This window comes from Cryptomeria japonica, chromosome 10 (genome assembly GCF_030272615.1).
Source record: "Cryptomeria japonica chromosome 10, Sugi_1.0, whole genome shotgun sequence".
NCBI classification, from domain to species: Eukaryota; Viridiplantae; Streptophyta; class Pinopsida; order Cupressales; family Cupressaceae; genus Cryptomeria; species Cryptomeria japonica.
In genome coordinates this window covers 753,393,589-753,465,677 of record NC_081414.1, presented here as the reverse complement: position 1 = coordinate 753,465,677, position 72,089 = coordinate 753,393,589, and the positions used below count along the sequence as shown (strand labels likewise).

General features: G+C 35.0%; 1 protein-coding gene across 1 annotated transcript; it reads left to right on the top strand.

Annotated features, from left to right (window-relative positions):
- Positions 1 to 13,284: 13,284 nt before the first annotated feature.
- On the top strand, positions 13,285 to 56,566 carry LOC131076609 (probable protein arginine N-methyltransferase 3). The gene is made up of 7 exons (XM_058013883.2): positions 13,285 to 14,104; positions 28,157 to 28,792; positions 29,237 to 29,334; positions 54,844 to 54,922; positions 55,106 to 55,366; positions 55,450 to 55,617; positions 55,764 to 56,566. The coding sequence occupies exons 1-7, from the start codon at positions 13,826 to 13,828 to the stop codon at positions 56,286 to 56,288; spliced, it is 2,046 nt and encodes a 681-aa protein (XP_057869866.2). The 5' UTR covers positions 13,285 to 13,825; the 3' UTR covers positions 56,289 to 56,566.
- The last annotated feature ends 15,523 nt before the right edge of the window (positions 56,567 to 72,089 follow it).

Here is a 72,089-nt window from a genome sequence, read left to right as displayed (position 1 = left end):
CTCCTACTCTCCTACATCATCACCCTAATCATCTAAGCCCTCCTTGGATGTATTGGATCCTCCTTCATTGCTCGTCTGTCTCCATGGTTCGGGGTTCCCTCCAGGGAAGTCTACTTGGAAGATGGCTCCAGGATATGTCCTCCCCCATCAGTGTGAGCCCACATCGTCTTTGTAGTCTATCGCAATGTCTCAATATGATCCAACTGAATCCGTGATGTCGATCTCATCACTAGTGGGCCTAGGAATGGCTCCAGGCCTCAACATCACGTGAGAATGGCGGATGCACATAGACACATCAGTAGGAACACACTGTTCAAACCCAAACTGCCACTGGACTCGATCAAAGTAGAAGGGGATGACTATGTGGTTGTACCGTCCCTCTAGTAGACGGTTCCTCTGCATGCAAAACAACTGCATGCGTATCCTTGCCCACATGTACATCCTAAGGTTGGGTCTCCATATGACTTCGCCTACTATCAATCTATCTAATCTCAATCTCCAATGGAGGAGATCACCAAATCGCCACTCACGGATAAGTGGATAAACAAATAACCTAGGCTGCTCGGGGACTCCAACAAGCCTAGTACATGTAATGTGCTAAAAAATCCATACCTATAGTAGTGTGCATGTCATCAGGCTGCATCCTTGTCCAAATACATACTCCCCAAGGTCATGATAGAGATGTGCAAGCATGCTTTGACCCCAAGAGTATACCCTCCCGTGTCTCTCCATCGCTCGGATAGTGTCCATGAGGCCTCTGTGCATGTGTGTGTCGTGCCCATTAGGGCACACAACCAATGCGATGGTAGCAATCATGAGTCGCCTCAGTAATGGAACCTCATCGGTTGGGTGTAGGAGACATCTGACCATGATATGACCCCTCGTCTCATGGAGCATCACTCTCCATACAACATATACTTGCTCTCTCCTATAATCCTCCTCAATGCGGTTAGATCGATATCTCATAGTCTCCCCTTGATGGAAAGGCGCAAGATGCGGTATACATCCTTGAGGGTGACTGTCATATCCCCCACAAGCAACAGGAATGTCGAGGTGTCTGCATTCCACCTCTCCATCAATGCCATAAGCATCACACAATGGAATCTAATAGTCAGCATAGTCATCGCATACCACAAGCCCACCGTCCGTAGCAACTCCCTCTCCCCCGGTGTTAGCCTTGGGATCTACTCCTGAAGGCTTCAGAAAGTGAGCTAGATAGTATGCTCATGGATGTACGACAGTATCTGCAAAAGCGAAACATTCTATCATCAGTAATCATCATCATCTTCTAATCAAAATATTCATTTTATATATTCTGACATTAAATCGCTTGATCCTATGTCACCACTAGTCTCCCCGGACAAGGACCAGGGCACCCTACTGGGACTAGAGCGCCCCATTGGGACTAGAGCATCCTAGGAGGATCAGGGTGCCCTAGGACCCTAGGGTATCCGAACAGGGGGCACAGACCCAATTTTGGCAATGCCATCACAATCTTGAAATCACTGAAAGCATGAAAAAGTCAAAATGGAGTCAATGGAAGGTCAACTCACCTCGTCGAGTGGTCAGCCGACGAGTACGGACTGGTGCAGGATCTCCATCCGTGTAGGTCTCTTAGGTCGGCGTCGAGGCATTCTGACTAATAGGTGGGCTCCTCTGTAGTGAATAGTGTCGAAAAGTCAACAAGTGACAAATGAAGGTGTCACTTTCATATTTATGAGTTATGCACTTTTTTGTTTTATGATTTTAAGTTAAAACCCCTAATTTCTACACTTTTCCTTCAATGTCTCATATCTTGAGCTAGGGGAGCTCCAATTCTCTCATTGTCGGTGGTGTTGGAATCACGAGTTCACCCTCTCACTCCATATTAGTTCCATAACATGCTTGGATGAGAAATCAAGCCTTGTTATGAACTTGCTTCATCAAAATCTTTATCACAATTCGCTATGGTAAACATGATACCCTATTTCATCTCACTAATTAGCAAGCCAAAATAGGGGGGCATATAGCTACCCGTGAATTTAATCACTTCCTTTATTAAGCATTAGGTGATTTTGTGATCTAACATGTGGCTTTGTAGGGTGCAGTTCCTAATTGTGTACTACAGATACCACTGGGGGCTTTGTCCGACAACTTATGGATATATCCTTTTTCAAATGATGTTTACATTTTTGTACTTTAGCTTGCATATGCACGTAGTGTCATATAACCGCTAAAGTGGGGGCTAAATGCAATGTCATAAATTGTATACCCTTGCTAGGGTGGTACAATTTCACACTTAGGTTAGCACTCGCCTTAGTGTGTCTTGCATCTTGCATTTCTAATTCCCCTTCAAGCATTTAATTAATTAATTTAATTAATTCTAAAGTCTTGTTTCATCACTTTACATGTTATAAAGTTGGGCCCTTTACCCTAAGTGTGCCCCTTTCCATTTTATTCCTCCAATAAATTATTTAATCATAAACCCTAATTATTTCTTATTTCGACCTTTAAGGCCTGATTTCACATATCAAAACATCTCAAAATCAGCTGTAACTTTGGGATTCGCTCTAATATCATTATATTTAATGGCCTTGAAAATTTGGTGAAAAGTTGGTCGGACCGTGGCGGGAATGCACGTGGTCCTTGGCTTTTTTCTTGAAATTTTAGAAGCATAATCTTATGATATAATAGTGCTTAAACCCAAAATATTGGCGGGAAATTCAAATCCTAGGTTGGCCTAAACATGAAATTAAGATCTAGGGTTTCATACTTAAGAGCTCTCTTTCTTCATTTGAAAGGGTCTTCTTCTAAGAATCTAAGAGCAGTTTTTGGAACATAAAGAGCCTTCTTTGTAGCGAAAGAGCAGATCTTTGAAGTCTTCAACAACATTCAACATTCATCCATCAAACATTCATCAATCATCATTTCATCAATTGGGGGCTTTTGAAGATGTAGGAGAACAATAGGAGATCATCGACTAAAGATTGGCTTGTACCTCTCCCTTGGGGTTGGGTATGGTTTCATGTCTTTTTAGGAGCTTCATTTTTATTCATATTCATGCTTTAGACCACTATGCATCATAGATTTAGAGCATTTACTTTGTCAATTATAAGCAATTAGGGTTGCTCTAGATTGTTTGCTTTCATTTTAGGATCTTGCAAACACACAAGGTTCTTACACACACATTTTTAATACATTATCAACTATTTGTGGAGGTTGAAATCACCAACATAGGCGTTTGACTAAGGCAAAACCCTATATAGCACCCAAAACCCTATTTTGCAGCTTCAGATACAGGTTCGGATCCGAGCGTCGTTGGAAGTTGCGGGACCAGAGGAGCACACAGAGACAGTTTTTGGGTGCAAATTTCATCAGAAACCTTAAGGACAGGGACGTGGCACCCTGATCCTACCTAGGACGGGGCCATGATGCCTTGATCCTGCCCTCTGTCAGCAAGATTTGGCAGAATAGTGTCTTGCAGGCTTTAGAACCTATCTTGTCAGTTGCAACTCTAGACTTGCAGAATTAGGATAGTGGCATGGCACCCTGGTCCCAAACATTTCTGCTCATATTTTAGACATAGGTGCACCTCTGATTTTGCCTCCTAAGTTGTACTCTTCACCAATATATCAATTGTCCTTTGATCTGCATTTCCAGATTAGGGTTCACTTGCTTACTTGCATCCTAGGTTATATTGCATTTTTTAATCATTATTCTCTCTCATTTACAACAAAGGAATAGAAAACCTAAGAGGTGATCCTCGACTCTCTCTTCCACACAAGAAGTATCCCGAAGTGTGTCATCTCTCGAGGCTTTTGTAGTCCGTGAGTGTGTATGAGAGTGGGATTAGGGTTTCCATACTTAGTCTAACTTTTTCCCCTACACATGATTATTTGAATAGTTATCCGTATCATATCCCGCCATGGCTTGGTGGTCAATGCACATATTCCATATTGTAAGTAGTATCTATAGTGTGGGTAAAATCCTAACCTCTCTGGGGGTAGATCATCTTTGGGTTTCAAACAAACAATCGATCACGACAAACACATCAAGACAAAAACGAGATCACGACAATGAATGGTAAAAAAAAGAAACATGAACTGATTAAAACTAAACAACGAGGCATTTGCAACATGTTTTAAATCCAACAAAAATACATAGGATGTCATGCATGTTTATCTATGGTTGTTTTCGATTTTTGCTTATCATATCTCCCAAGCGACTCAAGGATGTCTTGAAATGAGAGAAGTAAGGAAGGAGTATGATATTTTTTTTGTTTGCTAATTGTGAGTGAAGCCTTTTTACTATGCAAATTTGTTCTACGACATGATCTGGTGGCATGTCACTGAGGATATTTCCAATTTGTATAGGACAAAGGTTAACTCTTGTCTGTTTACACAAGCAACACTCAAGTCATCTTGGTTCAATTATACCTCGATGCTTGTGTCATCTTGCAATATCAAAATCCATGTAAGTTATACCCGGGTCATTATGGTTCAATTATACCATGATGCTTGTATCAACTTTCAACATATCAAAGGCTCAATGATGATAAAAATGAAGCATATCTAATTTGATCGAAAAGGTGACAATATCAAGAATGAGAGTGCATTTCATATTAGGTTTCATATCATTGTTAAGTGCTTAGGTGCATTTTTTAGATCATTTCTAAAATCTGCATTTAGTTGCATTATAATATCATGGTATTTAGTTGCATATCATCATCATCATCTAGTCACATTCATCATTGCATCCATCACATGCATATCTATCGCATCATCATGGAATCTTTCTTCACTTTCATATCTTCATCATTCATCCAACTCTCATCTATCTTGTCTTATACAAGATGTATCTTTCTTGAAACTAGACGTATGGATCAGGTCTTATATAAGATATATCATTTCTGAAACCAAACATTTTGATCATCTTTGTCTTGTACAGAAGGTGTCATTCCTGAAACCAGACTTGATCTCAATCTTGTCAATTCATTTCATCTGACCTATTCTATCATGTCTTATACAGGATGTATCTTTCCTGAAACTATGCGTTTTGATAAGGTATTATACAGGATATATCGTTCTTGAAACTAGACGTTTTGATCATTTTTGTCTTATACAGGAGGTGTCATTCCTGAAACCATACTTGATCTCAATCTTATCAATTCTATCAATCCTTTTCATCTGATCCATTCTATCATGTCTTATACATGATGTATCTTTTCTAAAACTAGATATTTTGATCAAGTCTTATACAGAATATATTGTTTCTGAAACTAGACGTTTTGATCATCTTTGTCTTATACAAGAGGTGTCATTCTTGAGACCAGACTTAGTCTCATTCTTATCAATCTGATCAATCTTATCAAACTCATGCATGTCATCAACTATCCACTCTTTTATCTTTCAAATAACATTCTTCTTCTTTCAAGAGATCATTCATGCCTTTAATGAACAAACGATCTCCACAGGGGCCATTATCATATCAAATCTCCATATCAGTTTCATATCGACATCAATTTCACATCAATCTCATATCGATTTTTCATATTGAAACAATTTTCCATATCCAGGGTTTCATATCGACAAATTTTGATGATAACATCATATCAAGAATTTTGGTGACATATCGAGGGTTTTCTTTGAATCAACATGTGGTCACACGTCACTTCAAAGAGGGGCAAAATGTAGACACCTAAAACTAGCACAACTAATTAAATGAGTTTTATTCATTTAATCATTATTTAATCACCTATTAATTAGACTAAGGTTTAATTAATATCCCTATTCTTCTCATTAGTATCCTAATATCCTTATGGAACCTATCTAATCCTCTCATTATCCTAATTAATCCACTTGGGCTTCCCAAAGTTGCTCACACATGTGTGAGCACATAGCCCCCTTCTCCCAAGGTGGGACCACATTGACTTTTCACCCCTCTCCCCCTTGTGACACTTTTTAGAAGGTTAAGCTTGCAAATTTGGGACCACACATGTGGGACCACATTGATTCTCACCCTCTCCCCCTTGTGACACTTGTCACAAGGCTAAGCCTTCCAGCTTGGGACCATATTCCTCCTTCAATCTTGACCCTTGATTGGTAATCAATCTTGGCCATCCATTTCTAAGCCTTCAACTCTATAAGATGAGCTCTTGTCTCATATCAAAAGGCCCCAATTCCATTGTCCATTATTATTGATCCTATATCCACTTCATGCATCCTTATTATAGTTGTTTTGTAGGTTATCAAGGAGCTCTCATTGTGCCTCTCTCAAGCATTAGGCCATCTTAATTGCATCGTGTTTAGACTTTATCATGGATTAGATTAGTCATTTTAGCTTAATTGCATATCAATTTCATAGCATTATCATCTTCATCTTAGCTTAATTAGATCACTTACTTTTTCAATTTGGAAACACTTAACTCCATTCTTCATATCATCATCATATCATTAGTTTCAATCATTTAATCAACTAGGATCTTAGTTGCATCCATTTTGATTCTAGTTTATCATTCAAATCTTGTTCTTTAGGTTGTCATCTTAAAGATCAAGTGCTCTTCCAAGTGAGGGCCACCTTGAATCTTGAAGATCCTTGGAGATAGAGGACAATGAGATGATTTTGAGAGGTTTAGATTAACTAACATGCTTTGTTGATTTTGATCTCTAATGCAATGTCCCATTGACGTGTTTGTGTTGTTTGTGTCTCTTTTACAGGTGCAACATTATGAGCATACATTTTTTCTAAATCTCTCAAAATCGTCTCATTGTCCTCTATTTGCAAGGATCTTCAAGATTCAAGGTGGCCCTCACTTGGAAGAGCAATTGATCTTTAAGATGACTACCTAAAGAACAAGATTTATGATATGAAACATTCTAAGCATACATGATGCAACATTCTTCTTCTTTCGAGAGATTATTCATGCCTTCAGTACACAAACGATCTCTCGAGGGGGCATTATCATATCAAATCTCCATATCAATTTCATATCAGTCTCATATTGACACTAGATTCATATCAACTTTTCATATCAAATCAATTCTTCATATCTAGAGCATCACATTGACAATGTTGGCAACAACACCATATCGAGAATTTTGGAAACATATCGAGTGTTTTTCTTTGAATCAACATGTGGTCACATGTCATTTCAAAGAGGGGCAAAATGTACACAGCTAAAACTTGCACAACAAATTAAATGAATTTAATTCATTTAATCATTTATTCACCTATTAATTAAAATGAGGTTTAATTAATATCCCTATTCTTCTAATTGACCTATTAATCAAATTAAAGATTTGATTAATTACCCTTTCTTCCAATCTAACCCATTAATTAAACTAAGGTTTGATTAAGTACTCTTTACCCACTTAATTGAATAAATCTTATTTATTTAATTAATAGCCTTTTCCCTTTTAATAAAATTTATATTTGATTAAAAATCCCTTTGCTTTTTAATAAATCAATATTTATTTGTAAAAAATCTCCCCACTTGCAAAATCCTACAAATGCAAGTTGCACTTTTTTAGCTAAAATAAACCTTTTATTTTATCTGAAAATACCTATTATCCCCCCACTTGCATTTTCTTACATTTCTCATTAGCATCCTAATATCCTTCTAGAACCTATCTAATCCTCTCATTATCCTAATTAATACACTTTGTTTCTTCCAAGGTTGCTCACACATGTGTGAGCACATATCCCCCTTTCCCCTAAGACCTTTGTTCCTTACAAGGCGAGACCACACATGTGGAACCGCATTGACTTTTCACCCCACTCCCCCTTATGAGACTTGTCACAAGGCTACACTTGCAAATCTGGGACCACACATATGGGACCACATTGATCCTCACCCTCTCCCCCTTGTAACACTTGTCACAAGGCTAAGCCTTCTAATCTGGGACCACTTTCCCCCTTCAATCTTAACCCTTAATCAATATTAAATCTTGACCTTTGGTTTTCAAGCCTCCAACTCTATAAGATGAGCCCTTGTCTCATATCAAATGGTCCATGGTCCATTATTATTGATTCCAATATCCACTTTTATGCATCCATACTATAGTTGTTTTTGCAGGTTATCAAGGATCTCTCATTGTGCCCCTCTCAAGCATTAGGCCATCTTAATTTCATCTTGTTTAGATTCTATCATATGTTAGATTAGTCATTTAGCTTAATTACATATCATTTCATAACATTCTCATCTTCATCTTAGCTTAATTAGATCATTTAATCTTTCAATTTGGAAACACACCTCCATATTGCATATCATCTTCATATCAATAGTTTTGATCATCTAATCATCTAGGATCTTAGTTGCATCCATTTAGATTCTAGTTTATCATTCAAATCTCGTTCTTTAGGTTGTCATCTTAAAGATCAAGTGCTCTTCCAAGTGAGGGCCACCTTGAATCTTGAAGATCCTTGGAGATAGAGGACAATGAGATGATTTTGAGAGATTTAGATCAACTAACATGCTTTGTTGATTTTGATCTCTAATTCAATGTCTCATTGGTGTGTTTGTGTCTCTTTTGTAGGTGCAATGATCTAAGCATACACTTCTCAAAAGGACATTTTTAATGATCAAGGTACACGCTACAATCATCAGAGTAGAATATCAATAGAAGTCTTCAATATGGACCAATATTGAAATAAACATATTCTTGAAGTACCAAAACAATGTGCTAACCAAATACCGCAACCACCTGAGCATCAAATAGAACATCTGGTGGAAAACCAGACCAAGGTAGAGAATAGTTGAAGCCATACTTCTGAAATGCAATAATCACGATCCAAGACATCATTACAAGATTCAAGGCATGAGAATCAAACCATCAAATGAATATCACTAGAAGTCATAGAAACCAGAGGGAAACAGAACATGAGGATCTACTCATCACTACACAAACAAACAATAGGAGCACGAAATCTGAAGAATGACTTTTAGAGCATAAGATCAAATACCACAACCAACACCAAATCTCTCACGTCTAGATACTCATATCCTCATATTGGCAATACATATTTTTGAAGCGATAATCATATAAAAATAGTGACAACAAAAACAATCAATCAATAAAAAATGATCTACAATAGCAACAACTATTTGCAATCTGCAACATACATACCTATCTTCCATTGTTTTACAATTGAGCATTTGTGATATCTCACACATCAATTCAGACTAAATCGGAGCATTATATTTGACATCAATGACAACTCATATGAGTAACTCAACAATCTCCCCCTTTGTCATTGATGTCAAAACACTTCAAAAAGGTTCAAAAGATATGTCTAGAAAAACTCCCCCTTAGATAAAGCTTCCAAAAACCAAAATTCTCCCCCTTTGACATCAAGGACAAAGGTGAACAAAAGAAAAACGCAACTGCAATACAAAATACCTCATTTATGCTCTCAAATATTCTCTTATATTTTTCCTTCAATTCAGGAAGGAAATTCTTCCACAAGTTCATCACCAAATGGATAATCAAGCTCAAATTATCATTCTACATAATTATATCAACTACATATGATAACGAACCAAGAACATAGATGTTTCGCTCACACTTCTCAACATCAATGAGTATACTGAAAAGATGCTCTAATCGAACTTCAACAATCTCTTTTACCTTTAGGAATACACTTACCACATCTTCTTTTTGTTTTTGATAAAATATAAGATCTGATTGTAGGGAATTTATTTTTCTTCTCTATGCACCATCAAGATCACTGAAGATATCAAATGTCTTACCCAAGGAATACAACTCAGATTCAATAGAGTCATTTTTTTGCTTTGAATTGTTCCATAGCCGTAGGCCACTGGAGGTAGTATTTGTATACTTTGCTTGCTTCTACCACACAAACTCTCATATTCCTTATGTCTTCAGATAACCTGTTATGAGTATTACACATTTTTTCTCCATGTCATTCTGAATATCTTCTTCAACAACAGGTGCCTTAATAGGCTGCTTCATTTTATCTTTAAGCACTTCACACAAGACATCCGACAAGATGTCTGCAATACTGCTCAATGAAATACTATTCCAGACCAGATAATCAACCAAAATTTCCTCAATTTGATCTTTAATCATAAGAGGTATGATCAAGCCACAAATCACCAATCTTTTTCAATCCACCATCTTCCTTTAGAAAACTTAGAATGTTATCAACATTGCATAAATCATCTTCCTCATCTTTCCTTTCATCAACAACATGCTTTTCCTTAATCACAACAAAAGATTCGAGATCAACCAAAGAAATAACCTCACGTGCAACATTGCTTTTTGTCTTCTTCATTGATCCCAGAAGAGGCACCACACTTTTCCTCTTTGAACTTTTATTACTGGAGGGACTTCCCTCAAGAATACTGATAGAACTAGGAACTAGACCAGAGAAAAACTTCTTCTGAAAATCTATGAAATATTATTCAAATGCTAGATCTTTGTTTTCCAAAAAAGCTAAATATCTGAAAATTTGTTTTCCAACAGAAATATTCCATGTAATATTTTTTTCAAGGGTAATGATTTTGTGAAGTCAAGCATCAAATACATGATTAAGGAACCAAACCTGAAAGGATAACCTCGTTCCTTTGTCATCTTGATATTTTCTGCCAACTGTGCTCTCAACAATTCACATAAATCAAAGTTCTTATCTTCTCTCATCATCTGATGTGCGATATATACATCAATAGCCAAAGTAGAACCTTCTTTGTTTCTCAAGTAGATTTTATAAGAAACTCGATAAGCAACATACCTCACCACAGGATCAAAAAAATTGTCAAAATTATGAGTGCCCGTTGACCACCTGTGATGTCAGTTAGGGTTTCAACCTATTTGTTTTTTAATTGATTTCTTCATTGGAATGGGTCCATTATCTAAAAAGAAGGCTCTCCTGATCATGAATTTGTCCTTGAACTCTGCATCAAGCAACCGACATTAATAAACAACTCAAACCTCAACTATCAACATTTTGTCCCATATCTTTTCTAAAGTCTCAACACAACTTGCATATCATTTGAACACAACTCTTCTTCTTTGATCTTCACTGAATTTTGCACACTTCCACTCTCATTCTCCACTTTGTTCTTCCCACACCCTTCTTCTCCACATTCAACTCAATCATACACATCCCTTATATACAAGCTAGATCATCAAAGCTTGAACCAAGTTGGCCTAAACCAAATTATACCTTTCAGACCAAAAACACACACGTTGATCCACTTCAAGAGAAAGAGGGGACCAAAGCACACATTCCAAAGATCAATTCACCGATCCACAATCACCAAAATATAAACAACAACATATCAAAGCACTACACATCCATATAAGCAATTAACAATCAAACTATATTTTCCAACGCAAATAACTCAAATTTGAATCTCCACACGCTATGGTGAGACTCATAACACATCAAACAATCTTCCACAAATCATATTCGGACCTAAGGATAGGTCTAACATAGAATATCACAACCAACAACGAACAATGCCACAACATCCAGAGAACACAGAGATATTTTTGGACCACAAAACTATCATATCCATGAAACCAAAACTATATCCAAAGAAGATAATAATAGCAAACAACATTAACAACACTTTCCAAACCAACACCTATCTGGAACAAGAAGTTTGACATCAATGACAACCACACCAACACATACTTCCAATGGAGAGTGTTGTGACTATGGGTATGAAAGCCCTAGATAAAGGGAGAAAAAGTTATTGAAAAAAGGTAATGGAGGAGAGGAGTCAAATAGAGAGTGGAAGGGATGGTGGAAAAAAAAAAAAACCAAAAAATAAGATGGATGAAGAGGTGAGTTTCATTCATAGTTCATCTAGCACCTTTAATGATGGCCATACCATAAGAGTGCAAACAAAGGGAGTGTGATAACATCAACGAGGAAGGAGGGATTCATCCCATCAACAAGGCTTGCCTACTCTATTGTGAAGGATTTGATAATTTGACCCTTTGTTTATTTGATATCTTCATAATAGGTATCATGATCAAAGTTATCACCACCATTAAAGAAGTGAGAAGTGCTCACATATTCTAGAATAAGGTGTTCATTATTAGCCATGGTGGAAGATGGGTTAAGTCAAGGGCTACAATACAAGGGGATGAGATAATGAGAAGATGACATACATTCTAACCAATGGATTTGGAAAAAGACAGGAGAGTTTGGGAGAAAGGGTTTGTATTTTAGTTGATTAGAGGTGAAAAAGTGAGAGAAGCTTAAAATTAGAGTAGGAAAGATTAACACAAGAAATCAACAAGGTGATGAAATGTTAGATTGTTAGTTGCTTGGAAGTGTAAATAAAGAAGGTTGTATTAGTTTGGTGATAATTTTTTTTTGTGGATGAAGGTTGTGAAAGGTTTGTTCATCAAAATGTAAATAAAAATAGAATAACTTTGTCTATTTTTAAATTATTAACATGTGTTTCTTTACTTTTAACATCTAAACTACAATAATAAAAAAATAGTAAATTTATATTTTAGATTTCAATAGTAAATAACATGAAGATGAGATTGATATTGCATTAAAAAACAAATGCATAAAGAAGAGAAGAAGGTAAAGAGAGCATTATTATTTTTTGTATCATAATGCAAATTTTTAACAATTAGGGCGAGGTTGATATAAGGTAGTACTTTTAAGATTTGGTCCCTTTTTTCCTTCTGGCATTGTTTTGTTAAGGACAAAGAATATAGGATGATATCATTGGATATCAATTGTCCTTGTTTGTTCAAGTGTACTAATGTCTCTTGGCACATATTCATCCTTTATAAACACAGTGACATCCTTTGTGCTTTTTTTTACAAAAAGCTACCATTGCTTACATATATGCACACACTTGTATGTGCACTCATAATGTTTAAAGATGATGTTTGAGAAATATTTGGGTAGTTACCTTAATTATATCCATAGACTTATTCAATTGTTGGATGAAAAATTAGGTTACGATAGACTATTATCTAGGTGTTAGCTCTAAGTTACGATAGACTATTATCTATTGGATGCTTTAAATGCTTAAATGTATAACCTAGGTCCCAATGGAATGTGTGCCATGCTCATGTTGACCATTCCCTTAGATCCTACTTTTCAAGCAAGGTCTAACTCTTTTTGAATGTTGAAAGTGAATTATAATTTTTTTACTCTAATACACGTAACAAGATTGTAGTCATTTGACATTTAAAATAACAAGCATATTAAATATGAATAAAATGAAGATATTCTATCATAACCTACTTTTTCATCCAACAATTGAATACGTCTAAGGAATAAGAGTCTTGTTCAAAAGTTAGATGTAGGTTGAGGATGATCCCCACTAAAGAGTGGGGAATGGCCAAAGTCCCTATCAAAGAGAGCTGCTAAAATATATACAAAATGATGGAAACAGTGCTTAGATACACTTTTTTGACCTCACAAACCGTAAACCTAGTCTCTCAAAATCAACTTTAACCCAAGTACGGAATTTCTGTATACACAACTTATCAACACGGTTTAATAAAATGGCATTCAACAACTATCAAGAAGATGCTGGTCCTTAGGACTTCTAGTCTTGCATTATGCTAAAACACGTTTAACTAAATTATCAGTTGACCCAGGCAAAATTAAGACTGGAAGCACAAATTTTGTTGAGGATTTGTAAATTCAAACCAATATATAGGGAAATATGAGTCTGATTGATTAATCCAGGATTTAGGGTTTTATGGGTTTAATATATTCATTCAGGGTCATAGGGTCTAAGGGTCAAATTGAGCAATTGAGGGTTTAAGTTTTTAAGGGTTTGATTGGTTTGTTAAGGGGTCTGTCGATTTGTTTGCGTTATAGGGTTTTAAGGGTTTGAGTGATGTCAATGGACTTAACAAAGAAAGACCCCAGATTTCACGACGATGATGATGACGAAGAAGAAGAAGACGATGCAGCAGGGCGATGGGACGACTGGGACGACGAGGAGGAGGAGTCCATGCAATGCCTTTGTCTTTTCTGCAATCAGCGTTTGGATTCAGCTGATGCCGTCTTCAAGCATTGCTGCAAAGATCATGCTTTTGATTTTTCAAGCCTTCGAAAATCGCTTGCTCTCAACTTCTATGAAACTTTCAAGCTCATCAATTACCTGCGATCTCAGGTCAGTCACATTCTCTCTCTATCTTATTTTAAAGAGTTACCAAGTGTAGTAAAAATATTACTGCTAATTGTTTATAAAAATAGCGGAAAGGAATCGCAACCCTACATTTACATTTGAATGCAAACATTTTGATATCATGCTTTCAAACTTAAAATTGCATTTGGAATTGCAATTCCTTAGCTTTTTGAAATCCTATGTTTTTTTTTCATATAGAACAAAATGGGTCTTCCTTGATTAAGTTCTATTTTTGGATTAGGCATACTACTTTGCTTCATTCTCTGACATTACAAAATTTGAACTTGTGACCCATTATTACAATGTTGCCATGTTTTGTTGATGGAGTCGCTTGTTTAAAGGATACATCTCACTAGAGTAATATTCTTTTATGTGTGGTGAGGTTTGGCAACATCTGCCCATTTGTGATGCAAATTACAATGAATGTTTGGAAAAATATTTTATTCTTTTATACGTTTAGGAAATCGATCCGCTCTTTTATGTACAGTGAGGTTTCAAGATATCTTCTGACTTTGGATGTGATGAAAGCTTAGGAGCTAGTCCCAATTCTTTTATATGTAGCGATAGCTTTAAGACTTTTGATGTAATGGAAGCTTCGAAAAAATTGTAAGCTTTTAAGAATTAAAAGATATTAGTTGAATTGCAAAGTAATGAAAGCTTAGAATAGTGTTCCATTCTTTTATATGCAGCAAGTTATGAAGATAGCTTCTCACTTGTGATTGTAATGACACTTAAAATACCAGGAGAAAGAGAAGAAAAGAACTAGTGATAGGTTGCTGAGTGGCATAGTCTGATATATGGAAAACTTAGGGTACGAAATTAACATGAAGTACATATCTGTAAGGGTACTTCTGTTTCAATGTTTGAAACATTGTTCTTTTACTGATTCGGCATTGTCTGTACTCTCTTGATTGAGTTGTTTTTGTGCTCGTGTTGTCAAGGAGTATGATACTTTTTGAATGCTTTTTTCTCATTGTTGTTTGCCTTGTACAAATAATTAAATAAGTCGACAGTTTCCGATGTGAATTATCAAATAGTTTTTAACATTATTGTCTGACAATCATCTACACTAATTATAAAGACATTATGGTACACACCAGCCATCACTAACAAGCAACAACCATAAGAACATGCCAATCAACTGTAAAGATACCAGGTCATTACATCTAGTATCATCCATTAACACCAGCACATCAATTTGTTGGGGACTATCTTACCAATTGGGGTCCCCCACAGCCTAGGTCCAGGTTTTGTACATACCTGGTCCAGGTCCTTTTCTGGATCCCTTTGTGGGAACAGCTGGCCCCCCGCAAAATGGACCTGGTTTGGTCTGGGTTTGCTTGGCAGTTTAGCTGGGTAAACCCACAAAGGTGGTCAAATCAAGTTGTCTCAAGGTCATCACATTTCAAAGAAATGACGAATAAAACGTCCATGCACCTTGCTCTTACTAGTGTCCTGCATCTTGTCACTGCAAATGGCATTTCTCTGTTAATGGCAGGGGGCTACAAACAGCACCATTACAGGTAGAAAGCCAAGAAGAATGTCATTGGAACACTGTTTCTCTGTTAAAGGTGTGATTAGTTCTCTGTCTAATGATTGCTGATGAGTATGTGCAAAAAATTGATGGTGTTTTGGTGGTATTGTTATTACTTGCTGTATTTCTTCTTACAACAATTCCTGGCTTCACATTATTAAAAATTTGAGTTACCAGGTTTGGCCCCCTAGACCCCTGGTACTGGTCTGGTCTGGTCCTGGTTCGGGGTTCGGGTCCGGTTCGCCTGTGGTTCAGACAGGGTTCATGATTCACAGGCCTGGTTAGAACCAGGGCGAACCCAGGGGTCTGACAGCCCAAAAATGGATTTTTTTTTTGCAAAATGTAATCTTTTTTGAATTCCACCACATAAAAAAAAAATATGACCCTAAAAGTGAGTTTTAAAACATTAACTTGGCTCATTTCACACAAGCAACATGACTACAAGCAAGGGGAAACGAAGATGTGGGATATGGAGCCAAAACATACTGATTTGGATGATTTCACTTCTCAGCTCGTTGCATTTGATGACTCAGATAGCGAGCAAACTTAAAGTGCAAGTGCAAGTGTAAGTGGCATTGGCATTGGCATTGATTCATCTGATGTCAATGTCAATGTCAATGATGATGAGGAGAATGAGGATGACGAATTAGAGAATCCATTTGATGATCAAACTTTAAATTGTTGAAAGTTGAAACAATGATACTTGAATATTTTATCATTTTGATATTAAGCTTGATGTATATGATGCTGTTATGGTATGATCATGATGCTATGATTACAAGTTTATGTTGGTTTTGTTGTTTATATGATGCTATGTGGCATGCTAATCTTAATTCATGCTTATAGGCTGCCTATATATATATATATATATATATATAATTTACATGGTTTTGTACTAACGAACCCAAACGAACCCAAACCCCTTTTCAAAATTTTTCCGTACCGGCATACCGGTTCTTCGAACCCGAACCGGCAACCTAGTTAAAAATATAACATTCTTTACTTTCATTTAATGTTTCACCACATTCATCTTGTTGACTTGCAAATTGAAAAAAGCATGTATAAATTACGATAGGTTAAATTTTAAACTTTTGGCTGAGATGTATTGGTAACATACCTAATGGCCCTAATCTTTAGCCTCCTTACAATTTTGAGCTAATATGCATATACAATTTAGAGACACTAAATCGTTTTACGTGGCTAAAATCTGTATATATTTATGATTTTGAGATTTTCATATTTTTTGTATGGATGTATCCAAAATGCATCCTTCCCCAAATTTTTATTTGGTCAAATTGGTGTATCCAAACCCAAATGGCTAAATTAGGTTGTGGGAGAATTTGAATGCACTTGGATAATATATCATTGTTCTATCAACTTATAAGTAAAGTATTTGGTGCGAATGTGCATATTACTAACTAGTTCATTTTTAGGGCTTCTTCAGACCTAGTTTTGTTTATTTATGGCATTTATTTCTTGTGTCTCAAGACATATGATTACGACACTTGTCATAATCCTATGTTTTCATGTCTCACCCTTGCCTATATATACAAGAGTTTTCTTGTACATTAATCTATTATCATTGCATATTTGCATCTTTGGATAGAATAGGATTATTCTTTCATTTTGCATTTCTTTGTGCATTCATTGAAGCTCCTTGGTCTTGGTTGGCTACCTTTATAGCCAAATCTTACATGGTATTAGAGCTCGTGGGATTGCTTTTCATTTGCCTTTTTGGAGATCTAGGTTGTAAATTTTGCATTTCTTGAAAGTTGAATATACTCTTCTCTTGTATTGAATGATGGCTTGGAGAATTGGAAATTTTTTTGATAGAAATGTTAGATTTTGGGGGGTTCCCATTTGTGGCTTTGTATTATAGGTGCATTTTGGGGTTTGATGCAGCAAATTTGATCACGCCATTCAGTCCAAAAGGGTTGATAGAGTTAGTTTTGCCTTTTGTTGTGTCTAAATTAGACACAGGAGGCTATATATATAGGGGTTTGAAGGAAGGGTTTCTTGTTGGGCATTTGTAGGTCAGTGGTCATTCAAAGCATTTTAGGGCAAAACTGACCTTGCCATTGTGTCTAGAAGGCTTGAAAATCGATCAGTTGACTTTCAAATTGATGAAATCCAAACACTTTGCTCTTCTAAGGAAACTTTTTCCCTTCCTCATTGTATGGATTGTACAATCACAAAATATTCTCTACATGGGTGTTGGCATAGGCAGAAATGGCTGGTAGAAAAATAATTTTGTTTTGTAAATAATTTTTTTTACAATTAAAAAAAAATTCTGCAATAGGGTATAGGTTGCACCTTATGCACTTTGCAAGGAGCAAGTATATGCACCCATGTGAGAATCTCATGGCAGCCATTGATGGTGTATCTCGATTGGTGGGTTGTTGTAGACTCAATGGTTGGCCTTAAAGGCCCAACCACAAACAATGGTAGTTTGAAGCTATGATACTAGGTGGCAGCCTTACCTTACCATCAAACCAACATCGATATCATATAAAATTGGCAGCCCCATCTTGTTTCTAGATTGCAAACTCAAAACCTCTTTTCTATGAATTAAAGTGGTTTTTTGCTAGCAAAACATTGGTTTTATGCTAGCAAAACATTGGTTTTGGGCTTACTAAGAGTGGTTTTGACATTAGGCAACAATATCATGGCATGATAATAATGATATTGCAATGATGGAATATTCCACTAGCATGGTAGCATATTTTGTTTAGGTGATTGTTGAAGTCAGCATTGCATTAGCAAGATTTTAACCCCATCTTGCCCTCTCTAATAGGAGTTTGCTTTCTGAACCTAATTTTCAGAGGTTCATATTTAGAGCATATGAGTTTTTTATTAGTGCAATCTTTTTTTATTTGAGCAATTTTTTTGCATGGTTCATAGCAATGTAGTTATTTTTTTATTTTGATGCATGGTTTTTGTAGAAGATTTAAATTCTCTTTGGTGTTGTTTCATAGTTCGTGTTTTGGGACCTTCCAAGGCCTTGTGTGGGCTCATAGAATTCTTTTGGGTGCATTGTTTTTTGAAATTGTATAATATTTTGAGCTCTACGTAGTTGTACTATTGGTTCATTTTGATTTGCTTCTGATTTGTTTTTTCAGTTTTGAGCCTCTTTTTGATATTGTAAATTATTGAGATCAAATCCACTCAATGAAAGCAGTTGGTGGCAATTGTACTTGCACTAAATATGAAGTGCCTATTGTATTGGGGGATCATTGATTAAGTGAGGGATGGATCTTCTTGTGGTTATGCTTGCATTTCTCTTGATTTATGATGTATCTTTCTTGCTTCATCATAGAGAGTAACTTGTTTCCACTTCTAACACCTTACATCTATTTTGCATGAAAACCTGAAATGAAAAATTGCTAAGACAAAAGAGGCTGTACAAGATAGTTCATGTGCTTGATGGTGAATCAAAAGATGAGATTACAAAGACTAAATGGTTGAATAGTTGTGAGAAAGCCATTGGCAATTTGTGCTTGCATGCCTTTGTAAGTTGTTTCATATTGAGTACCTTGCTAGACCTATGACTATGTGGACTACATTGTTAACTTTGTTTGGGCAAATAGATTAAATCAAGGTACATTTGTTAGAAAATGAACTAACAAGTTTCAATCCATACAATTTTGACAACATATAGGACTTCATTACTAAATTCAAGTCACTTAGTGCACAACTAAAGTATTAAATGATCTCTCTAAGCGAGGACTTGATTATTTAGTGTTAGTGCCTACTTTCTATGCTACAAAGAGTGCTTTGGGGAGTGAGTTTAAGATGCTTGCCTTTGAGTTTTTGCTATGTTACTCACTAGGGAGTAAGATAAGCTTATTCAAATGGGCACTTTAAAGTCTTCTAAACCACAAACTTTGCTTGCAAAAGACAAGAAGGCTTCTAGTGGCAAATAGAAGAAAAGAAGAAGCCTAAGAATAACACACAACAACAATTCACATCCACATCCATAGAACTTAAAATTCCTCTTCTAAAGGGGAATCATCTAAAAAGGAGAAACCCAAATATGAATTTACAAGAAATCAGGGCATGAGGAACATTCATGTTATTCAAAACTGATTGATGAGTTGAAGCATTTTCTAATGAAGAACTAGACCAAATTCCTTCAACTATATTAGGAGGTTCCTCTTCTTTTTATACATAGTTAGAGAAACATAAGGCAATGCAATTATTGTGGTTGTAGATTTTGATTTAGGGAGGTGGATCCTTGATTCCAAAGCTTCACATCATGTGGCTTCATCACAAAGTATACTCTCTTCATTTGCGCCATTGTCATCGCCATGTATCCTGATGGTAACAACACATTTACACATGTTTGTGGGAGAGGGTCTAATGAAATTGGTGAAAGTTCCTTGAACGATGTCCTAAGGTCTATTGAAATTGGTGAGAGATCCTTGAACGATGTCCTTTGTGTTCCTTCATTGTCTGTAATCTTCTTTTTATCTATTAGAGCACACATAGTGTGTTGCATTCACACTAGATTTTGTGCTCATTTAGGATTCGCACAAGATATACATTGTTGTAGTTAGGGAGGCAAATGATTTGTCTAGATTATACACCTTCTCTCACCTTGCACTTAATGTTAGTTTAGCTAATGTTTACACTCAGGCATCTAGTGTGGACACTTTTGAGGAGATAGAGTGTGGTCACTTGAACCTTGGCATCCTTTCATTTACTAAGGTTCTAGAGACATGTGCTAACATTCCATCTCCTTCATCTCTTTCTTCTTTAGAGTTTAGTGTTGCTTTGGACGACTTCTCATGGTTCATTGTCTTCCAAGTAGAACATCAGAGGATGAGTACTTGACAAATATTAGGTTTGTTTTGTGAATTCCTTCTTGTAAGTTTGGAGGACACCTTTGAGGATATGGATGCCCTCTTTGATGTTAACTCCTAGGGAGTTTCATCCATTTCTTCAAATGCCATGGAAGGGCACATTCTTACCCTCTTTATTCTTTCTCTACGTATTCATTTGTCATAGTTTGGCATTGGCTTGGACGTCCTTGAGCAACATTTGGAAGATTAATCATCATCTTTGGATCTTGTTCTACATCCGCTTCCACAAGGATTTGGATTGTCACTTTCTTCAGTTAGGCCTTGGACCCTTGATTTGATTGTGGCAACTCATAGCACTGACATGGCAACATTTGTGCATTTTCTAGAAACATCATATATTCCTATCTTTTTTTCCCTTACATTCTTTTTGGAATGGGAAGATATAATACATACACTTTTGTGTTTGTTCCTTTTGAAGGGGAGAAATGTTGTTCGACAATCATGGGTTCTCTTCAACATTCTATGTTGAGCATCTACCTTAGGTGTAGGAGACTACACTTTAGGGGGGCTGCATGGTCTCTCTTATTTTTCCTCATTTTGGGGGGAGTTTTATCCTATGGGTCTTCTCCTTTTCATCTTTTAAGGGCCATCATCGTTTTGTATAGGAGCACTTCATTTGGCCTTGTTGTTGGGAACTATCTTTGAGGCTTTTGCTGTTGTTTATAACTAGGTAAGAGTGTTCGGATTGCCTTAAGGCGACATCCGAACCCACATAGGACTGGGTCCTATCCTAAAAGGGTAACGTAGCTCCAAGACAGGACCGGCCCCATATCTCCATGCCACACCAAAATATGTACAACGCCACAATAAATCAAATTGGCGCCAAAATGATTAAGGCCGACTTGGAGTATATGGGTTAAAAGCTCATATAAATAAAGTTAAAATGCAAACTCAATTCATTCACTTTTCATCTCTCATGCAATCAGCGAAATAGCTCTGCAAGCGAAGGTGCAAAATATAGAAGAGGATTGTGCGAACTTGTTCAAGAAGATAGAAGGCATTTGGTATTCCTTGATGCAGATTTGGTGTATTTAGAAGTCCAAATCTGATATGATAAAAGGGATCAGATCTGAAGAGTCAAGCTAAGTATTGTATTGATGCAATTGAGAGTGAATACATAATCTGACCTGTGGTTCTTTAGTGCTGGGTTTTTCCTCCTTGGAGGTTTTCCCAGGGTATTTGTGTTGTTCTCTTGCTCTCTTGTTTCATTCTTTCATCTACTTGATTATGATTTACATAATGTTAGCAAATAATTAAATGTTAGAAATCTGATTACTGAACTAGGTCACAAATTTAACATTTGCTACTTGTTTTTCTTTATCACTTGCACTTAAAGGAGAGGTGTTGGTGTGAATGAGTTATAATTCCTAACTGGTTATTTTAAGGTCTTTCTCACAAGTAGTCAATGAAGTTTTACTTAGAGCATTTACTTTTTGCATTTCAAGTAATATGATTATGACAATTGTCCTATGCTAGGTCATGAGGTTCGAGGTCAAGTTCGTGTTCGGCAACAATAAATTTGGATGAAGTTTGGCAAGGAGAAAAAGTTCGAAAAAAAATTCATGATTAAATATGCCTTTATAAATTTGATTTTTATAAAATAGAAGCTGTCTGTTTGAGTTCAAGTTCACTGTGTTTGAGTTTGAGTTCGAGTTCGAATTTGCCAACAATAAAATTCGGATGAAATTCGACAAGAGAGAAAAAATTGAAAAAAAATTGTTATTAAATTTGCTCTATATAAATTTATTTTTTTAGAAAATATAAATAATATATCTACAAAATTATTAGAATAAACAATATCAATTTTGTATAATTTAATTTAAATATTTTAAATTTAGATTTGTTAAATTTTATATATTAATAATTAAAAATCTAAATTAAATAATCTAAATATTAAATTTTTAATATATTAAATGTTGATATTAAAAAATTAAAGCAAAATAATAAAATAAAATTATATTATATTAAATTAAAACATAGCAACATTTATATCAATCCATAGAAATATTACCAAAAATCACATTGCATAGATAAATCCATATTTTTGTGCTTGGATTGTGTATACCTATAGATCAAATATAGAAATTTGGGCAGCAACGTAAAAATTAATACCCTGTGGCATTTACATTTTCACAACAGCCTCTTCCAACATGGCTATCCTCAAATCCTACCGACGACAAGAGATCGCATTGGCCTACAACCTCCAAAGACTTTAGCAACGACCTACATACCTCCCAACAACAACTGTGGACTGGTCACCCATCGATGGAAAAAGCATTTTCTTGTTACCTTACGAATTTAAGGTGAATTTCAGCAAATTTCATACATTTTTTATAAGTTCGTTGAATTTTGAACCTAAAGTCGAAAATTCGGCAAACGTGGTGACATAGAATAGAACACAAATTCATAGAATTCAAATAATATTATATTAAGCTTGAATACATTACAATAATTTTTTAAAAACATTATAAAATAATTTATTGAAAAATTTAATTTTACTATTAATATATAAATAATAAATCTATTGAATGTAGGCCCATTAAGGGGCAGGGCTGGGTTCAATCTAGCTTTTCTTCTCAATCCAAGGAGAAGTGGGTGAGACCTTCGAAGGGATGGTGGAAGATTAATTTTGATGGAGCCTCTAAAGGAAATCCTGGACCATTTGGGGCAGGGTTTATCGTTTGGGATTGGAAGGGGGATGTGGTGGCACTAGGTGCACAAAAACTTGAACTGGGAACAAATAATATAGCTGAAGCGTCAACAACATCGATAGTAGTCAGAATTGGGAAGAAATTGGGAGCCAGGAGGTTGCACTTGGAGGGAGATTCATTGATCATCATTCAGGCTATTATGAAGGGCAGTATAGAGTCCTGACACTTATAAAATTCAATTATCAGTATAATAGAGGAGTTGATTTTTTTTGATGATTTTCAAGTTAGTCATGTTAGAAGAATGGGTAATATGGAGCGGACATTCTTTCTAAATGGGCTTTATCTTTTGATGAGATTGGTGAACTTAGGTTTGAAGACCTTCGGCAGAATATAATTGATGGAATCTAAAGTCTATAGAGAGCTAATGATTATATATTTTTTGAATTGCAAGAACCGTAGAGGTGAGGTGGTAAGTGGCGACGGGCATTAAAAACTTGTAGGGGCATTTATGAAGGACGCTGAGTTGATTGAATGCATGATTAAATGCATGTCCTATCACTACATCACTGTTATTTTTGAGTTTATGGTGGAGAAAGATAGCTTTCTTTACAAAGGGTTTTTTTGCAGGAGTGGAGCTGAGTAGTGTGGAGAAAGGTGGTGAAGTGGAGTGGGTAGACGACATGGAGGCAAACTTCACTCTACGAACAAAAAAGCAATTGTGTCCATTCTATGGGGACTTAACAAAGAAAAGGCCGAGAGGAATTTTCAGCTTCTCGGATGAGCTTCTAACACAATGTGTTTTCCTCACTGTGGGTAAAGCTTTTGACTGGGTGAAGCACAAGTATAAAACGAGAATGGATATTTACTCATTGATTATGGCATGGGGTTTGGAAGTCGGAGAGGATGTAGGTATGGTGAGGCGGGTGATGGAAACTATAGTCCACAAGGATTTCTTGGATGGGATGGAATCCTTTCTGGAATGGGCTGTTCCTGGAGAAGGATTTGATGTTGGGGAAGGATTGGAGGTTGGTGGACAGGGTGTTAGGGCAGGGCTGATCCCTTTTGTGAGGTGGCTGCGAGGACTGTGTAAAGTGCATTGTTGAGCTAAGGCAAAGCATGGATGGGAGGCTTTGAAACTCCCGGTGGAAATAAAAGAATTGGAGGCAGTAATTGAAATTGCTAAGGCTGAAGTAGAGGGAGTGGGGAGGAGAGAGCTGCGCCCGAGGAAGCAGAGAGAGACAAAGGGGAAGAAGCTTGGTGATGAATCAAGCTCCTTGAAGAAGAAGAAATAATGATTAGGTACAATTTCAATTAGTTTGTGCTTTGTTTTGTCTTGATGGGTTTATCCATCAATTTGTATCTCGTCTAGTCTGTAAAGAAGCTGGGTGAAGGGTTAGTTTTTGATGTGGAAGCTATAGTGTCAGTGAACAAGAATTTTGAAAAAGCTTGCTAGAGGAGTAGGTGGGATGTCTTATTTTTGGCATACTGTGAACTCTTTGGAAAGTTGCTTGATTGGTAATGTATTATTCTTTTTGAAAATTAATAAAATATAAAATTATTACCAAGCAAAAAAATAAAATCTATTGAATGTTATATATTATAAAAATCTAATTTAAATATTTTTAAACATTAAATTGTAATATATTGAGTAAAAAATTAAATAAAATAACTAGTGGACATGGTTTAAAACATAAAATTTAAAGATATAAATTTTATTTGAAAAAACAAAAATTCATGGGTTCTTCCCATAGTGTGTTGGTTTAGTGGTGGTGTTGGTGTTGTGGCTACCAAGGTTCAAACCCTCACTGGGCCATTGTGATCGTAGGCTTGTGCCCTCGTTGATCCATTATGCTTGCAGGTTGAGCCCCACCTTCAATAAATGGGGATGGTGTCCCCATTGTGACCTCACCAGTTCAAAGCTTTGGGTTAAAAGCGTTTCAAGTGGGGCTAGAGGGCATGTTGTGTTAGCGTCACTGGTCACCTAAAAATCAAAATTTACATGTTAAATGTTAAAGGAGCACACACATTCCTCTTCTCTGACCCTTGTATGCCATTTCTTCTCGCTACAAGTAAAACAAGTTTGTTAATCAGCTCAACACACTGCTACAGCCATCCATGGACAATGAATGACCTCACTTGCTCCTAGCCATAGGAAAATTGTAATTAATATATTGTGGTAGTGATAGATTCAGTTGATTTCTTCTCCTCTGACTTTAAAAAAAAACCAAAAAGAAAATGTCTTTTTTAAATATATTTTATTAAAAAAAGGCCCTTAACTCATACAAATTTTAGGTGAATTTCAATGAATTTTTTTCTTTATGTTTTGAACTTAGCTGGATTTCGAATGTCATGGTTGAAATTGGCGAACCCTATGACATAGGTCCTATGTATCACCTCTCCTATATATACAAAGGTTCTCTTATACATTTATCTATTGTTGCTATATATTTGCAGGATATGATAGAATATGATTATTCTCCCATTTTGGGTCTTTTTGTATTTTCATTAAGCTCCTTGATTTGGTGGCTATCTCCATAGCCAAGTCTGTGTCATGCCCCTTTTTCTAAAAATAACACTTACTAAGTCCCCATTGGCCAAAAATAGTAATCAACTATAATGGGATACATTTGGAAAGATTATTTATTTAATATTCATAATGTCCCCTTTCCAAAATCAGCACTTTCTATTTTTAGTGAGCTCGGCTTTCAAAAAATAGTAAATCAGGACTTTTGGATAAGATTGGGAAATAATATCTTTTTGGGTGAATTAATCAAATCCACAATAGCGGTTTATCATCAAAGATATTATTTTGATTTTTCTACTCAAGTGATTATGTGGGCTCTTGGAAAGTCTTATTTTAGCAACATTTTGAATTCCATTGCCCATTTGACATTTGTTGGCAAAAGACAAGTTTCCTTGGGAGTTGTAGGAGTTTGGAGACACTTGGAAAGAGGAAAGTCTCCTTTCTTTGGCAGTTGGATTTTGGTGCTCATTTTAGTTGGAATTTGAATTTGAAAGTGATTTCATATATGCATGGAGTTGGCTCCATTTGGATTCATTCTATCTTATCATTTTAACAAGGTTTTGTTGTTCTTCTTCAAAGGCTGAGAAACCATTAAAGGAGTGATCTTTCAGGCTGATAATCGAGAGGGATAGAGGCTTACAGGCAGTGTGTTTACAAGTCTCCAGGGGCAATCACATTCAGGGGTTGCAGTTGTGCTTCAAAGAGACTTCATGTGTGCTATTTTGACGGGTTGTAATAGATAGCGTGTTGTAGTTTCTTAGTTCATTTTCAGATCTGTATTGCTGGTAGTAATAGCGTATAATGCTGTTCTTGGCTGTTGTTAGATATTTGTTTTCATGCATCTTTATATTGTGGGAAAGTGTGAGGAGTTTGGAGAGTATTTTGGATTTTATAGTGGAGTTGTGAAGCTTTGAGCTCCATTTCTGGAGTCTATTTTGTAATGCTTCATGGCAGATTTGTAGACTGTCTTAAACATATATTTTCATGCTGTTATAATGCCAAAATTTGTGCAGAATCTTTGTATGTTTTTATGAGGGTTTTAAGTGTTTATAAATTCATTGGTGTAATTTTCAGCATACCCGATTTCCTTGTTTGGTTGCAAATCATAAATTTGAGTTGGGTTATTAGAATTTTGCAAATCTGATATAAAATTGCAGCAAGGGTTATTACAGTCTGACAAGTATGGTATACATAAGTTACAATCTCATGTCTACAATCTTAAGGCCTCCATATTTCTGTCTACCATCTTCCAATACAATTTAATTTATTCTAAGCCAGTCTTTCAATTCATTAATAATTATTATTACCAACAAGCTTTTACTATTACCTTTGGTGCTTGTATCCTGTATCTTATATGTGCTGATGTTGTTGTTTACGGGGAAAATAGTAGATATTAGGACACCTAAGATTATGCTTCCTAGCCTCTTTTTATGTCTCATGGAGGCATGTCCATTGAAAATTGGGTAACTTTATGCAGACATTATAAATTATGTCATGAATTACATCTTGTTTCCTCAAAGTATGAATAATTTGTTGATTAGAGTCAGATGATCTAAAGAAAAACACTTATAGATGTGTATTGCACAAAAGTTGTCATAGAGCTTTAGTAATTCCGTAGAAATGTGATAATAGTAAGAAAAGAAGTAATAAGAAGGCCTGATCTGTCTGTGTAATGAAGCTCTATCAATTGTTTGAAATGGAAACGATGAGTACTCCATGCTAGTATTTTGTATTAATCACCAAAAGGCTATATATTTAATCTTAGCACTAAAATTATGAAATTTAAATTTTTACAGATTGTTTTATATACATTTGTTATTAAAATATATTTGTGTCCGAGTACCTCTTTACCTTGCTGCACATAATATATTTATAAATCTGTTGCAAAAATTAAGGTTGTCATTTGAAAATTAAGTACCATGCACACAATTTTATTTTATCATCCACAGACAGTTTACACTAACCTTAGTGGATGTTGTTTATTGCGTAATTACATATTCTGTTTTGATTGTTTTTGTACAAACACAAATCTAACTCTTTTTAACTTAGAAAATTACCATTTTGACATTACTTTTCTTACCAATCCTATCCCCGTGACATATAGGGCCTGATCAAGTTGCATTTATGAAATGAATTAATAATGTCTCATCAAGCTGGAGTAGCTGTGGTTGATATTTTTGTACACTCACAAGACCTATCTATGCCTTCTCCAGCTGCTGATTTTTAATTCACTCTTGATGATATGGAGGTGACATTTTTGTTGTAATTAGATCCTATCAGTGAAATAGTTCTTTCTTTTTTTGGTACAATCTTTGCTTATTGTTACTTTCTGATGTTTATTTGATTCCTGTTGCTCGAGGAGTTGCTAAGGTGCACTGTGTACATTGTTTTTAAAAATAAACAGTTCAATGGCTTGATATTAAAGGGAATTATGATTTCTGATACAAATCTTTGGATTCTTCTTAGGTCGCAGAAAATAGATGTTGGAGTTGTGGATTGGTTCTAGAATCCAATAAAGCTCTTCTTGAGCATTTGCATGCATCCAACCACTCCAGTAATTTAATGGATTCAAATGGCAGCAAAGATGGTCAAGTCACCTGGCAGGATGACAAATATCTCTCCCCCTTTCTGAAAGATGATCCCCTATTGTACAGCTTTGAAGAAGAAGAAGAAGAAGAAGATATTATGGAGGGTATTAATAGCATTGATGTGGCCGAGAAAGAGGAACTAATTAGAGAACTAGGAGGTGATGACTTGATCAATGTGAAACATTTGGTTGAGAGTTTGAGTGATGATGACCTTTCAGATTCAGCTCCAAATAACTTTTGTACTAGTGAATCAACTAGTGGAGCTAAAGATGCACAGGGAAATGATAGACCTAATGACAGAAAAGTATATGGTCTTAATACAGACACTAATCATTGCAATGGAAAGGCCACACTAGAGCAGAATTCTAAACCATTTTCTGTTCGAAAGACAAAGGAAAATAAGTCAAGGGTTACTTTTGCAAATGTGGCTAAGAAGGAGATTATGAACATTGATGAGAGTTACTTTGGTGCTTACAGTCGCTTTGGAATTCACAGGGAAATGCTTAGTGATCAGGTGAGCTTTTAATTGTGAGCTCTCTCTTCAATCTTAGCCTTAAGGTTCTAAATTTTTATTTCAACATTAACAAATAGAAGCATTGAAAGGTCGTTATGTATGCTTTTCTTTTTTTCATATGCTGTTTTTATTTTATTTCTTTCTAGTGTTGTTTTATATAATAAATGGCAACATAAAAATATGATAAACTCTAAACATGGATAGCATACCAAAAGAGAATATATGGAAGTTCAACCTCCAATATATGCAGTTTTGGGGTACTCTAGCTTTTCCTGATTGTTAAAATTACTTGATTATTTGTTGACAAATCTGAATAAAGGAGTATGATTTACATTTGTAACTTTGTTGCAGAGTTCATTTTTATCTGTTTTATGTTGTAACTCTATTTGTGACTTTATTTATCACAGTAGTTAGTGATTTCCTAATGACTCTTATATTTTTCAGGTCCGGATGGATGCATATAGGGGAGCAATTTTAAACAATCAATCTCTTTTCGATCAAGCCGTGGTTATGGATGTTGGCTGTGGAACTGGGATTCTAAGGTGGGATCTTTTTTCTGGAAATTGTCAATTTCTCTTCCATAAACTTGTTTGTGGTATGTACATGTTCAAAGCAAGTAGCTAATGTAGCCAATGTGCTTTACAAGATATCATCTATAAGCTGTGATGGCTACTGTTATTGGTAGTTTAGGACTGGCATTCAATGCAAGTCTACTTGATCAACTGAGATGATGTAATGGTGAAGTCTGGCAATGTTTAAGCTCTTTGTTGAAGATGGTCTTAAACTTCCACCCTTGATGTTTGGTAGAAAGTTGTCTCCTATCTAACATGCAAGGCCCTTCCACGGGATTTTGATATGATGAGCAGGAGATATTTAATCTAGGTGCTTTAAAGCTTCTTAAGTTGTGGGGCAATAATTGTAGATATCTATTTTCTGGAAAACATCTTTCAATTTCTCTTGCAAGCTCTTGTTTCCTGTGTGTACAGATTGTGGCCTCTTCATTATCCAAAGAGATTGTGGAAAGCTATGCAATATATACATCCAAGTCGACACACTCAGGGGTTACATCTCAAGTTTTTGTTGTGACTTGGTTCTAGTTGACTTGCTTAAGTGATATAGGGTGCAAGTTGGAATGCACATAGACCAGGTATTTTTTTTTTGTAGTGGACTGGTTGCCCTTAACCAAGTGGCTAAAGGAGTATGTACTCTACCTTTGCTTAGCCAAGGCAGAATTGGTAACATGTTGAAATTGGAGATAGTCGATGCAACATAATGGAATAATAAAACATAATATATAGCTGCAAAAGAATAATAAGAATTAAAAAAATGTTTACTTGTGTAAAACTTTCGTTGCAAGAGGTTGGATTGAACTTGCAAGTACATAGAACCTGGCTCATGGAGGTACCACCATGTTCGAGTGGCCTTGTAATTATTTCAAAGAGCAGTATGACCATGATTCTTTAACATTATGAAGTTTACAAACACATCCATAATTTTATCCTCTACAAAACATTCTTCAGAAGATTCTTCGGAACAACTTCTGTGTCTTTACATGGTGCCACTCTCTTGGGCAAAAAAGATACCTTTGTGGTATAATATTTGGGAGACAATGCATATGCAAGGAGATGCAAGTGTGTGATCATTAATAATGATTCTCTGCACCCTTTTGAAAATTGTTTTTGTGGTATCATTCTTCTTGGTTGCTATTATGTGCTTTATTTTGTCAATCATGAAGTCCATGCCATTGTATATTTCTCCCAAATATGGCCAATCTATATCAACAAACTTGATCATACCTGTTGTGACGTATTCACACATCGCCCCATTGTAAATGGGGACCCCTACTTTTTGCTTTTTAGGGTTTGTTTCTAGGTCTTTTAGGGTTTTGTCTTTTAGCCTTTGCATGCTGAGTGTTGCCAGAGGGATCACTAAGATAGCAGGCTTTGAACTTTTAACTAAAGGTGAGTCAGTGGATGCTCCGAGTTAGGGTCATCTTTGAAAGTCTTCCTTAGGACAAAGTTTTGCTCTTGTTGCTACTTGTGTCTTGTTTGAGTTTGAGGAGGTCAATGAAGCTTGGTGAGTGAAAATCATCATTGAAGATCTGAGTTAGGTCAAATTGGTGAGTGATGAAGTCTAGAATGTCATCCTGATCTTCAAATGTCTTGAAATTTGGCTAAGCTTGGAATGTTATCTTGATCCTGAAATTTGACTGTCTGGAAAATTGAAGAATCCTCCAAAAACTAGATTTTGCATTATAACTCTTGGAGGTCCGAAACCACTCTCAAACATCCTGACAATATATATGGAATATAACTTAAAGTATAAATCTTATACTTAAATGTTATATTCCATATATGAATCCTGACGGAGAGATCAAAATGTCAAATTTCGCTCCTGACCCTTCCAAAGGGTCCAAAGCGAATTTCAATTTTGCTCCTAACCCTTCCAAAGGGTCCAGAGCGAAATTCTCCATAAGACATTCTACTTTGACCCAAGCTTAGAACTAACTCATTCCCAGGCATTATTGAGGGCAAAACACTTGTTTGGATGAAGAAATGAAGTCAAGATTTGAGCCTAAATGTGAATTTCGCTCTTGACCCTTCCAAAGGGTCCAAGGCGAAATTCTCCCTAGACACTATTTTCTCCCTTTTTTGGGCTAACATCCTTGTTCCTTGGACATGGTGGGGGTAGATTGATATGTTCTTGCCTCGGGATGTGATTGAAAGCATTGAGGAATGAAGATTTTGACCTAAGACATGGATTTCGCTCCTGACCCTTCCGAAGGGTCCAAAGCGAAATTCATATTTCCTCTATTTTGCTCTTTAACTTGACCAAGTTTGGAACTTCTAAGGCATGGTTTGGAAGACTTGGATGCATATTTGCCTTGGAGAGTAGGTTTGAGGCGATCAAATGATGGAAATCAACTTGGAAGGAGAATTTCGCTCCTGACCCTTCCAAAGGGTCCAGAGCGAAATCCTCCATTTGACCTTGTTTTTTGCCTTAAGCCCTAGGTTGGCCTTGTCTGGAGCTAGTTTGATGGTGGATTGCCTTGATTAGGATGGAAGGAAGTTGAATTGATTACGTTTGAAGAAGAATTGGATGAATGAAGTAGAAAATCAAGCCAAAAATGAGGATTTCGCTCCTGACCCTTCCAAAGGGTCCAGGGCGAAATCCTAAATAGGTACTGTCCTTGGCTAGGATTCTTAGCGAAATTCTCCTTTCTAGCCATTTTGAGGGTCAAGCAAGTTTTGTCATGTTGAGAGAGGGTCCAGAGTGAAATTCCTCAAACCACCCATTTTCTCCTTGTGTGAAGCCAAAACATTGATTCCTATGGTGTGGTTGAAGATGGACTAATGTATTTTTAAGATGAATTGAAGTGAGGGAAATGAAGGATCAAGTCTAAAACTTGAATTTTGCTCCTGACCCTTACAAAGGGTCGAGAGCGAAATTCTCAATTCCACCTAATTTGCTCATAATGAAGGTCAAGTTGTGAATTCCTAAGCTTTGGTGGAGAGAAGGCTAGCATGTGCTTGTCTTAGGGGGCATTTTGGAGTAGAAAAATGATAGAATTTGAGCCTAATGAAGAATTTCGCTCCTGACCCTTCTTAAGGGTCTAGAGCGAAATCCTTGAAAACTCTATTTTGCTCCAATTTTGCATTAAACCTAGTGTTGATTGAGATTAAGGGCATCCTTAGGCATGCATTTGGTTAAGTATGGTCACAAAATGAGAAGAATTTGAGCCAAGAATGCAAATTTCAAATTTCGCTTCCGACCCTTCCAAAGGGTCCAGAGTGAAATTTTTATAGGGCCTGTCCTTGGGAAGGATTTTGAGCAAGCTTCATTTTGATGTCTTCTTGTTGATGTTTTAAGGTAGAAAATGCTATGTTGAATGAATTTATTATGTGTCCTTAATCACCTTTTAGTTTGTTTTGCAGATGGAAGAAGATCAGGACAAGGACGACCTGTTCTAGTCCATCATCATCAAGGACATTCCAAAGGCATAAAGGTGGACTACATGTGTTCTAGGAGTTGCTAGCTACCTCCAAAACCTTCACTTCGCCACGCTAAGAAACCACAAGATGACAAAGAAAGGCTTCGCCAGCACTTCAAGGCAAGGTATGCTACTAGAGAAAGGAGAACGTGATAGTAAGGAAGCCTCATCAAGCACATAGAGAATCAAGGAATACGTAATTCATCAAATTGAGACAGAAAAGAGATCAACCAAGACATAGATGTCAGACAAGGTGGCATCCCAATCACGTTTCCTTCGGTCGGATTGGTCCATCTCAACATGTCTAGATTCAATGTACCTGACTCATCGGAGGCGGCACAAACTTCGATGTACCTACCCCTGCTTCCTATTGGTCCTCGCTCTGGGAATGTAATTTTCTAATTGGCTAAGGAAGTTTGTTGTAACAAACCCTAATTAGGGTTTCTATCTTGTAATCCTAGCCATTGGTTCTAAGTCAATCAGAGCCATCAATCTGTAAAGGAGCTCTCTATATAAAGCTTTGGCTCTTCATTTGTAAAGGTTAATAGTGAGTTAATAGTGAATAGTCAGAGAGTAGGAAATATTTAGAGTAGAGTAGAAAGAGAAGGCAAATATTGTTGCCAAGATATTGTTGCAAAAGACTTGTAAACTTCATTGAAGAAATGGTGAATTCTATGGGTCGATTCAACAATTTGCATGGTCTCTATACTTCTCAAATTTGATTTCATGTTATTAGGTGAATGGAAGAAATTTGTATGACCAACGGTGAAATTCGTATATCCATACTACTAGCGGTTTGTTGATTGCAGACTTGCCTTGCGTAGTCAACTGGAATCATTCAACTTAAGCTTAACTTCAATTATTGCTTCTTCATTGATATGCATCAACCTGACGGTGTCCATGCTTGTAGCGGTGATCCAAACATCATAAAGCTTTCCTCAGAAGATCACACTAATCTTGTGGAGATGATCCTAGGATGTCAAAGCAAGACTTAGTTAGAATTTCATCAAAGGTCATTCATTGCTCTTATGTTCCTAGCATTAGAAATAGATCCCTTTCCAACCCTTATCCTTTTTTCAAAATCAAGGGCCGGTGAAATTCCACGTTCTAGTAATATCCAAAGCAAATCAAGTAAGTCCCCTTGTGATTCCAACAAAATCACATCGTACCGCAAAGAGCTTATCCACACGTAGAGAACCTACATAACAGAACCTTGGAGTTTCTCTGATTGATCCTTTTGCGAAATCTTCAGCATTCGGGGAGCTTTATTCAAGAGAGGATAAGATACCTCCGGGTATTTTATTTTGTGTTTGGTCGTGTACAAAAGACACATCAACAATACCCATGGTGGATTTAGGGAAACTAAAATGTAATCCACACAAGCCCCACCAATTATTGTCCATGATTAATGGTTTGGCCATTTGGGTCCTTTGTGAATTTGCTTGTTTCCACACTCCAAAGGTTGCTATGACCATGGTGCTCAATGTCTCTTGCACCTTCACAAACCTAATATAGTCTAAGAAAACAACTTAAAAATTTTAAAAAGTAGATGTTATATAAACCTATGATTAATACTTTATTGTAAATTTAAGGCAATTTGAAAAATATTGAAATTTCATAACTTACATCAACTCCAACTATGAGGACTTGAAGATGACTTCTGACATGATGGTTTGTCATGAATATCTAAATTCCTCATGTATAGTGTGCATTTCTTTCACCCATTCTATCTCTTTGCCAATTGATTACATCACCAAGATGGGAAAGTGGATGATAAGTACACGGTGTCCAAAAAATGTGCCTATATGTTGCTTTAATCAATAAAACAGTTGATCAACAATTTTTAGCATTTCTCGTTATGACTTGGACGGCATTTTCAACATCCACCATCTCTGTTGCCTCTATAAGTATTTTGGCAATAAAGTTTGCACCCTTCACTTGCTCCTCACAAACGTTTGTAAATAAATTAAAAGTTAGTTTTTACAATTCTTCCATCCATTACAAACAATGAACACCCTTATTTCAGTTCATGAGTCCCTGATTGGGTTTAGGGATGTCTCCACAAACAAAGTGTTTTTTTTAACCAATTAGGTTGTGCATGCCTTCTCAAACCCAAGATCTGCATAACTAAAGGTGATTGGTTGCTATCACCATTTACCGCGTATATGGTGATCTCACTAGGTTGAAAGGAAACATGTTGGCAGAAATGCAACCTGCAATGTGGTAATGTCACTTGCCTCATTAGAGAATGCTTTATCCAATGGACCTCTTTTGTAGGAAAGAGTGCTTGTTTTGATGGGTAGAAAATGTTGCAAAGAAAGAATGTGGGACAGCCATTATTGGAGATGTCCCTATAGGTGGCTTATGTGATCCTTTCTTGGATAAAGAATGAGATTTTAATTTTGTTCTCTTACATATCAATTTTTTCTTTTTCTTTGATATATGAGATATTTTTCTCTTATGGCAACCTTTTTTAATTTAGCCCTAGACAAATTTTGATTCCTTGGCTAGTCATAGGACATAGGGAACCTTTCACTCAGCTATACAAGCTCTTATAGTCATTATGATATTGAGTAAAATGCCAAATAAAATCGCCACCTGTAGGAAGTTTTTCAATCATCATAACATGCTACCGAAAAGGTGATGCTTGGTCAAATTTTAGCAACCTATTTGTTCATGGCCTCACTGGACGAGAACTAACAAAAACCATTTTGTATGGATTCTTATTATAAAGAAATAAAAAATACAATCTAGGTACATGTTTATTTTAGGGAAAAACAAAAAAACAAGAATGTAACTCTACAATATGTATAAAAGTAATAAAAAAAGAATAACTATTAAAAACATTTAAAATTGTAAAAAAGTTAGGAAGCTTGGAAAAAATCTGAATAAACATGAAAAAATTTCAAAATACACTTACCTTTGATTGATAAATTCTCCTTTATTTCTTGAAGCACTTAGTTAACACACTTTATGCTTTTTCAATCCTTCACCATTTGGGAAAAAAGCAATCTTGTGCAATGAAAATTGGAATGATAGATGTTTCTGTCTATGTTGTTGGGTACCTATATCCACGGTGGGGCACATGTACCGGTACAATATAAATCCCCATTTGGTATAGGTGCTCATTTGAGTATATGCTTAGGGTATCACTTGAGCGTCTTGGTACACTGTGGGTCCATAGTGTGTTAGGATGCCCAAGTGGTACATTGGGCATACCCAAGTGAACCCTCGACCTACAATGCTCAAAAGAGCAATTTTTAAACCAATTATTTTTTTAATTTTGCACTCTAAAGGAATGCATTTGCCCTAAAGTGAGTCTATTTGGTGTTTGCAAGTCATTTGACAAACACAAAGCACCAAGAAGAGCATTTTCTTCTCCAAGCTGCTGACATGTAACGTTTTGAGGGTTGCTTCATTTTTTTTTGAGGTGAGGGTTTATGGAGGAGTAAGATGTACACCAAAAGCTTAGGAATCGTTGCACAAGGAAAATTTAGCCATTAAAGGTGAGTAAATCTATCATATTTTCAAGTTTACAATGAGATTTTTAAGATTTTCTCTTCTTTTTATTTTATTTTAAATTCAAGTTCTTTTTAATTTTTTTTAGTAAGTTTTGAATATTTTTTTGAACTTTTAATGCATACTAAGATATTTTAATGCTATATATTTTTTTTAATAACTTTTTCAATTGTAGTGTTCTTAATTTGTATTGTTTTTCATTTTAAGTTCCTACAAAGGGGGAAGTCCTAGTTTGGTTGCCCTAAATGAAGAGAGCTCTTTTAAATTTGTTGTATGTTGCCTCTTTGGCAATATAAAACAATCATTCAACAAATTCCTTGTGGCGGAGGTTTACTTTGGTATTGTAACCAATGTGGAAAAAGGAGTATAAGAGCTCATATTTTTGAGTGAAAGCTCACTTATGTGCCATCCTTTTACAAGAAATAAAAGTTTTCCAAGGCCAAATAAAAAAGGGTTGCCAAAGGAAGAAATATTGGATTATTTTAAGGAACAAGAGGATGCCAACATGAGAAGTAATAGATCAAAGGCTCTCGCACATCCTCTTTCCAAGAAAAGCTCGTAAAAAACTTCTAGTGGCTTCATACAAGTAGTTGGCCCACATCCTTTCATGCCAATGCCACCATCTTTTGAAGAAGATAATGTTTCGATTTCAAAAAAAAGAGGCCCATTGGACAAGGCCTTACAAAATGAAGAGAGAGGTTGTAGATTGCAAAGAGCATTGCTTGTTGCATTTATGGAAATGGGCTTCCTTTTAACATTGTTAGATCACCTTATTGGAAGGATATGGTGAATAGCCTTTGCAATACACTTGATTACGTTAGTCTTGGGTATGAAAAGGTGCAAACCACCTTGTTGGTGAAGGAGAAAGTTGTAGTAGAGATTGATCAAGAATACATGGCTCAAAACAAGTGTGCATCATTTCTAATAGATGGAAAGATGCAAAAATAGATCATTGATCAATGTTATAGTAGTGTACCATAAATGGACCATGTTTTTGAAGGAAGTGGATTGTGAGGGGCAAGTAAAAAATGCAAGTTTCATTGCCAACATCCTCATAGAAACCACTGACATGGTGGGGCTTGAAAATGTTATTGATCATAACATACAATGCTAAAATTTGTAGGAATTTTGGGTCTACAATGGAGGCTATATATAGTCACATTTTTTGGATCCCATGTGCAATCTACTCTATTTGATATTGCAAAAGGTTGGCACACAAATTCAAATTGATGGGTCAAACAAGTCTACATGAGGCTGAAACGATTCAAATGTTTGTGACTAATCATCATATGCCACAAGCCATATTTACGACCCTCTCCAAGTTGGAGTTCAATAATTTAAATTTTATTTTTTCATATGTTTTTAATTTTTATATTGTTGATGTGTGACATGTATTTTTTTATGCCATTTTAGGTTACTGAGACACGATTTGTATCTCAAAATTGTCTTTAGACGACTTGTGTAGGTGCGAGAGCCTTGAGTTTTATGGTCATCAACAACTTGTGGAGTGTAAGAACAAAAAGAGCCCAAAAAGTAAAAGCATTGATCCTAGACGATGAGTGGTGGGTTCGTTTTTTGAATTTTACTGAGTCTATCGTGAGCATGATTAAGTACGTTGATATTGATTGCCCATGTTTGGGTGAAATATATGATGTCATGGACTCCATGGTGGAGAAAATAAAAGCAATTATAGAAGTTGAGGAACATGACCCAATGGAAACATTTTTCGAAATTGTGCAAAAGATTATCATGGATTGTTGGAATAAGATGACCACCCCTTTATATCTCTTAGCATTTGCACTGTTGCCAAAGTATCATAGCAAAGAGGTTTTTCATTATCCAGGAGGGTGCCCTCATATTGAGATGGGGAGGTTTCTGTTGGCTATAAAGTTACATTTAGAAAGATATATATAGATGAAGAAATCCGAAGTATTATCTTGAGTGAGTTTGGCCAATTCATAGCTTCAAAAAATCATGATGTTTCCACTCTTCTAGACAAATATACGAAAAGTGCTGATGACTGTTGGTATCTACATGTTTAAGGTTCCATTTTTTTGTAGCCTCTTGCAATTAAAATTCTCTCCCAGTTATGTATCTTTTTATTTTTTATTTTTCTCTTTTTTCATTTGATGTTATCATGCTATATATATTATATTTTATAAAAATATAATTTTATAATTTATGTCTTAACTCTAAGTTTTGATCCTTGAACTATAAAATTAAATACTAAATGTTGTATGCAAACTCAATAGGTTACAAGTTCTTCAGCTGAGCGGAATTGGAGTACATACTCCATGTCGTCGATCAGTCGCAATTGTTTGGGTGCAAAAAAAAGCAGAGGATTTGGTCTATAAACACTCCAACCTTCGTCTCTTGTTAGATAAGAAACCTAAATACAATGAGGGTGTGACAAAAGTTTTGGATCTAACCCCTGAGAGTGCTGATTTAGATGCTATAGTTGCACAACTTGTTGAGGTCTATATAGATGAGTCGGCTTCGACATCTGACACAGCTAGTGGGAGTGGCAATCCAATTGATTGTGGTTCAAATTGTTAAAATAATATTAATATCTTCTATAATGGTTATCTTCTCAGTTACCGGTTCTTGCCTAAACTGGCTGGGTCCTGATCCTGGTCCCAGCCTGGTTCGCCCTGGGTCCCACCCGGGTCCTGCCCAGGCGGCTGGGTTCCCTGTGGGTCCTGTCACGCAGGACCCACAGGGAACCCAGCCGCTTGGGCAGGACCCGGGTGGGACCTAGGGCGAACCCAGGAGGACCCGGGTGAACCCAAGAGGACCCGGGTGAACCCAAGCCCGTGGGTTCCCAAAAACAGGGCCCACGGGTTAGAAAGCAATTAAAAACAATTTAAAAACAATTTTTTTAATCTTATTTTTATATCTAAACCCTAATCCGCCCCTCTATGATGCATTTCATGCATCAAAACATGCATTCAACCTATTCTACTTGCATTTATCTGTTATCATTTATGTATCATTGTATGGGAAAGTTACATTGTATGTTTCATATTTGTATGTTTGAACTGTGAACATATATAATTTTGATGTTTGAAGTTTGAACATATATATATATATATTAAAAAAAATTAAAAAATATATATATATATGTACGGACGAATCCGTACCCGTACCCGTACCCGTACCCCCAAATTTTTTTTTTTGCCGAATCCGCGAATCCGAACCCGAATCCGAACTTGAATCCGAACCCGAACCGGAACCGGTAACTTAGGTTATCTTCTATTTTTAGTGGTCATCTTCTATTTTAAGTTGTCGACTTATTTAGCTTATTAAGTTAGCTTTTTATTATGTAATTAGCTTTTAAGCTTTATTTAGCATTTAGCTTTTAAGCTTTATTGAGCATTTACCTTTTTCTTTTTAGTTAATTAGCTTTTAAGCTTAATTTAGCTTTCACGCTTAATTGAGCGTTTAGCTCTATAATCTTTTACTTTAACGTTATGTTCTAGTTATAGAACATCGTCTTGTAACCTCTATATATACGTGTGTATATCGTTCAATGTAATTATCCGATTATTGAATCATTCATTCAATTTATTTTTCACAAAAGTTGACCTTGATGCATTGGTGAAGAAGAATATGAAGACCGTTAAAAATTGATTGTGATTTCAATTTTCATTGTGTAATGACATTTCAAAAATTGATTATTTTTTATTTTTGCAAATTATATATATATATGTTCTTCATTCATTTTAATTTTGAAGGGTTTTTTCTTAAAATAGTTATGTTGATCTTGACTTTGAAGAAATCTTGTCTTGTCTTATATTATAATTGTTTATAGTACTTCAAAATGGATATGTATTCGTTTATAATGTGATGAGATTGATATCTTTTGACATCTTTTGAATATATATATTTAAAATATCGATATTAATTACTATTTTATGTCACCTAATAGTCAAATATTTGGCCCTCACAATCTTACGCTATGTTAATATTTTGAGAAAAAAATTTAATATAATGAAATATTCTTGAAAATATCATCTATAAAAAGGAATGGTTAGAATTTCCTTAGTTCTTGATAAATTGAATTTACAAGAATAGAGAAGGCACACTCGACAAACATACACACATACGTGCACATACACACATACACACATACATGCGTCCACACACACAGATATATATATATATATATATATATATATATATATATATATATATATATATATATATATATATATATATATATATATATATGAGTTTAGGTCCCTTTGGGTATGCTCTTGTATTGCCCAAACACATATTGAGTGAACTTGGAGGGACCTAGAGGCCAGGTACATGGGCCATTCTTGGTGAACCTGGTAACTTATATTAAATACAACTCTATAGTTTCTGAAAATTGTATTTTTTTTTGCAACATTTTTGAATTTTGGGTTTTTAGGTCTTTGGAGCATTCTTATAGAAAGCCATTGCCCCAAGTTAAGGGGAGTGTCTTAGAGAAACTCTTAAGCTTTCCAGTGCAAATTATGGTTTTAGATTCCAAGTATTGGTAAAGTAATTGCAATCTTAGGATGTTGCCTATTTTAAGGGAGTTGTTTGTCTTAAGTTGCATGTTTTAGGTATGGCAATAACATATGCATTAATCGTCATCTAGAAAGCAAGAACATGAATTTTTCAGTGAGATTTTGAGAAACAAAATCATGTTGACCTCAAATAGGATTGAAGATCATTCAAATCTAATGATAATATCTAGGTTGCCGGTTCGGGTTTGAAGAACCAGTATGCCGGTACGACAAAATTATGAAAAGGGGCTTGGGTTCTTTAGTACAAAAACATGTAAATTATATATATATATATGCAGCCTATAAGCATGAATTAAGATTAACATGTCACATAGCATCATATAAACAACAAAACCAACATAAACTTGTAATCATAGCATCATGATCATTACCGTAATAGCATCATATACATCAAGTTTAATATCAAAATGACAAAATATTCAAGTATCATTGTTTGAACTTTCAACAATATAAAGTTTAATCATCAAATGGATTATCTAAATTCCTAATTCATCATCCTCATTCTCCTCCTCCTCATCCTCATCATTGACGTTGACATTATATGAGCCAATGCCACTTGCACTATAAGTTTGCTCGCTATCCGAGTCATCAAGTGTTAATGCAACAAGTTGAAAAGCAGAAGTATCCAAATCAGTATGCTTTGGCTCTATATCCCACATCTTCGTTTCTCCTTGGGTGTAGTCACGTTGTTTGTGTGAAAGAAGATGTAGGTTGGAATGCACATGTACTAAATTATCTGCTCTTTTTGATAGTAACGTCTTGCTCTCTACTGAGTGGATGAAAGAGTATGTGCTCCAATTTCTTTTTGAAGCAGATGAACTAGCAACCTATGAAGACAAAGCAAACAATTAAAGTTATACATTTATAAAAATTGAAATTAAAAATTACTAGCAGCCTATGAAGACAAAGTAAACTATAAATAAACTTGTGATAAATTTTAATTAATTAAACTTGTGATAAAACTTTGACAGCGAGGGGTTGTAGGTGTTGGAAGCATGCGCCATGGAAGTACCACCAACTATGAGCGTCCTTCTTGGATCTATGACGAAGAGCATCAACACTTAGACCATTTCCATTTGCAAATTCTATGAACTCATTTGTAACAATATCTCGCAAATCATCATCAGGATAAAGTCTAAGGAATGCTGCCTTGTACTCATCAGATACTTTAGATCTCTCCATGGTGGAATCCTTCCCGGTTTATCAAGAAATTGATTGCTATAGTACTTTGGTGTCAAGGCATAGGCAAGAAGATGCAAAGGAGTGGTCATCTTATTCCACCTTTCTACAACAATTGCTTCCACTTCTTTGAAGAATTTCTCCTCGGGGTCTTTCTCTCTTCCATTTATAGTGCATTTCATTTTTTCAAGCATGGAGTCAATGCCATCATAAATCTCACCAATGCAAGGCTCCTCGGGGTCTTTCTCTCTTCCATTTATAGTGCATTTCATTTTTTCAAGCATGGAGTCAATGCCATCATAAATCTCACCAATGCAAGGCCTATTCATGTTGGTATAGCGAATCATGCTCATAATGGGCTCAATGAAACTAAGGAGATATGTCACAAGATCCCATCATGACTCATTCAATATTTGTTCCCTAATTTTCGCTGCCCTCTCATTGCTACTTTGCTTCTATATAGTCCAATTGGTGCTGATCGCCATATTGCATAGTGCCACTCTAACTTTCACAAGTTGTCTCAAGATGATTGTGTTTGATGCAAAATGGGCCACAACAACCTATAAAACAAATTAATGCCAAAATGATTAAAAAATAAAGCCAAACTTTAAAGAAGAGTACACAATATAGCTTACACAATAATATTATGAACATTGAAAATTTAAAAAATCAGAAAATGTAAAATTAAATTACTATTTCTCTGATTCATTTTATTTTATTCCCAATCTTTTGTAGCATAAGATTGAGTGAATGGACCGCACAAGGCATCCAAAAGATGTGATCATAGCGTTCCTCAACCAACAAACCTACATCTCTACAATTTTTTGCGTTGTCCGTTATGACTTGGACCACATTGCAGGGTCCCACTAATTCAATGGTAGAGATGAGAATATCTGCAATAAATTGGCCATCTTTAACTTGACCCTCACAATCCACAACTTTCAAAAACATTGCCCCTTTAGGGGACACCACTATTACATTGATCAAGGGACGATTTTTAGAATCTTTCCACCCATCTGAAACAATTGATACACCTGTCTCAGCCCATGAATCCCTTGTCGGTTTCAATGCATCAAATGTGTGAATGGCCTATTGGCCTTACACATTTGATGAATCTATCAACTTATATTAATCCTTTAATATCTTTATTAAGTCACATATGCATTATTAGGTTTAATGATTAAACACACATTATCGAGTTTGACTTATCGGATTTGTTTCAAAGGGGCTGACTTTTGGCTAAAGTTCGCCACTCGTCATTTGAAGGCATGTGATGCTTCATGAAGGTCGTGCCTCCTTGATGAGAGCCGACTCTTGGATATCTACTTTCGACGGATATATATGGACGTGGTCTTCCCTCTTTGGAATAGAGATAAGACAACAAGTTTGATCATAATCATGCAGATCGAATTCATGTACAAGCAAATCAATTGATGGTGAGAAATTTATGTAGGATGCTCGGGGGTGACGATAAGAGCTTATCGTCTATGGTTGGGAAGGCAACAGATCTGATGTTTGCTTGTGGTTAACGAGCACTACCTTAAACTCAACATGGTATCAGATCGGGTTCCTTCTATAGAGCCTAACCGCTTGAAGGTAGATCCTGTGCTCTCAAGGGAAATTCAATCACAAACAATTGCAGATTCAAAATCTCTTCCAGATCGAAAGGTGACTACAGAGGATAATGCAGCGATCACACTCGCTAACCTCCGCCCTTCATAGTGGCGTCGGTCAGGCATCTAAACAAATTAGGTGGCAATCATGGGATCGAGTCTCCCCAGGCCTCGAGAACAAGTATGATGGCCCAAAATCCTTTGTGTCTGAAATTCCGTGGGAAAACGCAGACAACAACCTGTGCAAAAAGTTGTTTGCTGCCCAGTCACATGATTTCGCCCAAGATTTCAAGGCTCAACATTGTCAGCGTTGAAAGATGTCAGCTTGTGACTCAAACTCAGGTTGTTGTGGCTGGAGAAGTTTGTGTGCTTGATACAAATTCTTTGTAGAAGAAAAAAGGGCTAGAGACGGAGCCCACAACCCCGTGGAATTGGTACTTGGATTGGCTTTATCAGCACAAGGAGCTCATATTGTATATCGATGTCAGCCGAATGGGGTTTACGGATGAATTCGTGGAGGCGATGGAACCCAAGTTTCAAAGCGCTTTTAAGGCCTTGGAAGAGCTTGAGGCTAGTTCGATTGCTAATCTGGACGAGGGCCGCATGGTCGGGCATTATTGGCTCAGTATGTCTAGTATTGCTCCCAATCCTAATTTGCGGCAGCAGATTGATAGAACGCTTGATGCTATCTGCAAGTTTGCTGACAATGTAATCAACGTCAAGGACGACCTCTCTACTCAGCACATCGCTCGATTCTTGTTGCCAGCTTCCTAGTGTGAATTCACTGTGAATTTGGTTTTGGAAGAGTTGCAGAAGGATCCGTGGGTGGCGCAAATGGATGCAAGAGCTGCACGTTGCACTGGCACTTCTCTCAGTGTGGCCGTGGGGTTGGTTGGGGCTTGTGTGCCTGGCACTGCTGCTAGAATTATGCTTTTCATTGGCAGTCATTCTACCCAGGGTTCAGGCACTGACGAATGTCTATTCAAGGAAGGAAGATTGCTTGCATTTCTTCGTAGAGGAAGAATCAACATTTAGAGGGAGTCTGACATATCGTCAGAAGTAACCTTGGACGAAGAGGTCAGAAGGTTGATATTTGCTTCAGAGGTAGCTTGTTTTTCAGCTTCAAAGGGAGCCCAGCATTTCAGCTTCAGAGGGAGCCACGCCATCATGAAGATTTGGTTAATGCATTTTTCTCTGTGATGGAGAAATTTGAGGTGAAAGCCCTTGTTAATGAGTTCTTCTCTGAGAGGGAGAAGTTCAAGGTTCAATCCCTTGTTAATGCATTATTCTTTGGGAGAAGTTTGAGGTGAAGGCCCTCGATCCACCCTCTGCGAGTAGGTATGGTCGATCCACCCTCTGCGAGTAGGCATGGTGGAGATGCATTCTTCTCTGTGAGAGAAGTTTGAGGTTTCAGCCCTTGTTATGCATTCTTCTTCATGAGAGAAGTTTGAGGTATCAACCCTTGTTGTGCATTCTTCTCTGTGAGAGAAGTTTGAGGTATCAACCCTTGTTGTGCATTCTTCTTTGTGAGAGAAGTTTGAGGTTTCAGCCCTTGTTGTGCATTCTTCTCTGTGAGAGAAGTTTGAGGTATCAGCCCTTGTTGTGCATTCTTCTCTGTGAGAGAAGTTGAGGTTCCAGCCCTTGTTCCACCCTCTGTGAGTAGGTATGGTGGATCCACCCTTTGCGAGTAGGTATGGTGGATGTCATGTGAGAGACTCCATGACTTAGCATTTGTGTGTTTTCACCCTCTGAGAGTATCCATTGTGGTCAAACATCACGATTAGGTGATATGCTATCACAATGAGGTGATAAGCTTCTTTCATTCACATGAGTGTAGTCATTATGTTAGTGATCAGGATGAGGTGATGTGACTTTTAGAGATTAAGAAGGATTCCTCCCTAGCTAAGAGGGAGTGTTGATGATATAGCGTGGGTAGAAATCCTACAGGCCGTCTCAGCGAGATCAAATGTGTGAATGGCCTATTGGCCTTACACATTTGATGAATCTATCAACTTATATTAATCCTTTAATATCTTTATTAAGTCACATGCATTATTAGGTTTAATGATTAAACATACATTATTGAGTTTGACTTATCGGATTTGTTTCAAAGGGGCTGACTTTTGGTTAAAGTCCGCCACTCCTCATTTGAAGGCATGCGATGCTTCATGAAGGTCGTGCCTCCTTGATGAGAGCCGACTCTTGGATATCTCCTTTCGATGGATATATATGGACGTGGTCTTCCCTCTTTGGAACAGAGATAAGACAACAAGTTCGATCATAATCAGGCAGATCGAATTCATGTACAAGTAGATCAATTGATGGTGAGAAATTTATGTAGCGTGCTCGGGGGTGACGATAAGAGCTTATCATCTATGGTTGGGAAGGCAACAGATCTGATGTTTGTCTATGGTTAACGAGCACCACCCTAAACTCAACAGGTTCCACATACCTTCTCATAATCTGGGCCCTGATACCCTCTTGGAGCTTCATTAACACTTCTCAACATTTGCTTCCAATATGGGGAGCAAACAACATTGAAAGCCAACCCATTTGCATATATGCGCCTTGCTACATCTTGGTCAGCAATGTCTCGACTCTTATTTTGAAATGCGCTTTAAAGGCTCCTTTGTTCTTTTGCATGTCAAGGGTGCTTCACTTTGAGGTTCAGCTGTGGAAAGGAAGGGGCGGTTTTCTACTACAACATTGGGATTAGATGGGGCTTGCTTTCCCTTTGTTTTTTTTGGTGCGGTTTGATTCTGATATACGTATACCATCTTATCTGCGGGCTTCTCTCTCTTCTGTTGCTTCATACTCCCTAAATATTTCATCACCGTCTCATCTGGTATAGGTATACCATCTTTTCCAGGTTATTTTTTGATGCCTCTTCTTGGTATTCCACACAAATGGCCTACCACCTGATGATATGAACTATTATGTTCTTTACCACATCCTTGGTATCTCCAATGGAATCCCCCACCTCTTGGAAGCGGTCTTATAATGTCAACATACTTTCATAGGGGAGAATTTGGATCATTTCTTTGTTCTGATTGTTCATTTGTGCCAATGGAGGAAGAGGTAGATGCCATTTTAGTTCATATGGCAAGAAATAATATGAACATATTCAAAATGAAAAACAAAAACAAAATAATGAAAAACAATTAATGTTTCATGTTTGACAATTTGTGAAACAAAAATAGTTGAAGAAAATGTTCAAAAACCTACTCTTGCAGCCAATGGGAGCTTGCAAATGTGTGGAAATGATGTTGCAACACTTGTTGAAGCTTCAAAAATTAGTTTTCAACTCCTATTTGATTTTGGAAGCCAAACTTTGTTCACCCTTTCTTCAACTTGCTAGCAAAATACTTTTGTTTGCAACACAAATGAGGAGAAATGAGCCAAGTTTATGTTTTAAAAGTCACTTTTAGGGTTTTATTTTAATTTTTTAAGAGGCGGATTTCAAAAAAATTAAATTTTGCAAAAAAAATGCATTTTGGGTCTGCCGGCCGCCTAGGTTTGACTTGGGTCTGTTCTGGCTCGAACCCGACTTGTGGAAAACGGACCCTGTCCAGACCACAGTTGGACCGGACCAGGACCCCAGACCCGAACCAGAGGGATAGGGGGCCGAACCCGGTAACCCAGGATAATATTATTAGCAGAGAATTTGAATTTTAGCACTATTAATAGATGCTCATATTGTACATTGGCCTCAAATTCAGGCCAACTCACTTGCAGAAATCTCAGTTTGCTGGAGAAAGTGGGCCTCATTGCAAGGCAGCATGATAGGGGTTTCAAAATTGATGATTTCATGTTGTCACTCAGTATTTTTCTTCCTTAAGAGGCAGCAAAAATAGAATTCCAAATGTTTTTTAATTCATAGCAGGTACCTGTCTATGTTAGGTTTGTGGTCCCCTGTAAAATGCGTAAAAAATACAGTAGGAATGCATTAAACTAGCAGGTGCTATCACTCTGCAGTTATAATTCCTCTGATCACAGGTCTTAAAATGTCAAAAATCTGTTATGAGAGCAAGACACTTCTCCGTTTTAGCTGGTCATCTCTCTTAACTATAAGAAATCTCTAAGATAATGCCATAGATACAAATGGAACTCAATAGACAACAAAATATATAAAAGTAATGAGTTATTTAATACTAATCTGCCAATGTGGATATTTCATATGCCAAGATCAATGATGGGATCGAGCTCTATGAAGTTGACCAATTGGAACACTATTGAGCAACATTGATCTATTTGGGTTTGTTGACTAGACATTGGGCCACAAGTTATTCTGATTATCTAGTGTTGGAAACTTATAATTTTTCGTTTGCTAGAATTATAAAGTTTCAAGATATACTGATGTTCTTTGCTTGGTTACTGGGTTCTTCTCTTTGCCCCACATATTGCATAAACTCAGTTTGGGGCTTGGTTTGTGTTTGCCCAAGGTCTGGCATAGGCACCCTGGGTTAGTTCTAGGTGAACCCATTTTCAGCTGGCATTAAAACATAAAATTTTGGCATTCTATTTTTTTTTTGAATAAAAAAATACAATTCTAAAACCTAATTTGACCTAAACTGCAACAATTTGACCTATTTTGTCAAAAGTCACTCAAACCACACTCATTTCACATATTTAGGAGAAAATAATCAATTCGCCTCCAAGCTGCCATTTTTAATTTTTGAAGCTACCATTGACAAAGGGTTTTTACTGTGTTTGTTGAGTGTGCAAGAGAGAAATGGCTGCACCTCCAAAATTTACCATTCAGAGGTAAGTTCATGCTATGATTTTTTATGTTTTTTAGAATTTTAACGATTTTTTTCCATCTTTCTTCTTTTGAAAAATGGTATAATTTTTTTAAAACCTTTATACATGATAGGGGCCGTAATGAATTTTTCCTTCTGTTTTTCTTAAGTTAATGCAACTTAGGGTTGTAACACTTTTTTGTTATTAGTATATAATGGCTGCTAGTTCTAGTTTAGTTCACCTATTGATAAAGAGAGTACAAAATTAACATAGCGTTCACCTCGCCCCCACGAGTTAGAGTAGTTGGTTTGAGTCTTGGGTTTGCTCCCTGAGGTCTTGGGTTCGACTCTCTTGCTCAGAATTACCCCGCCACAGACACTTGGGGGCTGTGCTGGTTACCCCGTGGCCGCAGGGATTACTCTCGCCTCAAGCTTGTCCCGTAAGGGGAACCCGCTGCGCTTGGGTCGCGGGGATACCCTGACGATACCAAAACAAAAACATAGTGTTCACCTCTTTGGCAATATTTTAGATTATGATTGAGCAGCAGCTTGGAGGTTGGGTTTTGTTGGTGTTATAGTCAATGTGGGAATGAATATAAGCACTTGTATAGTTGTGTGAATGCTCATTGATGTGCTATGATTGGCCTAGGATTAAAAGTTTGTCTAGGGTTGAATAAAAAGGTTGCTAATGGACCAATCGGACCAAATTATGATATATATTGACGAACAAGAGGATACTAGCGTTGTAAGCGAGAATGAACTAGCATACCTATCTTTAGAGGAATATAGGTAAAGTATGCCAAAAAATATCATATTTGTTCATTATTCCGTATAAATATTATTATATTGTAATTACTATTAAATTATTGTTATATTATGATATTGTAATTAATTTTAAATTATTATTAAGATATGCTTATATTATTATGTTTTAATATATTCTCATTTTTTATATTTTTATATTTTCATAAACTCTTTACAAGAGTGAAAAAGCTAATTACTATTTTTGATATTTTTTAGTACCAAATTATATTTTTATATAATTTAGTACCAAATTAAAATTACTATATTATTATATTATTATATTTCTATTAAGTTTTTGACCAAAACAAAAAATCTATTAAGAATATATTATTATTATATTCTAATTAATAATATTAGATTGAGATAGTTACAAAGTTAACTAATTGCATGATGGAGATAGACATAATTGATTGATTAGTTAAATTCTAGTGGTAGTTTAGAGGTGGAAGTGAGGATATAATTAGCATTAAATAATTAAAAATTATCTACTTGAGTGTATGAGAGGAGAAATTAAATTAAATTAAATTAAAAATAATAATAAAATGTTTCTTTTGCTTTTCATGCATTTAAGTGTCGCAAACATGTCAAATTGGTGGGCATTTTTACATCCATAAGTGAGTGTAAGACGCCTTTGGCGTAAAGAAAGATTATATCCTCTTTCTAAGAAAGGACTGTGCAAGCCTCCTAGTGGCCATATAGTATTGGCTGCCCGATGTCCTTTTATTTTGTCACTGCTTGTCCAAGAAAATGACAACTGTGTTGTTTCTCATCAAAGAGACTTAAAGTCAAGGGAGATTGTGGATCATTGCATTGCTTGTTGCATTTATGACAATGGAGTTCCTTTCAACCTCGTTAGATAATTGTATCGGTAAGACATGGTGACAATGATTGCCGATGCATCTATTGATTATGTTAGTCTTGGGTATGAAAACGTGGGTACCACCTTAATGTGCAAGGAAAATGCTTCCATGGATGCATTAGTGAGGGAAATCAAGGATATGTGGCTTGAAAGAAGAGTGTCTATTTTTGATGGATGGATTGAGTGCGAAAATAGACCCACTAATTAATGTCATTACAACGTGTTCTAAAGGGGTGGTGTATTTTAAGGTAGTTGATTGTGAAAGGCAAGTGACGGATACAAACTTCATTGCCAAGATCCTCATTTAGAATCTATTGAGATGGTTGGCCTTGGAGACTTTGTCCTAGTCATAATGGACAATGCGAAAAATTTCAAGGCAATTAATTTAATAGTGGAGCGTAAATATGGACATATTTTTTGGACACAATGTTTTGTCAACTTCCTTAATAGGTGTTGCAAAAGATTGGCACAAAGATTGAGTGGATTGAAGAAATATAAACCGATGTTAAGGAGATTCAAATCTTTGTGACAAATCATCATATGTCACAAGCCATCTTTAGGTCCTTCGAGTGGTTGTTGAAAGTAAGTTTATGAAATTTCAATATACATTTTTTTTAAAATTTAAAATTTAGAATTTAAAATTATATTTTTTGATTATAATAAATTAATTGTATGAATAGGTCATTTAATTTTTTTGAAGTTGTTTTATTTGTTTACACCATAGATGAAAAACTTGTGAAAACATTGCATAACTCGTGAGACAAAACTAGTGATGCGTTACTTGTTGAAAACTCTCTGTAAATTTTCATAAGAGCTCGCCATTAAATCACCAAAACCTAATGATTTCTCATAAAAATTCACTTAAACGAGTATAATTTTTTAAACCTAATGTTAAAATCTTTAAATGGATTTTTGTATTTCATGGGTGGGTGAACAAATGGATTATGGCGATTTAGGGCACAAGATTGATGATGTGAAATCCCTAGGTTTTATTTGATTTTTTTGCTCTTAGGTTTCAGTATGCAGCTTGATGATGACTTAGATAATTTGGAGAGGGAGGCAGATGAATGGGAAGTGAACGTGGTAGCGTATATGGAGGCAGAAGGCAAGGCTGGTGAGTTGTTAAGTGTGGGTTTTTTGCATACACAACTTTATCCTATCACTATGGATGAGGCACCGGTTGAGGATGACACCATCCACTCCAGCAACTACCATAGAGAGGCTGTAGACTTTTTTGAGCTTTAGTGTTGGAAGAAATTTATGATTTATAATATTTATTAATATTGGAAATTGAAGTTCATATAAATTCAAAGGTTGAACTTATGTTTTCGTCTATGACATGTATTAAACTCTAATTTTGATTTATATATGATGGAAATCAGTAATATGTTTTACTAATTTAGTAATATGTGTGTTTTGATGAATTTTTTAAAGATGTATTTTCAAATATTTGATAAATTTGTTTATTGTCAAAATTTTCCTTAAGTTTTAAATTTTTTTGGGCTTGCCAAGTAATTTCTGAGTCTTAAGTTTTTCAATTATGGTTTATGCTATTTTAGTTTGTTGAGCCTCAATTTATCTCACTCACAATTGTCTTGAGACAACTTGTGAAGATGCAAGCCATTGAGCGCTATGGTCGTCAATACTCTTTGGATTTTATTGAGGCAGTTGAATCATAGAGAGCCCAAAAGTTCAAATCATTCACCCTTGATGATAAGCATTGGCTTGTGCAAAATATGTTCTGAATTAATGAGCCCATCATGAGCATAATTAGATTTGTTATAGATCGATCATGTTTCGGTGAAATTTATGATGAAGTGGACTCTATAATAAAAAAAAAATGACCATAATAAAATTCAAGGAGAATGAACCTATTGAAACACTTTTCAAGAGGGGCAAAGAATCATTAATGACTTGTAATAAAATGATGGAACTTTTGCATCTCCTAGCACTTGCTTTGGCCCAAAACACTATAGCACGAGGATACTTGTTGTGCTAAGGAGAGTGGAACCATATAGAGATCAAGAGGTTGTTGGTGGATGTAAGGTTGCATTTAGAAGAATATTCCCAGGTACAATTGCAAGAAAGATGCTCATGAATGGTGGTACATCCATGGCAAAGGCTCAATTTATTTGCAACCTTTTGTAACAAGTTTTTTTTTAATCTCAAGCATGCATTTTATTTTACTTTTCTTTCGCTGCTATATATTATGTTTTACAAGTGCAAATGTTGTATTGAATTTGTGTCCAATTTCAATAAGTTGCATGCATTAGAGTATGTACCCTTTTATCAACTTAGTTAAGCCCAATTAGTTGGCTTCAAAAAAAAGTTGATGTGCATGTCAACTTGTGTTTTATTTTATAAGAGAGCTGATTACAAGGGAATGAAATGTTAGTTTTTAGTGATCAGATTAACATTATAGAACAGAAAACCAAACTAAAATACAGCACACACATAACACGCTTATACCCTGGGAAAACCTCCCTCTTGGAGGTGAAAAGCCCAGCTACAATATCTCAGATCTTTATTAAACAATAACCAATTGTTTCTTTACAGTTGAGCTTCAACACTTGAAGCTATCAGCAAACTAAACACAGTGAACTTATCTGGAGATGTTGCTGTCACAAAGATGAAGTTTGCTGATGATGTCCACAGCCTTAATGACAGTTCGCTGACCTTCAAGTGAAAACTGCTGTCAGAAGGGAAGGTTCGCTGCCCTTCGGATGGAGTTCGCTGACCTTCAAGGGTGTTCGCTGTGCATCTACAGATGTTCGCTGTTGTATATTGCAGAGATAGTTTCACTAAAAGATGATGTGAACAATGATAAGTACTTTGTACTTATAGGTGACTTGACCTTTAATTCTTCAAGTCGGCTAGCATAAATCAAATGTATTAAAGTTGGTGCCCAAAATAGAGTCTGACCCATAATAATTACAAGTTACATATTATAGGGTCAGCCCTATCACATCAACAAGTTACATTGTATCACCCATTTAGGGCCCAGCATGAATCACGAGTTACAATGCCCATTTAGGGCCAGATCCAATTACAAGTTACACAAGTTGAGCGCCCAAATAGGGCCTGCCCTTTAACATTCACAAGCTTCATAATATAATCACGTAAGAAGGCCCATCAAACATTTACCAAGCTAGGTCGGCCCAATCAAGGTATACTACCTAGCTATATTTCAACATGAAAAGGAATTGGGATGTAACTTGAGTGTGCTGGCATAGAAGCTTAAGTTACATAACTTGCCTTAGTGTCTTTAGATGAAGCCTAATCTACATAGGACATGGCTAATGGGAGTGTCATTGTGGTTGCTTTGCTTCAAATAATTAAGTTTACCTTGATGCTCTTGGTGAAGAGCAATATGAAGATTATTGATTGTAATCTTATTTTGTATCTGCATCAGATATTGACTTAGTGAACCATGAGTGTTTTGTTTTTTGGCTATATATATTTGCTGCCATACCTAGCCATACCAAACCAAGGGAAGAAAATCTGCTGTGTTGTGAACCTAAACTTCGGATCTGTACTTGAACTTGAACCAGCAACTTAGGCTTTTTGTGATCAATTTGTATTATGGCCTTTTTTAATCATTCAAATTCTTTTGGTCGTTGCTTAGTAATCATTGTATGACTTCAGCAACCAAATCATTCAACAGGTTCTTACTCACTATGGTATCATTCCTTGGTGGTGTTGAAATGTTTTTGTATATCTGCTATGCATGGGAGCCTGTTCTTTATTCTTGAGTCATCTGAATTTTACAGGGATAAAATGCATGGCAATTCCAATGAATCAATTAAGGGAGTATAATGATTAAGTCCAGAATTGTTTGCACAAAGGGGTGATCAACTTGCATCCTTAAGGAAGACATTGGAGCTAACTCAACCTTCCATGGGATCTTCCTTCTATGGTTAACATGACATGTTTTGATTAATCATTTTAATTGTTAATTAGCTCCTCTATGACCCCATATTGTTTTTCAGGAATCATTTTTGAGTAGCAATTTGAGCTTTTTTGACCTCAACCTTAGGACTACCTAGAAACTGATAGCCAGTGCATATAACCAAACTGTTGTGGAATATGCTTGCAATTTTCCACAAGTTGACCCTCCTATGGTCTATGGAATGTATGTCATGTTGTGGGCAGATGATTCATTTGAAACCTTGGTTACTTGGTTTAAGTTATTTTGACAATTGATTGTTTAGAGCTAAATTTTTTTCATTCACTTCATATGGCACCTCAGATTTAATTTTGCATGCAAACTCATCTTAGTTGTTTCTTTGTATCTCTTTTCCTATTGTTTAGCTTCAAACAACATGATTCCTGATCTAGTCATTGCTCTCTCTGGTCTCTCATCTTTAGATGTCCAACAAATGTATTACGGTGAAGGCAGTCATTTTCAAGCTTGTCTTTGGTACTTCAAAACTATTACATGTGTTACTTTTGCATTTATTTCAAAATTATTTAAAACTATTACATGTGTCACTTTTGCATTTGTTTAAAATTGTAATGATCAGTCAAACTTCAGAAAATTACAGTGTTAGTGCTATTTGCATTTTCTATCGAGAATTTCATAAAGGGAAATTAGGGAACTCTCTATTGCATTCATCCAACGCTCAAAACTGTTGGAAGAGAATTGCTTTTAAATTTTCGGAATATGATTGGTTAGAAAGAATATAAACTAAAAGATGGGTACAGGAATGTAGTTTAAGACTTGGAAGTAATTGTAATAAAGACACTGCCAATATTATGTACTTGTGCTTCATCTCACATTTATTTTGGCAGTTTGTTTGCAGCTCAGGCAGGAGCTTCAAAAGTAGTTGCTGTTGAGGCAAGTGAAAAGATGGCATCTGTGGCTCGCCAGGTAAAATTTCAGCTGATTTTCTGTTTTCTTTCTATGAAATATCTGTATATTATCTTTTGTATCAATGCATATTATCTTATATTTGACATTTAGTTCATGTTTTTGTAATTAATAGTGTGCACAAAAGAGCTTGAGTGTTATTGATAATTGCTTGTTAATAGTCTATGTTTGTTCAATGAGCAGATTGCAAAGGCAAATAACATGCTCAAGGAGGTGCATGATAGTGGCAAACATGAGAGTTCATCTGGAGTTATTACTGTGGTTGAAGGCATGATTGAGGAACTTGATAATCGTATGCCAACTGAACATCATAGTGTGGATGTGATAGTGAGTGAGTGGATGGGATACTGTCTTCTTTATGAATCGATGCTTAGCTCAGTTATTTATGCTCGTGACAATTGGTTGAAACCTGGTGGGGCTGTCCTTCCAGACACAGCAGAAATGGTGAGTTTTATTGTTGATGTGTGCATTGAAAAACTCTTTATCTGTTTCACATACCGATTATGAATTTGTTGTTTGTTTTGCAGTATGTGGCTGGTTTTGGGAAAGGTGGAACTAGCCTTTCCTTTTGGGAAAATGTATATGGCTTCAACATGTCTTGTATTGGGAAGGAAGTAGTGGATGATGCCACAAAACTTCCAATTATTGATGTCCTAGAGAGCAAGGACATAGTAACAGAGACCTCTAGTCTGCATGTAAGATTTTGTTTTTCTCCATTTAAAGTGATGTTTTCCCACTTTGTTTTTGCAGTTCTTCCATAATGTTGCCATTATGAAAAACATGCTATTCAGTGAGCTTTCTGGAATCATATTGCTAAGAAACACTTTACTGCTTTTTGCAGGCTTTTGATCTTATGACAGTGAAATCAGAGGAAATGGATTTTACGACAACATTTGAATTGAAACTAAAATGTCAAAAAGAAAATGGGTCATCTGGCTCACAACAAGCATTCCTTTCTGAGGGATACAGAGAAACAACAGCTTCCAGTGATTTCAAGGATTTGTCTTTGTCTAGCACGGTTTGGTGTTATGGACTTGTATTATGGTTTGAAACAAATTTTACCAGCAGATTCTGCAAGGAGATGCCAACCATGCTCTCAACATCTCCTTATAAGCCAAAGACACACTGGTCACAAACACTGCTTACATTCAAAGAACCAATTGCTCTTTCTTCATGTACAGCTGCGAAAGTAAATGGTTCTAAGCAGATGTTAGGCACAGAGTCTGTACCTGCTTCATTCATCAAAGGCCGTATTAGTATTGCACGCAGCTACAGACATCGTAGTATTGACATCTCAGTTGAAACCATGGCAGTTGGTGCAGAGGATGAGATTAGGGTATGGCCTGTACAGATATTTAATATCTAGATGTGCATCATATTTATTATGGTCACCATACAGAATCATGCAGCAACAGACTTCATTATTATTCTTTAATCTTTAAGGCTTGTTTATTCCAATTTTGGTTGGCCTTGCAAGGTCGATTTGTGTTTTGATTTAACAGCTAAAACCTAGTAGCTGTCACATAGTTTTGACTTACTCCTATGGCTGTGCAACAGAGCTTAGTTTTTAGTGATGATGTATTTTAGGATTCATATTTGCTATACAGCCTTTCTCACAAGATAAGAGAGTTATTTTGGGATGGATACGGGTTTCTGTTGTATTCTATGGCCATTCACATTTGTTTCCTTGGACAGATGTTATTTTATCTTTTTATATTGTTGGCAGAACTAATTTTGACTCAGGCTTGGGGACTTGGCAATTTACAAAAATAGCAAATTAACATATCAGATAACTCACAGAATTAGGTGTATGTTATACACAGCTGATCTCTGCCTTTAGGTAGTAGATCAATGAAATCACCACTTGCCGTATGATATATGTTCTGTAAAACACAAAATGAGCTCTCACAGAATTTGCCATTAATGCCATCTGATCTGTTTTGAAGCATCTGGCACCCTTGAATTAGTATGGAGCTTTGCCAGTCTTGTTTGCTGTGAAGGCCTCAATAATCAAGTATCTGCTGCATTGTTGCTTCCATCCCTAACCATAGCTCAATGAATACGGTTGCCCATAGCTGTACTCATGATCTATTCAATGGTGCTCTCTTTGCTTGCTAGAAGCTCAACGACCCTTCTTCCTTTCAGCAAAATATCCAGCATTGAAGTATTTCACAGAATTGAGGTCTTGTAAGGACAAAAAATCTAACATCGGGCCACATTTATTTTCAGTGTCTGCAAGTTGTGAGTTTGAGTGGACTCACTAAGTGCCCCATTATTTGGATTTGTGAGGACTTAGCTGCAAGTTAGTACATGATTAACTCAGCTGCTGAAATGACTCGCAAGTATTTGCAATTTTATGGATACCATGGAAGTTTTAGTACCAAGGAAGCGGTTCCATAGCACCTGCTCCGAGAACTATTTTTTTGGAGTGTCAAGAGACAATATTTTGCTAAAAATAATTTGCTACTAGATAAAATTAGAATCTTGCTAGAAATATAGGAGCCTATTCTTTTTAGATTTTAAATTGTCAGGGGATGCTGTTGGGGTGGAACTAGAAAATACCTCCACTAGCATATGATATTTTGTTGCCATGTGTCATTCATCTACAGTTTTTTAGGTTCCCATGTATAAATTTAGGGAGAGGTTTTTGATTTGAATCATATTTTACTATTTGTTCCAAAAAATCACGAGACTATCAGCTATCTGAAATTTTGGAGGTTAAAGGTTTAAGCTTGCGCCCATTGCACAAAATCAAATGGGACTACCTGCTTCTGAAAGTTCTGTTACCTAACTCTCAATGATGCAAAAGCTTTTGTTCTGGACTATTTTCTTAATTTGTGGTTCGAAACAGTGGAAAAATTCTTAGTTTATTGAATCAAACCAAAGACCCAAAGACACAAGTTTTGCAATGTATTTTTGCCATTTGACACTTAGATTGCTCGAAAACATTAAGGCCACAATTAACAGTTTGGCTCTAGAACATATGAAAAACAATAGGAGATTGATGAGAGTTTAGATAAAAGAACAAGAGGAACAGGTAGGGATACTTGGTATAAGATGCAACAAGTGTCTGGGATTTACGTATGCAATACAATGATGTCCTTGCTTTGTTCTCTATGGAGACATCCCGAGCACGAAACATGAAGTGAACAATTGCATGTGTGGGTGCCAAAGGTACATCAATAGGGAATTAGAGGCGGTAATTCTTGTAATTTATGGAGGCATAAAAAAAGGAATTGGAAAATTTTGGTTCTTGGACTGCAAAGAAACACGGTGCTTACATTAATGTTGGTGGTGTTTTCTTTATTTTTCAGAGTTTTTTGTTTCTTTGTTTTGTTTTGAGATAATTGCCTCTCTTTTGGATGTACTTGCATAAGGATTTCCTTTCGTTTTTGCTTGGTGTTTAAGTTAAACACCAAGTGGTTTGTGGACTTTAAAAAACAACTCTTGATATGAAAGTGTGAGTTGCAATTTTGTGTATTGTTAAAAACTTAGGGGCACTTGTTAGTCACATTAAATAATGAATATTGAGCTCAACTCTAACATTGTGCAGTTGAATGGTCAAATAGTCAAAATGACAATAGGAGTGGTGAAATGAGACCGAATATGGAACCAGTTACTCCCAAAGGGAGTACTCTTATCAATTATCATGTCATCCTCTCATAAAAATGACAATCCTTATATATTTTTTGATTATGGGTAAATGCTTTGGACCACAGCTATGAACTGGAAAGAGTGGGTTTTGAAAGGGCCCCACCTTTTGACAAAAGATAAAGAGAAAACATAGCCACTCGAGCAATATCATGGAACAACAGTAAACACAAGGCAAAAAGACAGCAGTAGAACAACAATCTAGCAGCACCTTGACAGCATGGTCAAGGAAAAACAAACAGGGCAAATGGTTGCAATATTTCGAGAATGGAAAAATGACCATTGAACGGCAATATAGATCAGAGCAACATGGTGATACTTATTACTATTGAAGAGCAAATTTGTTATGTCATTTATAAAGGATTTGAAAGAAAAATTGGAGGAAGAAACATAATCTTGTTCGGTATCACATATATTTTGGGTGATTGGCCATTATATGTGCATTTTTGCCTTCACAAAATTAAATACAATAGCTATATGGCTTGGACAATTATCACACATGTAAAGGAAGATTGAATGTCAAATTAACCTTTATAGGGCATATGTGAAACTAGTTGCGAATTTAATCGTGATACCATTTAGAGGGAATGAAACAATATCAACTGAAGATTATTTTTCTACTTTTTATGGTAATTATATATGGTTTTATTATTGTTATACAGTGGTGAGATTGGATTGATTTCCTCTCACAAAACTAAGCTGACTTACAGGTAGCGTCGGTTTGTATGAAGCAGGAAAGATAGGAAGTTTAAGGCACATGGGTCCCAAGGGTTCCAAAAAAAATAGAAGCCCCTGCTTTTTAGGGATGTAAATTTGAGCAGGTGAAAAAGGGGTGGGGCTAGAAATTGCTCCACCAGCTTAGGGATGTTATCTGCCACTTGTCAAACATCTAAGTTTAATTTCTATTAAAAAAATAGTTTGGAGAGAAATGAGTTATTTTTATTTGTTCTATTATGCACATACAAAGATATTATATTCATGAGACCATCAGGTTCTTTAAATTTCGGATCTTAATTTTTTAAGCTGAATTAGGCTGGGGTGAATTAGGCTGGGGTCCCATGGGAAGGGGGCTTGGGCTCTATTTTTAAGGAAAAATGGTCCCATGAGCAAAGAATCTTTCCCCCAAAAAAGGAAGCCCCTACTTTTTAGGAAGCATGCAAAAAAAGGGTGGGGCTAGAAATTGTCCCACCAGATTCCATTTCCCACCAAAATCAAATGAAAAGGGAAAATGATATTTATTTAATTAATTTTACCTTTTTTTTGGCCCAAACTTCATTAAATTTAGTAGTTCAATTTTTTAAAATGGTTGCATAACACAAAACTCATGAGAAGGCCATGTTTAAATTTTTCCTAAAAATTCTCAGCTGCCCAGCACTATTTTTAAGGAAGCCCCCCTCCACGAGACCCCAGCCTTACACTACAAGCTCCAGTTCTATTTTTTAGGAAGCCCCTTCTATGAGACCTCTGTCTAAGCAGCACCCATATTGTACCATTGACCATGTTTTGTAATTAATTAATAATTAAAATAGAGCATATGTTTATTTTTCAATTAATTATTAAATATGATCAATGGTACAATATGGATGCGTGATAGATGTTGCCCTCCATGAAACCCAACCTAAAAGGTACAACCTCTATTGCACATTCAAAACTTTGTAAATTTATTATTACAATGTAAAAAAGTTCTGTAGCTTGCTCTTTTAGCATATAGGCGCTTTATTGATCTTGTGAGCCATCCAATGCAAGAGTTACTGTTAATGCCAAATACGTCAACCAATTTGACTGGAAGATATCAGGTGAATTCTTTGGCAATTGGGTGAGTATTTGAAGAATGCATTAGATTTCGCCCCAACATAGAAACCTGCTGCACATTCTGACCAATACTGTAGCACCTGAAACAAACTAGGGGAAATCACCACAACTTGGATACGACTATATATATGTAACTTCCACGTGTCCACCATTTTTATCAGAGCGCTAGAATTGTTTGACAGATGGAAGTTGAAAAAAAATCTGTCTTTAGAACTATATGAGCATACCCTCAACATTCAATCATCATTTTAGGAGGAAGTAGTACATTGATCTCACCATTACTATACTAGCTCAATATGCGATCTTGATAAAGCATTGTGTCCTCAGTCTAAACTGTTACCCTCAACCTGAATCTCTAAGTACCTAATGGAATGGTAACGGGCTAGAGCATGGAGTTCGATCTGGATCTACCGTTAAAAGCTTTCTTATTTTTCTTAATTCAATCATGTTTGTAAATATGATTCCAATAGCATTATAACAACAATAACCATTCAAAGGAGATTGGAACCCGACTTCAGCAATTTGGTGGATAGAATTGTGTACTTAGAGCCCATGAGTTCTATGGGATCAAGCTGTCTGACTAATCTCTTTCTGGGTAGGTCGTTCCATGTTATTTGTTTCAGCAGTACATATCTAACTAGTAGCTTTTGTTTTGCAACCTGAGTGCTACTCATTCTTGTTAAGCGATTCATGCTTTCTCAATGAGGTTTTAATGTTTTATCTTTTCTTGGTTTTGTAAATGTGTTGGAGATCATTTTAAACTATATTTTTTTTATATAGATAGGAGATATTTTCCAGATCAAGTTAAATTGTGATATTGCTATCAGGATTCAACTGTGTAGTTTTTGAATCAAACTAGTTGATCCATATTTCATTAGTGGTTCACAAGAACCCAAAAACCCATCTCTCATGAGAATCTTTTAAATTATTATTTTTAGTTATTACTCTTAATTAAAAAAATGACTATTCAATGGTGTAATAAGGGGACCATGACAAGGCAAGTATTCTTCATGGACAATAACAACCTTTGATTAAGTCAATGGAAGGTTTTGGTATGGATTGAAAATCCTACTCTTTTAACTTGATTTCTAAATGTTGACCAATTTCTTAGCTCAATACATCTTGTGTACTTGCTCGAATTCTAGCAAATCTCAAGATGTGGCTATTACTATTATTGTGATTACATTCATATATTATGTATTTGCTTTAATATTATCAAATCTTAAGATATGATTAATCATATTATTACGGTGAGAGGCATTCTATAAAATAAATAAAATAAAATGTTGTAAGATTTGGTTATGGAAATAGTCAACTAAGATCTAGAGGTCTAATGGAAAACACAAAATATTTAGAAGTTCAATATGACGCTCTTGGTTATATAGGTCAAGGTAAAACATAAGATTAGGATACGTGTCTTAATTTTATGATACAATACATAAAGTGATAAGTATCCTATATGTTTTTAAGTAAGTTTAAGTTATAAGATGTGAAAAAGATTTAATAGTGGAACTAGTTAGGAAATATCCTTATTCACATCAACAAATGATTCAATATCTCAATGAGGATTGAACTTTGATGACAAGAACACCACCACAACTTAACTATCACATTTTGATTTAATATCTAAAATTGATTGATTAACACACTAACTTTAACATTTTACCATCTCTCTATTATTTTTAACATTTTTGTTCTACAAATCATAAATTATCTGCAAAAAAAATTGACTAATTTTTAAATGTCCTAGAAATTCTATTAACATTGTAAAAGCATGATTAAATGTAAAGTACAGGGTAAAGGTATTTTGAACGAAGTTTTAACTTAGACTATGTGTATGTATAATACTTGAAAATGTGTCAATAGTTTGAAGTACAGGGTAAAGGTATTTTGAACAAAGTTTTAACTTAGACTGTGTATGTATAATACTTGAAAATGTGTCAATAGTTTAAAGTACAGGGTAAAGGTATTTTGAACGAAGTTTTAACTTAGACTATGTGTATGTATAATACTTGAAAATGTGTCAATAATATGAATGTCCAACTAGATTATAATATATACACATTCTCTATAATCTTTAGAAGCTACATTCATTTTGTAATATATTCTTTCAATTTAAAGCTAGATTCATTTTTTAACATATTCTTATATGTCTAAATTCATTGAGATTTATTTAAAGATATTCCTTTTAACTAATAAATCTGTTTCTATTTAAAAAAATGTCATTGATTAAACTTTACTTTACAACTTTATTACTTGAACAATAAAATAATGAAATAACTTTGCCCTCCCTCCCCTATTCTATCCATATTATAGAACCTGACTTCATCAAGAGTATTTGAAGAATATGTTTGTGTAATCACTAATTTGTTTATGGTAACGTCTTTTTAAAAAAAAAAAATTACATGTTCTAAGAGGGGATTTTAAATATAAATTAATATTTTGTAAAATTAAATATTATTTGATGTTTGTTTTCTAAACATTAAATGTAATATTTTAGGTTTATAATTGTCATATTAATTTTTGTATTTAGTTTAATGAAAGTTTAAAATAAAAGATATATTTAATTAAGTACAATATGTTTCATTTTATTAATTTAAATTATTAAATTATTAAATATTTATGTTCTATTTTCTTTTTATTGTTTTGCAAAAAGAAAATTTATTTGATGTTTGTTTAAAAGCAAAAAAAATCTACTATGAGGTTAAATTGCACATAGGTAAAAAGTTTAATAAGAGGAGGCTACAATATATTGATTAGTAAATTGTTAAAACAATTATAATCTATTCAAAATATTTCGAACAAAATGAAACAATGATGTACTAACTGGTGAAATTAGATTCTTGTACCAAATCCTTATCTTGTGGAACCTATTTATTCCTATTGATTGTGAATGTCTCTTCATATTAAAATCAAAGTTTGTTTAATAGATTTTCACAAAAAATCACAAAAATGTTTTGATTATGAAATTATAGGCAGCCATTGCCCTTAGTGTATCATTTAGTCTCTTTATATTGAAAGCAAAGTTTCCCTAGAAGATTTTTGCAGAACATTGTGGGAAAATTATAATTGTCAAATTTTAGGTAGCAAATGTCTTTAGTGTTATGTTTGATTCAGTTAAATAAAAAATAAAAGAATCATTTTATAAACATTAAAAATATAATCTTAATTTTTGAATATCAAAATATAATATTGAAATACATTTTTTACAAGATTTGTTAATGAAATGTGCCAATGTGAACCAATTGATATACAAGTGCAATGCCACTAATATCATAACTAGAGTGTGCATAATACCAACTAATTCACAATTTTATATTCAATTACATTAGACCAAATACAAATAAATCATTAATCTTAATATATTATCATTAAATCTATAAATTTTATAATGAAAAACTTTGTTAATGACTTCAATTTTCACTAAGAAAATATCTTACTTTCATCTTTTAAGCATTTGAAAAAGTAAAACAAATTACATAGAGACATGCAATATCTATACTCCCAAAGTTTAATGTCTCTAATAAACAGGGTTAGGCTTCTCTATAAACAATTGCAAGGTCCCTATAGACAAATAAGAGGTAATAATATTACTTTGTGAAGAATTTAGTGTAATGGCTATTACATAAAAGTTATATCAAGTAACATCTCTCTTAAAAAGAGAATATAAGTAATAGAGTTTCTTTAATAAAATTCTAGTTCTACTCATATAGTGATGACCATTCCACAATTGAAAATCTTCCTATGTGAAACCTTTCACGTGCAAGTACCCAACACAAATAATGAGTTAATACAAACAATGAGTTTTGTACTAATTGATTTGAATTAGAGATAAATTGTGTTTCTTTGATGTAATAGATATATATTTTAATTTGTGTTGAATGTGTGTAATATTCATATTTTTATTTCTAATAAGTGTAAATGATACATATTATTTTTCTAAAAAATTATAGATCTTATTAATAGTTTGTTAGTAAAAGAGTAATATGCAAGATGAAGAACTCTAATATCCATCACAATTGAGGTGAGTATGTATTTTATTTGTTTTTAGTTATAAGATAGAATGTAAATGAATAAGTACACATAAAACATAAAAAAGATCCTATTTTATGTCTAATTGTAAACCTCCAATTGACCTAAAAGACTATCCGTTAAAAAATGGAGAACTTTAACAAGTCTCTCACCAACAAGTCTCTTGTTGCACACAAAGTGTGGATGTGCTCAAGATGAATTGGTGTATGATGGAAAGTATGTAAACTGCTCAAGGAGATAACTTAAAATTGTGTTCCAAATATTTATAAAAATAGATCATATGATAAGCTATTTATAGACTTGAGTAATAAAGAATCAAGGGCTAGGTTTGACTTGAGATATCAATAGATGATATTTCTTGAGGAAAATAGAGTCATGAGAAGCCTCCAAGTGGCATCTTGTAATTGGTATGTAAGAGGAGTTCCATGATACAAGGAATTTGGGTGGTGGATATCTTCTTGGATAGAGATGAGTAGGTAAGGTGCTCAAAGTGATAACATAACATTGTGTTCCAAATATTTATAAAAATACATCATATGGTAAACTACTTATAGACTTGAGCGATGAAAAATCAAAGGCTATGATTGGCTTGAGATATCAATAGAGGAGATTTCTTGAGGAAATTGCATTCATGAGAAGCCTCCAAGTGGCACCTTATAATTGGTATGCAAGAGGAATTCCATGATATAAGGAGTTTGAATGGTGGATATCATCTCTTGGAGAAAGAGATGGAGAGTTGTGAAGCATGGGGCCATGTACATGCATGAAATGTGCAAGTTTAACTTGGTTAATGCATGCTTAAAATGTGGAAGTGGCTTATTAGTCAACTAATTTATTTTAAGCCAACTAATGATTTGAGGGGGAAAAAAGGAAAACTTTAAGTAAATGATTTGTATTTAGTTAAGTTATAAAAGATTCTGATTGTGGGTTGGCCACCTATTTGGTTGCAATGGAATGACATAGATATAATTTGTCTATAACCATAGGTCTTTTAGTATATCAATGCATATTTAATTCTATGGCCTTGTTGGTAGTCATTTGTGCATTGAGATTAGAGGATGGATGATGTTTAGGTTACCTCGATAGTCATTTTTTGGGATTTGTAGCATATGGTTTATCACTATAGTGACATGATTGCTTAGTTACATATTCTAGTGGGAGTTGTTGACAGTGATGGTTTGACGCTATTGGTTTGATTCTTAATAGTTTTATGTTGGTTGTATCTTCTTTGTTTGGAGATCATGGTTTGAATTTACCTTTTGGGAGCTGATGATGTTGAGTTCTTTGATTATGTTGGAGCCATAGAGAATATTCAGGTAGGAGATGACTATCAAGATGCTTGGAGAGATTGGTTACATGGTTTAGTGAGAGCTTTGGTAGTGACGTGGATTCATCATTTGGTGATGTATGATTATCTTCATGTGTTTGGATATGATGACATATTGGTTAGCCATGATTGTTCCTAGATGTGTATTTTCTTCATCGACAAGTTTGGCACATGAAGCTTGTCATTGCAGATTATGGGTTATATATGTTTTTGTCATGAGTTTATTGATGTTTGTGGTGCATCCTAGGTGATGTGTTTAGCCAAATGAAATATTTATTTGGGGCCACTTGTAAAGTTGTATGCAACATTGGATTAGATATTTTATGTTGGTTGCACATGGGAAAAATATTTAATGTTTGTGAAACTTATTACCAAAAAGTAAGTATGGGGTCAATAGTTTTGTGGACTCATGGTTTTAAGGGACATGGTTTTACCTTACCACTTGGTTGTATTTGTGTGAAATTGAGTCTACAAAAGGAAGCACATGTTTAGTGGTTTAGGTTGGCTTGCTGTGATATTGGCTTGGTTATCATTGTATTATGTCTTCTTCTGAAGAGTGCATATCTGAAGGATGTCATGGGATGCGTGGATTCATGCTTGGATACATGGAGGATGCATTGTAGAGGCTTTATATTTCAGAAGTGTCATGGAGGCTATGGAAGTATATTATAGTATTTCATTGTTAAACAATACATTGAGCATGGATGCTTTTGGATGTTGGATTTTTCCCTCTAAGAGAGTTTTTGAGGTATATCTTGTGTTTTTTTTGATATGTCAATGATCTTTGTATATGGTTATTCTCTATACTTGCATGCATGTTTTTTTCTCATGGAGTTATCTAGAAAATAAATTGACCATCATGGTTGATTTTCTTAACAATAGTCATTCTACCAAACCTATAGTAATGAGTGACCTATCTTTTCAAGGTTTGCACCCCAAATAATTTTAGATAAAACCATCCATTAGAAAATATATTGTATTGACAAGCCTATTCAAGACTATGATAGCCACTTGATAACTAGAATTTTCTTGAGGTAACAAGAAGAGCCTCTACTAATGAATTCAATACTATAATGCCACTAGACCATCTATCTAACTAGTCATCAAGATCATTCATTATGATTGGCCATATCTACGAGGGAACCAAAAATAAGATACTTGGCTTACCAATAGAAAACTGAATCACTTGATTAGAATAAAACATGAGGACTTCAACGCTAATCTAGTACCCAATATAAAACAAACTACTTCTCTCCTATCTTGAGACAATGTTCACAACTCACAAATAACACAATTTTGTGTATCTTAATCTTACTTTTCATTTATAAGTCAAATTTATTATTTTATTTGAATTCATTTAAGATATAACTTGGTTATGGATATATTGGCTAGGTTTAGGTCCATAAGCAAATACAGTTATTTAATTGCACTCTAAGAGGAATCACTCCCGTCTTTGTTCAGTAAAAAATATATGGCTGAATAGTAATTTTAAAGTGCAACATCATAAAAAAGTATTTATCTAATAAAATTTGTCATCAAATTTAATGCTCAAATATATTTTATTCAATAGCTAAGATCTAATCAAATTGGTCATAATAGAGAGATCTAAATAAAAAAATTGAGTTGTTTTTCATTGAATTTTAACAAGTTATATTACAAGCTTGAATTGTGTTCATATTTAAGACTACCAAAAGTTATTTATCCCTAATATTTATATATATATATAAAGATCAGATTACACAAATTTTTTCATTAATAATAATTTTAGCTCAATAACAAAATCTCTATTAATTTTGTTTCTTCGACACTTAGTCACCCTACTAAGATATTTAAATTTATAAGACTTTCATGTAATAATATTATATCATCCCACTAAATAGTCTTTTACAATAAATTGAAAAATCAACATTTAACTACATAAAGAAGTATGAAGCAAAATAAACATAAATACAATTATATTTTTTTTCTTATATTCTAAGATAATGACAAATCAAACCAAAAAAAAATAAAAATTTGGAAGAAACAAATTACCATAACTAAATATACCTTGACTTGAAGAAAATAAAACCTATAAATGGAAAACAGGTATGCACATTGGATGAAATAAGTATTGGAGGATTGGAAAACAACCACCATGATAGTAGAGGCACCACACTAAAGTTAAAGCACAAGCTATGATTCCATATAAACATTAGACAAAAGAAATAATGGTCTTCATAATGATGGCCTTTTTTTATCTTTTCTTGAATGCATTGCATCTTTCTATATATATATATATATATTTTTTTTTTCTCCATTAATTTTAAATATTACAAACTTGTAAATTGATCCAATTTAATGGCTTAGAGAGTTCATAAGGTTTTTTTTTTTTAAGCTAGTTAAAGTCAATGATAATAATTATTCAAAATTATGAAAACTTATTAATGGTAAGAATATAAAATCACTTCAAAATCTTCTTATTATATATATGTAAATGTTAGAAAATAAGGATAAGAACTTTTATGTCAAGTACTTTTTGGTCGATGTAAGCCTTTATAGTTGATATTTAATCTGATATAATCAATGAATAAATTCATTTCATTTGTATAGATGGATTTTATAGTAATAAATTATTTTCTTAGAAGAAGGCAAAGATAAAGACAAATATTTATTACATTTAACTTATAGTTCTCAAAATAAATTTATAACAATTTTTTTATTGGGTTGGTTTTATGAAAATTCCATTCCCCTAATGAAAAGTTAAAATATACTAACAAAATTGGGAATTAGGTATTCTAATTCTAGCATTTAACTTATATATATATATATATATATATATATATATATATATATATATATATATATATATATATATATATATATATATATATATATATATATATATATATATATATATATATATATAAGTCTAATGTGCAAAATACGACCATGAATAACATTTTTGCTATAAAAGAAGATAATGATGTGGTGATTTAATGGCTATTAGAGGAGCAATTTATATTTATATTTATGGTATCATAGAATTCCAAGTCATAATTGGGTATGGTGGAAGTCTTTAAGACCTCAACAAATTACAATAATATTTAGTATTTTGGGAGGTCCAATAATATAAAAACCATTACAACTTAATTTAATTTTTTTTAAAGAAATGTTGAAAGTATGATTAAAATTTTGAAATTACAAGTTACAACCCATCTAATGGGCCATTTCTATCAAATATTTATGGTATCATATTTTGCACCAAGGATACCAATCAAAGTGTTTCTATGTTTGATTCAATGGCTTGTTAATACATGTTGAAAGTCACAACCAAGACATTTCCAACTTTGACCATCTTCCACTATTGACAAGAATCATGTGATGTGGTTTGGTGATGATAATTTAGAAGGCAATTGATGAAAGTATATATGATTTTATTTTTGAAATTGTCATGGATTCCATTGATCACTTTGATCATGTGTATTATATTTTTCTTATTTGAGAGAGGGAAGAGAAAGAAGATGGACTTGTATGGAGACGATTATATAGGTTGGTGTAACTACTACTTATTACAACCTGCAAGACTCCCCATTTGTATAATGTGTAGTTCAATTTATCCATCCTTTTCCCATTTTTTATTAGTTTATCTACTTACTTGGTATGGCTATGAGAGCTAGGTCATTGTAATATTAAAGTTATCAGTACAACATCTTTGACATTGTTGCTTGTGGAGGATAATTATTTACATTTATAATCTCTAATGAAGGTTATATGTTTGGGTAGGTCAACATTTCCCAAAGAAAATAGGGAAATATGACTAGCCATATCAAACATTATCTTATATGTGTCCTCTAAAGAGAATGAATAATTTGCAGTATCCTTTAGAGTTATTTTAAGTTTCTTTTCCTAAATTAAAAAAATAAAATAGATTAATGTAGAACTAAAAATTAATAGATTTTAAACAGACACAAAGAGTGGTATCATTTCACAGATGGTAATAATTTTTTGAAAATAGAGCTTTCAATGGTTGTAAAGTAGGGAGTATTAAAGAAATAAGTAGTGCATTGAAGAGGAAATCTATTAAAAATGAGATGTGATATTGGTTTTAATATAAAATCACACTACTAATTTTATTTGGTTGATATACAAATATCAAGTTTTCATTTGTTATAAAAATGGAAGTTACGAGGAAAATCTAGTTTATAAAAAAAAATGTAACAACATATAGCTCACAACAAATCATCTCATCAATCTCATTGAGAAAGCTAAATCATTCTTAACTTTACGTTTTCAATTAAACATCCACTATGTTTTTTTATGATTCAATTTTCATCCTTAGTGTTAATAGAAACAATCTTTTTTTCCCAAATAAAAAATCTTTGTTTTCATTGTTAAAATATTACTCTTGTATCTTGATTATGTTATTTTCTCTATGATATACTATTTTAGAAAACATGTCAAATAGTGGCCTATGAATTTTAAAATTAATTAAATATAACAAAGTAAATGGAGATTATAAATAACACATAAATTGGATTCCATCCATTTCGTCTTTAAATCAAGTAGAATGGTTTAATTTTGTAAAAAAGTTTATGACCATATATCTTGTCACATACACTATTTGATAGAAGTGTATTTACCTTATGTTAGGATTATGGTGACATATCCCTTGTAAATTATATGACATAGTTCCAATATCTTTGGAAAGTATCTTAAGATGCTTAGGCTGTAATGGGAAAATAAATTTGTAATATTGAATTCTCACAATTTTTTTGTAATATATTCATAAGAGGTGATGGGTTACACTATGATGATAAAAGTAGGTTGTGAACATAATTTTTTTTTTTTTATGCAAATTGTTACCTAGAGGTATAGCTAGCTTCCATTTCTTCAAAGAAAAAGATTACATTTCAGTCGTAGAAAGAGAAGAGCAGAGTCTTTATGGCCTCAACTTCCTGTGCTCCTTCAATCTGCTCAGATGGTAACAAGCTCTCATTTTCAGCCATCATGTGTTCATATGTTTCCATGTTGTTGTCCATAATGTCATCCCTCATTATTTTGATGGTATCCACCATGTCACTATTCTTAATAATTTCTTTGACTTCAAAAACATCTGTAGTCAATCCTTCACGGGTCATGGGATTGAGGGAAGTTAGTGCTTTTACCGCAGGTTCAAACATCCTCAACAAAACCACCATTTTTATTACTATCTTTTCTATGGCTCTGAAATCTACAATGGACCTAGATATGGTATACACAAAATGCTCCAAAAGTTCCCTTGTCTGGTGATGTTCACCCTCCAGTTTTTGTACTCCTATAATATCCTCAACCGTCTTCTCTACAACGTCTCCATTGATCATGAAGACCTCCTTGAGTTATTCCAGTATGGATTCCTGATCACATTTGCATCCACATTCAACGATCTTGATGGATTACTTTGCCATATTTTTGTCTGTTGAATGCAATGCACCCTCTCCATTTATAGAACCCAATTTATTCTTTTCTCATAAAAGCCCACCAAAAATTGCCCAGGAAAGATAAGAATCTTTGATTTTAGCTAGGTAATCTCTACAAAGATATATTGCTATCTAAACAATTTGTTTGTATCTTGAAGAGAAGTTCGTTCGAAGTCCTCTCATCCCTGCTGGCTACTTACGATGTTATTTCATGATTCACCCCTTATCCCACTCATACCTCAGGATACTTGGATATAATTATATCTTCCCTTTGGTCGATGGTCATTTTAGATAGCAAATCCACCTCAGAGTTTGCTTCTTTGAAGACATGACATATCGAGTACTCCATATCTAATAAGATTCTTCTGATAGTTTCTGTCCACATCCTCATTTTCCAACTAGGCGTTGTTCCTATCACAATTGATCTGACCATATTAAGAGAATCACCCTCTATGTTTGTTGGATGTTGCTGAGAGTTTGTTGGAATGATGTGTTGTCATTGATGTCAACATATTCTTCTATGTATTCTAGTGTTGCAGTCAGATTAAATGAATTAGTTTGGTCAGTGAGTTGTAGTTGAGTTGATGCGATTCAATGGATTTAGAGATACTTATCTCTAGTTGATTCAACATAATTTTCAATGGTCTGCATGATGTTCTGATCGAGTTATGTGATCCGGTATTGAGTTTGATATTCAGTTATTCGTGTTATTTGATATTCTGGTTTGTGCTCCGAATTGCTCCATCTTTAGTTGCGGATGTATGGGATGTGTTCGGGATGTTGATGTGTATCCTCAGTTCAAATGGTTCATGATTTGGATGTCCACAAACAAACCTTTTATGTTGACAGTCAGTTTTGATGGTGTTCTTAAGCTCCAGTGATGAGATGATGATTATTTTGGTAATTTGAG

Bases quoted from the DNA above. Each gene is read 5' to 3' on its own strand.
- LOC131076609 (XM_058013883.2), top strand. From the start codon at position 13,826: ATGTCAATGGACTTAACAAAGAAAGACCCCAGATTTCACGACGATGAT. The intron at 28,793-29,236 runs GTGAGCTTTTAA...TATATTTTTCAG, and splicing joins GGGAAATGCTTAGTGATCAG to GTCCGGATGGATGCATATAG. The intron at 55,618-55,763 runs GTAAGATTTTGT...TGCTTTTTGCAG, and splicing joins CAGAGACCTCTAGTCTGCAT to GCTTTTGATCTTATGACAGT.